Source organism: Pseudonaja textilis, chromosome 3, assembly GCF_049901715.1.
Source record: "Pseudonaja textilis isolate UNSWEBS1 chromosome 3, rPseTex1.2, whole genome shotgun sequence".
In the NCBI taxonomy this organism is placed as follows: Eukaryota; Metazoa; Chordata; class Lepidosauria; order Squamata; family Elapidae; genus Pseudonaja; species Pseudonaja textilis.
The window spans coordinates 78425936-78498024 of NC_141992.1; the positions used below are offsets into that span (position 1 = coordinate 78425936).

At 39.1% G+C, this 72089-nt stretch overlaps 1 protein-coding gene across 1 annotated transcript; it reads right to left on the bottom strand.

The window, feature by feature from the left end:
- Positions 1-15946: 15946 nt before the first annotated feature.
- Positions 15947-52424, bottom strand: PLPPR4 (phospholipid phosphatase related 4). The gene is made up of 7 exons (XM_087930172.1): positions 51674-52424; positions 30951-31136; positions 26665-26794; positions 25542-25737; positions 21325-21382; positions 18734-18907; positions 15947-17665 (listed from the first exon to the last, which is right to left on the bottom strand). The coding sequence occupies exons 1-7, from the start codon at positions 52214-52216 to the stop codon at positions 16328-16330; spliced, it is 2625 nt and encodes an 874-aa protein (XP_087786298.1). The 5' UTR covers positions 52217-52424; the 3' UTR covers positions 15947-16327.
- Between the last annotated feature and the right edge of the window lie 19665 nt (positions 52425-72089).

Here is a 72089-nt window from a genome sequence, read left to right on the forward strand (position 1 = left end):
TGTTAGAGAAGGTTTTGCTAGAACATATTCGATTTCCTGCAAGGATACCATGTGGAATTGATATCAACACAAGCCAACAAAGCAGGAATTTATCTGGGTCAGGAATGTTTAGTTACAGTACCATTTTTTGAATGTGTTAGATTAAAGATATGGAATGAATTTAATGAGTGATTTTAGAATGTGAACAGTACACTATCTGAAAAAAACTACTGTCCTCTGGCATTGACTACCTTCCTTGTTTCCAGGGGCAGAAAAGAACCACTGATCAAACATTTGGGGAAGTTTTGTAGAAATGAGTGCATTTGAAAATTGGGAACACACTGTGGCTGCTCCTACAAAATGGCTCCCAAGTAATCTCACAGATATAGATCTAGATATACAATTTATCGGTGCTCATAAATGCTCAATTTATGGGTGTGTCAGCTGGTGCTCCATTCAAAATCCAAGAAAGAAACCCTTAGACTCCGTTCATTAGAGAAAAGATATCTTTTATTGGAAATCAAGTGATACCATCAAAAGAATTCTGAATCTGAGAAAATGAGCGTGTAAATCACATATACAAAGTGATGGCAACCTTCCTACCCACAATAGTTCAAACTGTCCATCCAATTAAAATTTGCATGTAATGTCATGTGGGCCTCTTCAGGTGGTGATGAGGCATCTGTCTGTTGACCTTGGCATATTTTGATAAAGAGATGCACTTGCGCATAGTATAGTAAAGAAGCATAAACAAGAAACTCCCCCCAACTTATACAGTTTATTCTCTCAAACCTCCAGCTCGCTTCCCATAATTATTTCACCCCACCACGACCCCTTACTTATGACAGCCGAAAGAGGCAAAGCAAAGGAAAGAAATCTTGAAGGCTGACAGGGTGTTTGTTATATAATAGTGGTAAGAGTCCTTGGGCAGTGATTCCTAAACTGGGAGAGTAGCTCCAACACATTCTAGGAATGACATCAGAGCTCTCTGCCAGAAGAGTGTAGTGCTAGTAAAATCCTGTCTAGAATCCTCAAACTTCCCAGCCTCTGGTAGAAGACCCGAGATTAAAGAAGACACATACCATACACAGGGGTGAGAAGAGTATCTCTGTCTCTGTTTCTCTCTCCCTGTCCCTGTCTAACTACATCTACATAATCTACTTCTACCTCTCCATCTCTGTCTACATCTATGCCTTTCTCTGTGTCTACATCTACTCTATGCCTATGTCTACATCTACATCTATATCTACAGTATATCTACATCTATCTATCAATCAAACATTTATTGTCAATGCACAGCATGTGTAGAATGAAATTGAAAATATCTACATCTACATGTACATCATCTGTCTGCTTGTAGGTGTTTTTGTTCTCATGTATACACATATCTTTGTAGTTTCAAATACGATATCTGCATTTAAGATATTTAGCAAATTGAAGAGTCTGAATCCTAATATACAGACATTCTGCACAACACTTTTCTTTGAAACCCACTTGCTGAACAAATGAGAAAACAGGAAATGATTGTCCTGAATTGATTCTTGAGTGTATCTTATACATATGCACATGTATCTATGTATTATTGTGTGTCTGTGAAGCCTTGGAAGATTATGGTAACCATCAAAACTCCACTGTTTCAAAATTCTGGAACTCACTTTGGTTTCTGGAGAAATTAATGACTTCCTTGACACATTTATGCTGAAAAACTTACTAAGAAAAAATATCTTGGAAACTTTAATTTCAATTCTTAAGAATATGGGGTTATGGAGGCGTTTAATAAATAATGTTAGAAACCAACTGTTAAAATGAAAACATCAACACTGCCACTTAGATACATAATTAAAAAAAGCAAAGATGCAGAAAGTCACCTGATAGTCCACAGTGCTCTTCAGTGCATCTAAACCAGTGTTGTTCAAACTTGACCACTTTAAGATGTGTGGACTTCAACTCCCAGAATTCTCCAGCTAGCTTGCTGCTGGGGATTATTGGCAATGGAAGTCCAACATCTTAAAGTGGCCAAGTTTGAACAACATTCCTCTAGAGAATGGACTATATTTCTGATATTATTTTCTTAGATGGTAAAAATCAAATGGCTGAAATCCTGTATGATAAAATCAAATTTACTGACATCGTCATTTGGTTTGGAGCATGATTGACTGGCGATTCGTGGAAACAGAGACCTCAGTTTGTCGAAATGCTGTTCTACTCTTGGCAGCAGACTGTGCAAGCCCCAGTGAATAGCCGAACTTCTGAATTAATCACTTCTTAATGTAATTGAATCCTCATATTCTGGAGAGACAGAAAGCCTTTTCATTTATGCAAGGGAAACAAGCTGCAGTTTGTGAGTGTGTGATAAGGTCAGCCCGAGCTGTGAAATGAGAGGAAGTCTCTGTGTTATCTGCTTGACCCAAGCCATTAAAACATCCTCCAGTAATAGCTACACAAAGCAGCCTCTTACATTTCCCATAAACTAGATGTGCTTTACGAAAACACACAAGCTACCTTCTGTTTTGAGGGAAACCTGCTTGAGTATTCAGGAAAGCTGTCTGGGGAGAAAGTAGAAATTGCATCTAAGCAGGATTTTAAGTAAGGCTGATAGAACATCGAATTCCAAACGAGTCAATATATCATTATTATTGCGAGAATCCTGAACTATTAGATTCGGAAGAATTGTATCTAATATCCTGCTTGATGTGGACTTGCACCATTGCTTTCAGATGACTATCCAAACCTGACTTAAGTACTCGCAATGCACAAAATCTAATGACTATACTGAATGACAAACCTGGTCCCATCAATAGGGAAGCTAAGTAGACCTTACAACGGAGGCAATTTCCTTCAAGTTGAGCTTAATTCTTGATAATTTCGTGGATATATCAGTGTGGTTTTCTTGACAACAAAAGTACAAAGGTCTCGCCTCTTTCAGAATTTTAATTTCCCAGTATGGCCTGCAGCCCTAAGGTTTCTGGGAAGCCTCCTTTACCAGCACTGACTTCAGAAAAAGTTAAGCAAATGCCCTCTGCAAATTAAAGGCCCTGAAATGCTTGTTGAAGCCATCTCTCTCTTCTCCTTTTCCCTGACCTAAGATGCCTTGCTCACTCATGCCTTAGTCACTCCTGTCATCTTCTGCAAAGAACTTGACTTGAGGCTCTCCTTGAAGATAATCTGGAAGCTCCAATTGGTGCAGAGGGCAGTGCACATGCAGTTTTTAGCGTTCCATGGTTTGCCCGTTGTTGCTATTGTGTGAACTGCACTGGATCTCATTTGCTTTCTGAGTTGAATTCATGGTATTGGTCATCACCTTCAAAGCCACACATGGCACAGGGCCAGGTTACTTGCAGACTGCCTCTCTCTGAGATTGTCTGCTTCTACCACTAGATGTGGGTATGCTTCAGGTTCCATCCCTCTGGTTGGACATCCTCTGGTTGGACATCAGAGATGCATCTTCTCGAAGGAACCTCAGAAGTGTGCCTTTTCTATAGTTGCTTATGCCCTATGGAGTAGCCTGTCACATCTTTTAGCCTTCTGGAAGGCCGTGAAGACCTGACTCTTCCCCTAAGCACTGGACTAGAGATTAGTCCATGAGATTAAATCAGGGATCAAGACTATGGATGGTGGGAAGGGTATGATCTGTTTTCACGGTGTTGTTTTTATTGGTTGTTGTGATCTGCCTAGGAACCATGTGTGAGATAGGTGAGATAATTCTATGAATGAATGAATGAATGAATGAATGAATGAATGAATGTCAACATCTTTGGAGCTAAAAATAGCTGAAGAATAGTATTAGTTATTAGGGTTAATTATCTACCTAATGCTCGTACAATTTAAATTAGAGCTACTATATCTGGGCTTCAAAAATATGGGTTGCCACGAAATGTCATCAGAGTTGGATTCTCCTGATCATCCTTCTGGCCATTTAATGCCATGCAGATTTTAGCAGCCCAGAGATAGCTGAAATGGCTCTCAGTTCTTCAGGTTCCTAGAATGTTAGGTGGAAGGGAATAGGTATTTTATGTGAGATCATTTGTCCCACCACCTATTATTGTATATTGTATATTAAAAAATGGGATGGAAGTGTATTTATCTGGGAGCCTGCACTCCAGCAGCAGATAAACCTAGAGACAGGGAAAAGAGATACAAATAGGACTGGAACTCTAACTTTTCTTGGGTTGAACACAGGAAAACCTTTTTATCCAAACATTACATCTTCCCAGTTTATGGAAAATTAAATCAGTTTTGCAACTGGGCTACAGAGTGGAAAATAATTAATGTCTACAGCTGTGTTGTGGAAGAGTGTGGAGATTCAAGAGATTTCGGCTGGGTGGCTTACATGTCTCCATTTGTCCTACGGGCTGAGGTTCCTCAACCCTCTTGACAGTGTAAGGAATGGGTGTGCATATATTTCTCTCCACTTTTCAGATTTCCCATAGGGCATCGCAGGGCAGTTGTGGTGGTTGCTGTGGTTCATGGCTAGTTAGCAGGAGAGTGCTTTCCATCTGATGCTACTAAGTTCAGGAGAGATCTCCGGCTTGTATTTTAAATGCCCACTTGCATGTTTAACTTGCATTCTATTATGTGGAAAGTTTATAGAAATGTTCATAATCAGACACAGATTAACCCATTGCTTTTATGGGAATGCTAAATGCTTGGGGTGTGTGTGTGTTTTAAAAGAAGATCTAGCCCAATTGTTAAATGAAATGAAGCAGCTCCTTTAGGGGGAGCCCAGATGAATGGAAAATTGGGCTTAAATTACACTCATTACTTTTCGAGGCCACCGTATGAAGAGCTCCATGAGTGCACCAAAGACATCTTGCTGTCTGGAATAGATTGCCCTGCTGGCTGCCAGGTTACCTCAGATGCTATTTAGAAGGCCAAACATCACTTGATTATTTGGAGAGTAATTGGTGCCACTACTGCTGCTGCTATTGAGCAAAGCATGTGCAGGAGAAGTGGCAGGTAGGGCTGCTATATCTGTATTGCAAAAATCTTCTAGAAGACCACTGAAAGCCAGCAGAGAGATACCGAAAACTCTTTGTGTCAGCCTTGTGAGGTAATATAAACAAGACACACACCCAGAAGTACTAGTTCTGACTTTATTGCAAGGTCAGATTAACAGAATCTTGCAAGTCTGGAAGTATATTTCTCCACACACACCCCACCTTCACAGTCCAATTATCTATGGAGATTCTCAGTCATTCTGGTCATGGTTGTCCCAAAGGTGCTTTTTCAAGAAACAGCTGAACTTCTGGTTTTTCTTTGAAGATGTTTCGCTTCTCATCCAAGAAGCTTCTTCCTTCTGTGGGCTTAGCTGCCTTCTTGTCTTATCCAAGGTCACTCCCACATACCATTACAATTTTCTGCCACCTAGTATTTACTTGGATTTGTGTAGCTCAGATATGGGCAAATGAAGACTCTTCCAGTCAGGTAGCAAATGATCAGAAGTACCCCTGGATCTGACCACTTCACAGTTCTGTTGGCTATTGTGTAATCAGTTCTGTTGTATAATCTTTTCTCTCTTCAATGCTAAGCCAAATTCTTCCTTTGTAATTAATAGCCACCTGATACCTTGACTTATTAAACTGGGGTCCCTGTTGATCCCATTTACTGTCTTCATTTATTAACCTGGACTCCTATTGAACTTACTGATTACTATGTAGGACTACCTTCATAACTTTCTATCCAAACTGCTAATACCCTGAGATTCCAACTAACATTGTGCTGTGATTGCCAAAAAGCTGCACAGATTTATGAGTGAATTCACCCATAAGACTTAGCATTGCTTTATTATTTTCCTGAGCAGCTTTTGACGTTTACTCGTTTAGGTCTCATATAATACAAAAATCTCCCAGAATATGGGCAATACAGTATACCTCTTCTGCAAAATCAAGGAACTGTTTAACATAGGTTAAATAAAGAGCTATTGTGGGTGATTTTTGAATGATTTAAAAGCAAACTTTTGATATCAGCTTAATTAAAACCTTTTCTGGGTATATGATAGGATGACTGAAGTCTTTGTTGCATGCCCATGTCAAAAAACCCCATCAAATTGTTTGTTTTTAATGGGTGTTTTGCTTGTTTGTACAATGCTCAGAATCACATTTAGTGAGATGGGCAGCTATCTAAAAGTTCATACATATTTAGCAAAGGCAACACATAAGGAGTTATTTTTTTACATGTAATTTTGCTGTGGTTTCTATTTATTACCTCTAGAACAGAAGTGGTATCCAGAAGTTTCTGACTAGTTCTGAAGAAGCGGTAGTGGAAATTTTGAGTAGTTCGGAGAACCGGCAAATACCACCTGACTGGCCTCATCCCCATCTATTCTCTGCATTTTGAGTCCCAGCTGATCGGCTGGGTCTTCTTTTGTTGCCCTGCCCAGGAAATCAGAGCTGGAGAACAGGTTAGTGAGGTGGGGAGGGAATGGAGATTTTACAATATCCTTCCGCTGCCATGCTCACTAAGCCATTCCCACCAAGCACACCACACCCACCATGCCCACAGAACTGGTAGTAAAAATTTTTGAATCCTACCACTGCTGTAGAATATCATATTTTCACTGCATATAGTTACTAATTCATTTTTTTCTGACTGTGATTTAATGATATCATTCAAAGACACTCTCTAAATTAGAAGTGGGATAATTTTGAGAAGATACTCAGTTTGGTGTAGTGATTAAGGCATTGGCTAGAAATGGGAAGACCATGAGCCTTAATGTTATCTTGGGTATGAAATAGCTGGGTGACCTTGGGGCTGTCACTTTCTCTCAGCCCAGGAAGGAGGCAATGGCAAACCACTTCTGAAAAATCTTGCCAATAAAACTGGTTATTGCATAATGGGAGGAAATACCAGTCTTAAGGCCTAGATTTCATAGTTGAAAAAAATAACCTGGAAAAAAATGATGATGTTCATATTATTGCTAAGAAAACAACACAGATTCATCCTTGTAGTCACCAAGAATTTCTCTGTTTACTTTTCAAACGGAAAGATTAAGTTACACAATAATCACTGCTCATTCATGTTAGTGGATCTACATGTGTGACAGTGGTGGAATTCATTTTTTTTTACTACCGGTTCTGTGGGTGTGGCTTATTTGGTGGGCGTGGCTTAGTGGTCATGTGACTGGGTGGATATGGCTTAGTGGTCATGTGACTGGGTGGACGTGCTTGGTGGTCATGTAACTGGGTGGGTGTGGCCAACTCAATGTCACTCACATCGAGGGGTGCCTCACCTGGCCCCTCCCTTCCCAGCCATTCCTTGACACCCAGCCGCAACTTATCTATAGTTCTGTAAAAATGTTGTTCGCCTTTTTTGACTTTATTATCTACGTACTATACATGTACTTTCATGGACCACTGACAGGAGAAAATGGCTCACATGCTTTGCCCAAGAGTGTGATATAGGCAACAGGCTTTTAAGGGGCTGCCTCAAAGAAAGGGGGGAATGTATTTTCCAAAGCACCAGGAGGCAAACAAGAAGAAATGGATGGAAACTGAACAAAGAGAGAAGCAACCTAAAACTAAGGAGAAACTTTCTGACAGTGAGAACAATTAATCAGTGGACTGCTTGTCCCCAGAAGTTCTGGATGATCAATCACTGGACATTTTCAAAAGACTGGACAGCCATTTCTCTAAAATGGTAGAGGGTTCCCCCAAAGTCCCTTCTAAGTGTTATTCTGACACCTTTCCCAGGACCTCTACTCAGAGTTTGGCATCCTCAGTTTTCCTGCCTGAGCAGGGGCTTGGACTAGAAGACCTCCAAAGTCCCTTTAAACACACATGTATTTAGGCTCTGGACTATAGACACTGAATGCATGTAAACCCTGAAAAATATGTGGTAGCTCTGGGCAAAAGAAAGGCAGTAGAATCACTCTAGGTGTAGGGACAATGTAAAATATTAACACATGATAAATAATGGAACAATTAAAAATAATAGCACAGAGTTTTCTCTGTCTCTCTCTCTCTCCCTTCCTCCCTCTTTCTTTCTTTCTTTCTTTCTTTCTTTCTTTCTTTCTTTCTTTCTTTCTTTCTTTCTGTCTCTTTTTGTCTTTCTCTCCCTTCTTTTTCTCTCTCTCTCTCACACACACCACACTCTTTCTCTCTCCCTATTTCTTTCTTTCTTTCTTTCTTTCTTTCTTTCTTTCTTTCTTTCTTTCTTTCTTTCTTTCTTTCTTTCTTTCTTTCTTTCTCTTTCTTTCTTTTCTCTCTCTCTCTCTCTCTCTCTCTCTCTCACACACACACACACACACACACACACACACACACACACGTCAGCCTTCATTTCCTCTCACTCCATGCACCTTACTCATAAGGGGAAGTGAATCCAGCATTGGAGAAGTTCTGCAGGTAAACGGACTTGCATTTGAAGCTCCTGCAAACTTCCCCATGGCTGGATTCCCCCCCCTCCCCCAGCATTCTTTCCCTCTCGCTCCAGGCACTTTACTCACAAGGGGAAGCAATACTTCTAGTGTCCATGAAGAATCCAGCCTTGGAACAGTTTTGCAGGTTAACGGACTGCTGCTCCGCCCACAGTCACGTGTTTGCAAGCGGCTGCTTGAAAATGCATGGCTAGGGCGGGGGAGCAGTCCTCCTTTAAACTGGGGCATTGAACATCGGGTGGGCAGGGCAAGCGAGTGAGCAGAAACTGGGGGACCAGGTTGGGGGCGTGGCCAGCTACATGTTTCTACCAGTTCGGCAACCCACGCCAAATTCTTGCTAACGGTTCGCCCGAGTAGGTGCGAACCGGCTGAATAGCACCTCTGATGTGTGAGAAAGTAAGTCTTGTCTTAACTACATTCTCATTCAGTTTGTGTACAGAAAATTAAATATAGAGCCAATGCCTTAATCACTACACCAACTGAGTTTCTTCTCAAAATTATTTGGCTCCTAATTTAGAGTGTTGGTGAATGATATCATTAAACCTCAGTCAGAAAAATATGAATTGGTATCTATATGCAATGTAGATGTAAATATGAGATTCTAGAGGAAATAAATGGGAAACCACAGCAAAGTTACATATAAAATAACCCCTTCTTATGTGTTGCCTTTGCTAAATAAACAGAAAAAATGAATCGGTATCTATATGCAGTGTAAATATGAGATTCAAAAGCTCTATATTTAGAAAAATATATTGCTATTTAAATAGAAGTCTATATTATAGTGCCTTCCTTATCTTCCTTCCCTTCTCTTCCCTCCCATTTCCATTTTTCTTCTCTTTAAATTTATATCGCATGTTTGCTTTTATTATTGTACAAAATCTCTTAATAATCCACTAAAAGAGTTTCTGGGAAGTGGATACACTACTTACTGCCTTTTACTGGAAATCCGATGCTGGTTAGAATAAATCAGTTTCCATCTACTTGATTCTCTTCCAAAACTTGTTGAATTGCACTTCTTACCATCATCCCCTATGGCCACCCCCCACCCCCCAGAAAATGCAGTGATATAGTTTTGTTATAGTATGTAAATGAATCATATAGTTGAACTTGCTGTGCATTGAACTAATTGTACATGAAAAAAACTTGTCTCGTAGCTGCCATACAAAGAAGACATTTTGGGTTGCTTTTGTATGCTGTGAGAAAGGGCTTGACTGAGAAGGTTCAACAAGGTTTTATTAATTCAGAAGGCAGAAAATGTAGGGTTGGTAAATTATTGATAGCAGAACCATGCATATTTTAGTAGCGATCAACCCCCTAAGTGTTCACTTGGGTATCACGTACTTTTGATGTGTAATTCCTTTTTACTCTTGTGTTCAGCAAGGTCTTCTGCACACCAGCAGCCCAACTGCTAGATGTCCATCGAGAACATTTCTCTTGACTTCAGCATTCCTTTTCCCTGTTAATGCTCAGGGGATGATTAAAAACTCCATTTCCATAAAGCTGCAATATAAACAGCTATCTATAAGCAGAGAACTAGATTAGTTGCCATGGGAACAGAAAATACAATGTCAGAATGGAATTGAATGAAATCTTTGATCGTCTAGAAACGAGCCCCTCCCTGTCAAAATACAGATTTCTTCTCCATTAGCTATTGTTTTTTATTGCCTATCTTCAGTTTTCATTCATATTTAGAAAATTCAAGAGCAGATAAAACAAACTTAACTCCCCCTCTCCCCCTAGTACTATGGCACTAAGCTGAAAACCACAAATTTGCAATGTTGTGGTCATCTTTCTAGATTGAGAAATAAAATTGGAGCAATGAACAATAGATTTTGAAGCCATTCTCCGAGATACCGAACCTGGGCTCGCAGTCAATAAAGCTATCAAAAATCAGCTGATAGGATGCTGATTGGTTTCCTTGGCAACAGATCTTTTGCCTCTTTCACTCTAGCAACAGATCGTCTGATCACCTTGGAAGTAAATTTGGGCCTTTTTACGGTTGATTACATAAAGCTGTCCCTCCAGGCTAAACCTGGTCCATTTTATCCTTTCTGTATCTTTTGAATTTTACTTCAGACAATGTTGTATATAGGCTTTGTTTTTTCAACAGTATTACGAAGTTGTGCGCTTCAGCATATGGTGATTTGAATTTAGGTCAGTATTTCAATACTGCAGTAAGATAATTGCATTATGGGGATAGATTTTTAAGGAGATTACATCGCAAATGGATTTTCCTTTTCACGTCTAAAATAGATGACCATTTAATAAACCACTTCCCTTCTTCTGGTTTTGTTTCTCTGACTTATTTTGAATATATTGGGTGCTTTCTCTCTCTTTGCACTCATGCTGGGCTAGATTTTCCTGGCCCTGCTTGTGAACCTTACTTTGTGGTTGAAACTACTCAGTTTACAAATTATGCATAGAAAATTCTATAGAGATTAGCCGATTTAACAAAGATAATGTAGTCAGGCTTCTCTCTCATGGGAGTTCACTTGAAGTTTATTTATTTATAATTTCCCCCACCTTTATTACTTTATAAGTGACTCAATGCAGCGTACATACATACTATTCCTTCCTCTTCATATGGAACGAGTTTACAACATACATTGGCATCCTAATTAAGGAAATAAACTACACAATCACAATTTGACGTAGCATACATTTTAGCTGAACTTTTAATTTTTTCCACAGCTAAGTTTTAAGGAGTATTTATGTAGAAAGCTCAAGTTGGTTTTCTGTCTGCAATAATTTCTTATGACAATGTACCTTCTTTGTATAAGTGGGCAGATCCATCCATTTGTCTATTAAGGGAAGACAATCCAGAGCATTTAACTTTTAAAAGGCTGGATGTAAAGCCATTGTTTAGGATGGCCAGGATTGGCCACAAGTGAGGGGTCAAAAAAGTCAGCGTGATAGCTATGATTGAAACTCCACCTCCTTTTACATTTGACACAAAGTAAAAAATGGTGGGGTTTTAATCACAGTCATTGCTACCATCTTGATTTCTCCCTGCTACACATACGTATAATTGGCCATAGTGGCCACTCCAGAAATTTGCTGTCTCTTGCTTTTTAATTGCTATGTTGCTGGGAGCAGTAACTATGTACTGATTTTGATCTATTAACAGCACAAATTTGGTACCTGTTTTTTTTTTAAAGGAAAGCTTTGATTTTTTTTGTCTCTTGTAAGAAAGGAAAGGAAAGGAAAAAAGGAAAGGAAAAAGGAAAGGAAAGAGATGATAGGAGAGGAGGAGAGGAGAAGAAGGGGGAGTGGAGGGGAGAAGAGAGTAGTCCCTGCAGATTTTACTCTATTAGTTGCTACTCACTGGTCTTGGAATGGAGATGTAGGTCACCCTCTCTAGTAAGAAAAGGCCATATTTATTTAGTTATATGGGGAAAGAAAGGAACAAACTCTAAACACTTCCGGGACACACAAATAAGACCTCTTTACTTCAATGCGGAATTAATATTCATTTTTAATGATATTAGCACAATAAACTCACACAGTAGCATTGAATTTTGTACTTATTTAACAAAATACATTTATAGCAATTTACAAAGTTTGTTTTTTTTTTTTTTAAAACAGTGCATAACATTTTATTAGAACACAATACTTTATATAGAATTCTCATTTAAAAACATATTCTGTATTTTACCCAATTTTTTTTCTTAGTAAAGCACAGCCTAACAAAGAAATTGGTGCCCCTTTCAGCAAGTAAGAAAAAAACTCGAAGATGCCACCTGTCAATTTGATTTGTTTTGAAATTAAGGTATCAGTGGAATGTAAACAAAGATTTGTTTTACAAAAGGCTTCACAGATGATATACATACAGAAGTTAGAATCTCAATGTATATTGTTATAATACTTTTTGTTCTTTAATGTAATTACTGAGAAGCCGTTATTAAAAAGTGTAGCCTTTGGCACTTCTGTGTAAAAAAGTATTTTCAGTATTTTAAGTAAAGAATGTAATTTCAATGATTTTGCAAGTGCTTTTAAAATTGTTGGCTGGTAAGTAGGAAAAGTTTAGATAGGAAAAGTATCGCTGCCGTTGAAAGAGTGCAGCGAAGTTTAGAATCCAAGTAACAACTCACAATTATTTATATGTGGTTGGCTAACTAAAGCAAAGCAAGGATAATTAAAGAGAAGCAACCACTCCCTCCAAAAACATAAACATGCAACAGAAAAAAAAAGAGAGATGTTATCTAGAATGGCTATTTGGAGTGCTTGTATTATTGCAGTTGTTCAGTTCGTAATCCTATATTTATTCATTGAAGCACAAGTCTTGATGAGCGCAGTACAACTGAGAGTGGTACGCATGAGGAGGACTTTATTAACACTTGTATATCATGTTTCTAGCCTAGCAATGACTGTGTACTATGTGCTGTTAAGTCTTTTGAAGACTTCCCAGTTTAATAAAGCAAAATGTAATCCCCTCTGCCTCCGAGTCAACAGTTCGTCAGAATTGATTGGAGTGAAAACATTTAATCCTAGCAATGAATCTGAATAGCTTTTCCTCTAGAGAAAAAGTTCAATACTATATTTACCCTTAAATTCTGTAAATAGACAGTCAATCCTCCAATCCAGCTAGGGTAAAAAAATGTAGCTTCAGAGCCTCAGCAAAAGCAGCTGTGGAGCTTCTTCAAACAAGCCACAACATTACACTTTTTTAATGCGAGAGAAGAAGAAATTCTACGATGCGTGGGAAATAATTGTATATGGTATGTTAAGTTTGAATTGTACCAACACTGAAATCAAACTTAGCACATTTGGTCCTTCTTACTTTTTGAGTGCAGCTCGTGGTATGATATTCTAGTTAAAGACTAGGTGTGAGCCTCCTCTGAAAAAAAAGCAGGGATGTTTTATTAGCGGGACCCTTATCAAATGTTCAACATAAAGCAAGGAGCTGTTGGTAGAAGAGTGTTGGACATAAAAAATATATCGGCTGGATGCCTGCACCCAGCAATCAGGATTGCATGGTTTATTCCTGAGCTGGATTGGGACTAGGGATGTGTGATGACCAGTTTGGGACCGGAAGGAATGGAATGTAGGCCAGTTTCGAGATGTGCATCTCAAGTCATGATTCTCATCTCTTCTAAATGGTGTCCCCTGATCATGCCTTCCTTTCTATCTGGTCCAATGAGAGAGGTTAACAACCCCTCAGTGCTACTGTGGGGTACGCAAGAAATGACTGCTTGCTATGTAACTTGAGATAGATTTCAGAATGATTGTCTAAAAAGAACACTCTTTGTGTAGAAGATCCTGTCTTTTGAAGGACTGCAGGCTAAGCAGTCATGCTAGAGGAAAGAATCTCAGGTAACTGAGCTGGTAACTTGCCTTGAGACTGAGAGAGACACTGCTAAGTGGTGGGAACAACTGGCTCTCTGAGCTTACAGTGATGTGGGAGGGGGAATGTGAGAGGATTTGTTCCTGGTAGAAAAGGGGGGATATGAATTCAATGAACAGAGTATAACAAATAATCTGCCCCCTCTGCCATTTTTTCAAAAGTAGTGGAAAATACAACATTTACATTTTGCTTTCAAAGTGCTTTTAAACGCTGTTTTACTAGATCAAGATAGCTTTACTGCACGATGATGACCAAAATGTTCTTGCATTATGTACTGTTTTTGTTATTAACAAGAAAAATCAACAGGTTTCTGAGAGAGAGAGACTGGATTCCAATTCTTTCCAGTAGGATAGAAATGAGGATAGATTGTCACTCAAAGCTCTTTGGAGGGAGAATGGGAAACATATTCAAGAAATTACAGTTGATGCTGGCCCATCAACATTCTAGAATACAAGGATTTGGCCTGCATCTCCCACATGCTAGATGCCAGATACCTCTCAATTTTCTTTCCTGGCTGAGTGTTCTGATGTGAACTGCTGGATTAATATACAGATCAGCCATTGCATTATTAGTTGGGTTTCAGCAGCATCTTGCGGCTTCCAGATCAGAGGTGATATTCAGCAGGTTCTGACCAGTTCTGGAGAACCGGTAGCGGAAATTTTGAGTAGTTCGGAAAACCGGCAAATACCACCTCCGACTGGAGATTTTACAGTATCCTTCTTCCTCTGCCTCGCCCACCAATCCACACCCACAGAACTGGTAGTAAAAAAATTTGAATCCCATCACTGTCCAAGATGTGTTCGTGGAAAGGGGAAAAGAATTATATTCCTAATTGAAAATTATATTAACTGAATATGAGTAGTGGTAGTACAATGCAGCATTTTCATATGTTTGATGATTACTGGGCATAGCACTTTTTTTTTTATAAAAAAAAAGTTAACACTGATTGATGAACACGCTGCAAACAATTGAAGGGTCATTTTATATTCCAAATGACTAAGACAGGGATGTCAAACTGGCGGCCCACAGGCCGGCTGCATCAGATCCAGGCCACACCTACTCCGCTCCACAAAGGCGCGATACGTCACGTGACGCAATCGAATTTGATGCCCATGGACTAAGAGAACCACTTCTCTGTGTGAGCATGAGCATCAATTTTAGCTGTGGCCGTCCCTAAATGACAAGACCAGCCCATCTATTGGATAGGAGTGTTATCCAATATTCCACATTGTCACAGGGCACCAGGTAGCCAGCTACAAGTCAGCCATTGCTTTCATTGACATCAGAAATATTAAATCCTTTTTAGTATATTAGGAACTCACAGGGAGGCAGAGGTTCAACACTGATGCAGAAGAAAAGGGGATAAGTGATCTATGTAACCTGGCTTTAAGAACTTAAGATAGCAAACTGCCACACGGGAGAGGATTCAGCAACTTAATTTCAGTTCTCATTTCCACTGACTATTTTACCAGCCATGGGAGATTAAGATAAGCCTATTACGATTGCTTGGCTCTTCCAATCATGTTCCTTCATTAAATTCAGGTCATTAAATTCAGAAGCATCACGCAGTTTTTGGGAAAAGAATAACAGGGCTCCTTTGTCTATGATGTTCCTATGTTTAAGGCCTGCCTGCTAATTGATTAGGCAATCTGACTTGTAAGATTTATTTGCACTGTTACAACACAGTGGCAGTGATCGGGGTGAAGTGATAGCTAATCAACAATGAACACACACACAAAAAAGAAAAATGCAAGCCATGAAGCAAACTGAGAACCCTGTTCAAAATGAAGAATTTGAATTAGTGCTGTAAGAGATCCCTATCTTCAAAAAAAAAAAAGCACAATATTTAAATTAAACCCAAACTATCTTGTTAAAAAGCAACGTCTATCTCTATAGCACCTGTAACTGAATTAAGTTTGGAGAAAAACAAAAAACTAAGCTAACTCAGGAGAAATTATTCAACTTTTATGGAATATCACCTTTTGTTTCTGTTTTGTTTTTTTGGCTCTAGAAAATCTTTCAAAGCTGTATTGATTCTTGATACTTTTCTATTCTAAATGAATGCAGTTAGCATGGTGTTTTCAGCTAGAATACTCACACATCAAAATGTATTGTGTTTAAAGAGCTGCACAGGAGTAGAAGTTTTCTAAAAATGTAAAGTTAGAATCAGCACCGTTTGGTATTAAATTTTGGTGCAAAACCTGCAAAGATGGAAGTACAACTCTGGTACAGCTTTTGCTTACTTTAAAAAAAAAGTGCTTCCCTTTGACCATGAAATAGAGATAAGTTGAGAAGTTGGCACATTCAGGAACCAAGCAGTCTAGATTTAAGACCACTCTTTTTGCTGACACAGATCCCACTGGAAAAACATTTTGACTCTGAAAACAAAAGCTTGCTCCCCTTCACTAGGTTCTTGCATTGTGCTTTTTCCCCCCGCGACATGAAATTCACAAATTCATGCACAATCACTACACATCAGCAACATCCATAAACAGTCAGGCTGATGGTCAATAGTTGGCACATCAAGAATATTTCAGCATCAGCTCTAAAAATAAAGAGAGAGTGCAACGCTTGCACCCAAACAGTATTGATTGTACTGGTATTTGTTGTTTTGGCTGAAGCACCAGCCCTCATTCTTTGTAAGCTCTTGTTGGAGATGTTCCTTTGTAGAAGATATTCCTGGTATTTTCGGGGCTGCTGCCTCTTTCGGGGATTAAAATGATATTACCTTTTCTCCGAAGTGTTGAGTCACGGCTAGAGGAAATGGACAAGGTCTCTGAGCCGATCTCACTGCCTTCTACAGGGGTCACTCTTATTGTGGTGATCCCATGATGATGATGGTCACTGCCCTCGATGTTGCTTCTTTTCCGATCCCCGGAACTGTAACTGTCTTTCAAAGATTCGCAGCTCTCAGAGTCTCTGTTGAGATCGTTGAGCTCGTATGTTTGGCGAAGGCTCCCTTTCTCTGGGGCTTTCCATTTCCAGGAGCCGCTGCCTTCTCCTTCGGACGGCATTTGGATGATGGGGCGGCTATTCTCAGGATGGGCCTCTACCCTTACGATGCTGCTCGGTTCGTGATCTGTCAAGGTTTTGTAGCGGATCGCTCCTGTACAGGTGACGGTACTGCTATCAGAGCCCTTTGGGCTGCCCTGAAGGACTCCTTGTTGCTTTGACATGGCTATGACCTGCATGATCCTTGGCTGGCTGTTACTTCTGCATCCAACACTCTTCTCGGCAGCTTTTAACCACTTTGCTCGAGCAGAATTCGTTTTGGGAGACATGTTCACATTTTCCTGGGTCTCTTCAGGGATGTGCACAAGCTGGGAAGATCCTGGACGTGACTGAATGGAAACTCTGGGTCCCCCGGATAGGCCAACACTGTTGCAGCCTGGCATGCTACCAGGCTGAATTTTCAGATACTGATTGCTTGGACCATGGTGATCTCCATTAACACCCACTCTAGATGGCTCAGAGCTTGACCTCATTTCAATGGCCCTGGGTGGTGACTGTCCAGAATCGGTTTCAATAACCTGCAGGGACAGCTTCCGACTTTCATTCTTATTCTTCCATTGAGAGAGGAGTTGTTTAGAGCGGGCAGAATCCATGGAGGCATGGATGGACGCGTTCCGTCGAACTGATTCCTCTACTGCAGGTGTGTTGACTCTTGGCAAGGTGTTGCTGAATGTGACCATGTTTTCCTTTCCCATTGGACTTCGTGGCATTATAATCTCTACGTCAGCATTCGCTCTCTTCAGGTTTGTCAAGGAGCCGGTGTCTCTGTGGTTCCTGTTCAACATGTTCTCCACATGATGAGTCGTGATGGCATCGTTTCCGCTACCGTTTTTCCCTGGTAAAATTCGATTGGGATCTTGGCTTAGGTCAGGCAAAGGTCTCAATGGCTCTCTGTGTACGCTATGATTGAACATGCTGTCTTCACTTGGCAGAAAGTTCCCCACAGCATACAGACCCTGGTATTTGAAGGGGGGAAAAAATAGAACCCTTTTATGGAAAAGTAAATATGTATATACACTTCAGCAGAAGGTAGTTACATTTATCAAGTGTTGTGGGTATGGAATGAACTCTTAAAACTGCTAATATATCAGCCAAAGATATATGTATTTTTCATAATGGGATCACACATATTCCTAGCAATTATTTGGATCTATCCCTGTCTTAAAAACCCTGTCTCTGTCTTAAAATCCCTAAGAAATAGTTTCACCAGTAGATGGAACAGGCAAAAGAACATGAAGACATCCGTGCATATCTCCACTCCTTTATCACATTCTTCACTTAAGAAAAAGCTGTTAATATCTCAGACCAATTACAGAAGTGTTTAAACGGATAGGCCTTTTTGAGTCCGCCAGCTTTAAAGAAAGGTTCATATAGAGGAAGGAAACCAGAATCAACAAAGTCCAGCAGTTTAGTAAGAGCATAGAGAATAAGTTGCCATCAATAAAGAGTACTCATTGAGCATTTTAACTGATCCAAGGATATCTGCATGGGCCCACATGGGAATCCTTTGAAATCAAAAAAGGTTGACACTTTGTAGTGGGTCAGCTTTCCACGCACCAATTGTATAATCAAAATAATTTCTGGGGGGAAAAAAAACAGGAGAAACATAGTGCTTGGCAGTTACTCTTCCTTTAAAATTCTTACTGATACAAAAAAAAAAAGAGAGACTAATGGGTACCAAGTTATAGTAAGCACCATATTCCGTCCATGATTCCCAGAGCTCTACATAAGGCAAGCTGTCATGCAGCAGCATGTGTAGTTTTGTTCCCGACTTCACCAATTTCACATTAAAGAGAGAGACTGATTTGCTCAAGATTGTCCAAGTGAGTTTCAGGAAGAGCTTATAGAGCCCTAAATACATTATGTTATCTTATGAATAGATTATCGGTGCCCTTTCCATTTTTCAAGGCCATCTGTTATTTTTAGAAATACATTGTAGAGAGCCAATTTGAATAATGTACAGGAGACATCTAAAACCACATAAAACCTTTTAATTTATAAGACATGTGGGCAACTGTACTCACCAAGTAAAGGGCAATTCCACCCCCAATTAAAAAGCCACAATAAACATCGACTGGGTGGTTTTTGTATTGGGTGATGCGTGTCAGGCCACATATAATTCCGCAGATGATAAAAGCGAAGACTAGAAGTGGTTTCAGAAGTTTAGAGGAGTCGGTTAGCGTAGAATTGAAGTACATCTTTAAAAGAAATACATTTTAAAAAAAGTTTAGTGACATTTCCCAATGGAATGGTACTCTTTCTCTTCCTGGTTTTTGAAGGAAGGTAATAAAGGAAAACAAACAAAAATCCCTTGGGTTGTTTTGAAAAAAAAAATCCAGTTGATATGTTGTGAAATAAGAGTCAAGGGTTTTCTCCCTTGCTATTTGGAATTTGGGAGAAAAATGCAACGTGCCAACCATGACTTGGAGTGATAATAACAGTGATGGGAACTATAAGAATTGTCTTATTGCTGGTTTACAAATGTAATTAAAATGAATAGCTCAGTTTCTTGAGTGAATGGGTTGGGAGAGGGACAGTGGCTCTTTGAGATAGTAACGTCCATCTAACTCTGAGAGTGTGGGACCAGGTGAGTCTTCTGACTCAACAGAGTAGAGAGGTGAAAGAATCTCTTTGCCACAGAACTCCGAACTCCATCTGAATGATTTCTCAAGGTGTGAACTGAGCACCTGTCAGTATGAACCAGACTGGGAATTTATTTGGAGGCGTTAGGGAAATTGCAGAGGAAGGCTCAAGTGCTAATGGAAACAAATCAGAACTGCTTATCTCCACAAAGCCTTTGGAGAAAAGAAGGACCATCCCCCATATTATAATAGGATAACTGTCAGCTTTGGAAGCCATATTGAGACCAGATGCTTCCATATTGCCACATTCTGAACCTGGGAAATTGGGAGGGGGGAATTTCTTGGAGTGTATGTAGTTAGATATAATAACATTCTTTTTTCTAAGTCAAGGCCATGTTATTCTGCACGTAAGTGAGGGGAAGTCTCAAGCTGGGATGGAGGGTGATTGGGGCATGTGATGTGATGGGGTTGGATTTGTAGTTTTTACTTATTGCAAGGAAGCATGGAACTTTTCAAATTCAGGATTCCCCAGATGTGCCAGTTTACTATCCAATCAAAACAGAACTCTTGAGAAGATATCTGTCTCGGAGTCATTTGTTGGAGTGGAGGTTTTCTGGAATGCTGACAATAACTTCAATGATAATCTTGTCCTCCCCACGCCCCAACCTCAACCCTTCTGCGAATGCCATTAGAAATAATCAGATCTGGCATTTCATTCACATCATTGCTTCCTACTAATGATGTTGGAGATGTCTGAATATAGTTTGGATGAGGTGACACCTTAGCTTAAGAGCGGGGAAGAACCATAGTTGGGAGTCCTCCAAACATTTCAGAAATTAAATCATCCATACATTGTGAGAAAGGCTCTTGGCAGTTAGAGGAAAAACATGTGCAGTCCTATGCCATGGCCACTTATCAGTAAATAAGAAGAGTATGTGTCAAAAGGATTACGAGCCACCTGCTTTCATGCTGAATTTGCAGTGAGTTGGCTTGAAAAATTAAAAGCCTGATATAAATACCAAAATACTGACTTAATTTCTGATATTAATTTGTTCTTTGATGTCTATGGAGATTCTTAGTCATCCATGCCACGGCTGTCCCAAAGGTGCTTTTCCAAAAGGCAACTGGACTTTCTTTGTTTTTCCTTGAAGACGTTTCGCTTCTTATCCAAGAAGCTCCTTTGGTTCTGTCAGAATGGTGGGGGAATGGAAGGATTTCTATTCCTTGCAGTCATCTGGTTGACAGCATTTTCTTTCGAAGCCCTTGAGGCCACTTGGAGGTTTATCTGTACTCCATTGGGATCACCTGAATAGTGCAAATGGATATGGAACCTTTTGGGAACTGTTCAAAAGACAGTGTGGTCTCCTTTCCCAGCAGAGGGGAAGGGACATGACATGCCTACCTCCTGTTTACAACACAGTCCTTTCAGCAGTTCAAGAATATTCCACACCCATTTGCACTATTCAGGTGATCCCAAGGGTACAGATAAACCTCCAAGTGGCCTCTACAACACTCAAAGGGAGTGCTGATGACTGCTAGATTTAAAATCCTTCCGTTTTCCACCATTCTGTCAGAACTGAGGAAGCTTCTTGTTCTTTCAGGGCATACAATATATTTTCAATCATGAAAATGTCCCTTTCATTTAATGCAGATAAATCCACACCATTTAATGGCGAAAGAGAAAGCTGTAGGTTTTTGTGACCTGTCACAAAATGTTTCTCTTACCTGGACGTTAGTCCATTGAGCATGTTGGATGTTACTTAGGAGTATACATATATGACATTTATATCATTATGACTTGGCCACAGTTCACTATGCTGCTTTTAAAAGTATTTCCTCATTCTATTTAATAAAAATGGTGTTTCTAACCAATTCTCCTTAATCTCTAATTTGTATATTTCACTTCTTTGAAAAAAATGAAGCTGGTGTGATTCTTCTTTGTCATCAGGCTGTTTATGCAAGGGAGCAATGACATTCTGATTCCACCCCCCTCTCTCTTGTATACATTAATACGAAAAGGCTTAATTACTCACCGAAACATACACAGCTGCAAATGCTGCCAGGGTGGCATGTTGTGAAGGAAATGACTTTCTGCAAAGGAAGGACATTCAAATTAAATTTCTCACAGAAAAGACATTCCGCCAAGCCTGATTTGAAAATAACTTAAAGCACCGGGTGGTCCAATTTGGATGCCGTGTTTAACCTACAAGCCTGTATATTCTGAGAAATTATTATTACATTATCAGTTTGAGGAAAAAAAAGACCTTTTGGTATTTTGTATAGAATGACTTGCTACAGCTCACATTAACAAACATAATAGACATTTTGACTGCACTGATTAAAATCCTGAATGAAGAAAATTTCCAATTATGACAGAATGAGCATTGCATAAAGATTTGGGAATAGCTCATTTCTTGCCATTAATTTTCTCGGTGACTGGATAAGCATTGCATCCGTCAATTAAAACTCTTTAATCCACTGCCCCAAAATTGGCAGCAGAATTTCCCTCCAGGATTTCTATCGGTGCTGACTTGATGATTTCCTAATAATCACCGCCCAGTTTTTTAAAGATGTAAAGAAATAGACATCTCAGAAAAGTACTCCGAGTCTTGATCCATGGTGACGCTGGCAGTTCAGATGTTCATCCACATAAAGAAAATCTAGAAAACCTTAAATCAGTATTTCTTAAAATGTGGTCGAAGGACCTCGGAGTCCCTTACCAGAAACTCTCAGAGGGCCACAAAATCAAAATTATTTGTCAGACATTGAAAATATTTGCAAAGATTAAAACAATGTCACTGTTGTTACTGTTTTTAGTTCTTTAAAAATACAGGTTTATTTAATATGTTAATGTTTATGTTAACATCTAACATACATTTAATATGCTCAATATTGTTTATTTCATAGGTTTTAATGTTGTTACTTTGACATGATTCTATAAATAAATATTCTGCTAATACATCAATTTTAATTTTAAATAGGGTAAACATTGATAAATGTAACCTACACAACCTAAAGCTCTTTCAGGGTCCTCTATTATTTTTAAAAGTGGAGAAGAGTTCTGAAAGCAGAAGCTCAAGAAACACTGTTTCCAAGGATTGATTCAAAATGTAAGCACTTGGGCGGTTGTTAGTAGATAGGGGAAAGGTGTTTAACTAATTATTTTATTTTAAAAAAATATGGTGGAGTAATATTTTAAGATTTGTCTCTCTAAAAACCATTGAAAAACTTAATGGTTGTAGTGAATATATCTCCAAAAAGCAACATTTAGGATTTGCTTCTTTTTAAGTTCAACATCTAGCCAACCTTGGCTGATCTGCAGTGTTGAACCTGGTTAGGACTTGGATAAGGATAAGGACCACTTTGGCTAACCTGAAGATCCCTGGTGGTGCAGTGTTTAGAATGCAGTATTGCAGGCTAATTCTGCCAACTGCCAGCAGTTTGATTCTCACTGGCTCAAGGTTCACCTAGGCCTTCCATCCTTACGAAGTCGGTAAAATGAAGACCCAAATTGTTGAGGGCAATATCTATAAATTGCTTAGAGAGGGCTGTAAAGCACGAAAGTGCTATTGCTAAACTGTAAGGTTGCCAAAAAATTTTTGGAAGAAGGCTGTGGCAAACCATTTCTTTACTTTTGTCAAGACGACGATAGTGATATGTCCATGAAGTCACTTAAAATCAAAGTCTACTTGAAGAGACTTAGATGCACCCAAGCAAAGTCTAAGATAGATTAACGCTTATGCATGAAGATATTTGTACATGAAAATTCTCACTAGAGAATACACAATAACCTATTCTGAGATAGGCATTATTAAAAAAAAATATTGAAGCAATCTCAAAAATAATTACTGTAAATCTGGGAATTTGAAAAAAGATTTTTAGGGTTTTTTTTCATTTTGAAAGAACTGAGGTTAGACTGTCTTCTTTTAAAATTAGACTTTATGTATTGATTTTCTCTGAAAAAAGAAAGCCTTGAGCCTCATATCAGCCTGCTATCTGCAAATGCTATTACAGTATCTAAATATCTGTTTATAAATCACTTAATTTTACGCATGATGATTACTCTTGGAATCAGTTCAGATAGAATAATGGATGCAGAGAGAGGTATTCGCATCTCCTTTGCAAATTCTAAATGTGTGTTTTTTCTTAGAACATTATATTACGCACTTGGGGGAGAGAGCACAGGAGCAGGAAAATATTGTTCAATTACTGCCAAGGCCTATTTTTAGGGAAATCTTTCTCATGATTGCAACCCATTTTGTTGACAAAATTACCTCTTTTTCAGTAAGACACAAACCCCTGCAATTGTAGCCCATTTTACTCACTTCCATTTTCAAGCAACTAAAATGTCCATCCATTTTGTCACTATCCTCACTTATAAAGGTAGTCCTTGACTTACAAACATTCATTTAGTGACTGTTCTAAGTTACAACGGCACTGAAAAAAGTGACTTATGACCATTTCTCAGACTTACGACTGTTGCAGCATCCCCATGGTCACGTGTTTACCTTTGGGTGGTTGACAATTAATTCACATTTATGATGATTGCAGCATCCTTGGCTTATGTGATCATAATGTGATCACATTATGTGACCTTCTGACAAGCAAAATCAATGGGGAAGCCAGATTCACTTAACAACCGTGTTACTAATTTAACATATGCAGTGATTCGCTTAACAACTGTGGCAAGAAAAGTCGTAAAATGGGGCAAAACTCAGAATAACAAGCCACATAAATTCTGGGGTCAATTGTGGTGTTAAGTTGAGCAAATTTTTGCTATGAGAACCAAAAGCCTTAAGGAGAGCCATTGAGAATTACATCAGTTTCTCCCTGTAGAATTCTACCCTCTTTATTTTTTATTTTTTTAAAAACAAAAACACAAATCTCTATTCACATTAACAGTGTTCGTGTCGTTAATACATACATCTCCTTTTTATACGTAAACATCAAGTCTTATTTCTATCCTCCACCCATCTGTACCAATCCCAAACCGCATAATAGTCCGAAACATCTTTGCCTCTTAATTCCATTGTGAATTTATCCAGTTCTGCACAATCCATTATTTTTTGTATCAAGTCTTTTTCAGATGGTATCTTTTCCTTCTTCCATCCCTGTGCGAAGGCTATTCTCGCTGCCGCAGTTAGGATATGTATAATGATGTATCGGATGACCTTGCTCAATTTTCCCTTAATTATTCCTAATAAGAATATTTCTGGTTCGAGTTCTAATTTGTGATCTGTAATTTCTAATAACCATCTTTGTACCCTCATCCAATATTTTTTAACCTCTGGACACTGCCACCACATATGGAAGAATGTTCCTTCTTTGTGTTTACGCTTCCAACATTCTGCTTTTGTGTTTGGATACATTTTGGCCAGTCTTGCTGGGGGGCTAGATGCCACCTACAAAACATTTTATATTGATTTTCTTTAAATGCTGTTGAGAATTCTACCCTCTTTAATCTGTTTTTAAATACACCATTTCTAATATATGGCAAAACACAGCCAAAGGGTTGATCCACATTAACACAATCGAAATAGAGGAGAAAAGACCAGCTGCCTTTGGTTCATTCCAGCATGGCCTACCTGTCTATCAGTCCAACAAAGGCAATTTACCTGAAGGTAGCTACCTTCATCCCAGCTAATTTTGATACTAATTGTAGCTATCAGGCATCACATCGTGCTACCTAAAACTGGAAGGGAATGATGGAATGGACACTTGGGCATTTCACTTCCTGCTTTTGGCTAATAATTAAATTGGCAGCTATGGTAATGCATTAGGGTTGTAGCAAAGAGCAAGGTAAGAGAAACTCAGCTATTTCATCACCTCTGCTGTGATGCCAATGCCCTTGGATTCTTCCCAACTGTCATCCTGAAAAAGCCATTTCAACATTGACCAAACTACATTTTTTTCCATATGATTTCAATCAAAACCTGTAACCTGTAAAAACTGAGACTGCAGCTTGATTCTTTTCTCTTTGCCTCTTGCAGCCTCCTTTACCCTGTGAGTAACCTTTATATATATATATATTAGGCCTTGCCTTGCTGGTGATGGTTGCAAGCAACTTTAGAAGTCATTTTTATCTGAAGAACACACTAAAATATTCTATGTAAATTACAGAGCAAAGGGTTGCCTTGTGGAAAAGCAAAATATGCAGACAAATACTACAATCAGAATGACAAGGATGCATATAGATGATGAACAAGAGATAACAAATACTGAGTAACATACAGCTAAATATATTTCTAACCTGCCATCATTGATGATAATGGGATCAGATCCTGAGCAAATATCCTCCACGATGTAAGAATTTTCTGAGCACGATACGTTGAGGGAAGTATAATTAGGTTTGCATACAGTCAGGAAATACGGTGTCTGATATCCAGTTGACAACTGTATGATATCAGTGACGAGTGCGGTAGCACAAAGGCCAAAGATATGGACACCTAGAAATGAAAACAAAATAATTATTATTATTGCACTTTGGTCAATGGAAAGCCAAATGGGTCGCTAAACACCCAGTTATAGGAAGACATGTAAATGACCCCACAAAAAAAGTGCTAGGCTGTGAACTACCACATCAACAATAGACAACGCTGAATAGAATTCACACGTCACATGGCCTCTGGTGGCACTCACTGTATAAATAGGGCTTAGTATCCTCCCTTCCACATGACACAGGGTCCCACATCAAACTGCAGATCACATTGTGACTGTCTGTAAACTGAGGGCATATATTGTTCCTGTATCTGATTTTTTCAATATAATAAACAATATTGCGCTTCAATGGTTAGATGGTCTAGATCAGGGGTGTCAAACTTGCCACATCACATTGCCGTCACGTGATGTTTCGTGACATTTTTTCCCATTGTGGAGCTGGGGTGGGCGTGGCCTGCGGGCAGCCAGTGTTGACACACCTATATTGATATTAGAATGTAGATCTTCTTGACATTTATATATTATTGGGTTCTACTAATCTAGTTGAAATGTTGATTTATATTGCTAGTCCATGTATATTCCATATGATATGATAACACTATGACCCATAACTTTAGTCAAACAGACATATTGTTTATTCTAATTTGGGATGCCAGCTGGTAATCTACAGACTATGGTCTAAATCTACACACAGTAAAATGCCAGCTGATAATGTAATGTGGTAGTACTGTAGTTATTTCTCCATATACCTATATTATAATTCTGAATCAGACAGCTTCTTTTCTGCCAATCCACATGGTGAGTACTTCAACCCATACAGACAAGCAAGCATATAGATTGAGGCGAGACAGCCATCTTGGACGGCATATATTCAGTGAAGGTAAAGCTTCATCCAGGTCCCCATAGAACTCTGAAACCCCATCAGAAAAACTCACCAACAAATCGGACAGCTCTCCTAAGGAAAGAGTTGAAATTGCAGCCGCCTGCGTTGATATTGGCCTCGGCTCCAATTCCATTCCGGCGTTTGGAAAGGCAGCAATAGAGAATGCTCTCACCTACCATAATCTGCAATGACAAAAGCTGGGTGCAAGGTAACTGTGGCAACAGTTTGAGCAGGGTCTGGTCCAAATCAAAGCACTTACATGTAATTATTGTAGAGCAAATTTCATTCATCAAAGTGTGGATGCTTGAAGGTATATATATTTATGCCTGTATATAGCACGTGCATGTGTGTATTATGTAGGTGTTTGAGCAGATATATATTTTCTCTTGAGAGCAGGCAACAGAATTTCATTTTTAATGTAGGCCAATGCGCTCAGAGTAAAAAAAAAAGGCAATAAAGTTATCTTACTACATCACAGGTAACTCTTAATTCACTTTTCTGAGGGCAGGGAATATACTGCATGTTTACATGATCTTGTTTGCAAAAGGTACAATCAGACCTGTTGACTGAAACAATGGTTGATCTAAGATCTCTTCCAGCTCTCTGATATCGGTTGATCTAAGATCTCTTCCAGCTCTCTGACATTGCTAGTGGATAATTGGATTGAAAGCAGAGAATGAATATCTTCATATGTACAAACAAAACGAAGTGTGTTTTGAAACTTTGAGAAAATGGTACTTTGAGAAAATTCCTGTCTTGGAGTTTTGGTGTCAGAGTTTGTTTTTCTGGAAAGCTGACACAAAGGAGTATATACTGCTATTACCATGAAACAATATGTTAGTTTCAAAATTGACCTCTGAGGTAATTAACTTTGGGAGAAATGCTCAGGGTTACTAAATAAACTTTGAAGATTTGAACTTAGTTTTAGACTGAAATATTCCTTCTCTTGCTTGGTTTTTTGTAGATGTGTTGGATTATACCTGCTATTGTTTTGAGAGGTCAGTGCTCATCACAGAGGTCAAGTCTGGACTGAAATTACCTGTTTCACTTTGTATTAGCTTTACAGAATCATGAAAACACTATTCTGGGTTGGCAATTTTCAACATTAGCTCTGACTATCTTTAATACATTTTTAGTAGCACTTCTACTGCTTCTCCAGTATTTTCGGCTTCATTTCCATTCACTTCTATCACATTTGAGTAGCTAAAGAGATTTGACTGGTGTTTGGCAATTTTGTCCCATTGAGCATGATATTGGCAGAGGCCCATAACCACCATTTTGTGAGTAGCTAAGAAGCAACTACTTCTTCTTCTTGAAGAGAGCGACTTTGAAATCTCAAAGTTAAGATTATGCACAGCTCAGATAAGAAGTTGATTAGATGGCTGGAGGAGGCTTTTTTTTTAAAACTAATGAAGATGTTTCCAGAATGGCTTAAGCAATAATTTTGGTAAGGAGGATTTAAGGGTGGGAATTGTTGTGCAACACTCCTAGGGAATCAAACTGGCTTGAAAACTGCATTACTATCCTCCAAATTATGGTATCAACATTCAGCGGCAAATTGAGGAGAAAATGGGCAGTTTGCTTCTATGAAAACTTCTCTTCTCATTCTTATTTTAAGCAATTTAAAATGTACTTCCAAAATTGGCTAACTTTGCATCGTTTGACAGCACAATCACAGGGAGCGATACCCAGTTCTTAGGCTACAAGCATCCTATCTTGCAGTAGTAGAACAACAAAAGTAGTTAATGGTAGGCAAGTGAAACTAACTGAACAGGGTCCGTGGTTCATGAACTGTTCTATGTAACCGAATTCCTTAAGAATATCAACAGCTTGGCCTAGCCTGACAGATGTTGTGGCCATCTCCCTCCCTATTTTGCTGAAATTGGAATGTGATTTCATTTGGTTCTTCTGAAGTTTTGTTGCTATTTGTTTATTTAATTTAAATGCCACCCATCTCATTATCCAAAGCTCCAGGTGGCCTATCTTTTGCTCACTGTTATCCAACAGATCTTACTATATAGTTGACAGAGGCGGCTGTTCCTCTTTTATTTCTCTCCAACAGGTACGTTAGTTAGAACTGCAGCCTTTAAGTGCCCTGTACCGAGTGAGAAGCATGAACGAACCAACTCTCAATTATTTAGTATCAGCTTCCGCTTTTGTTGGAAAGAAAGCAAGAAGAAATGGATTCTAGTTAGTTAAGAATCACAGTATTCCCAGGGGTGGGATTCTACCAGTTCGGACCAGTTCCATAAAACCAGTTGTTACGATTCTGCACAGTTCGGAGAACCAGCAAATTGCACCACTGGCTGGCCCCGCCCCACCCAGTCACTCCTTATCTTGCATACGCACCATCCGACTTGCCTGTGTTGTGCCTTCACCTCATTTTTGGTAAGTTGCTATTTTCCCTTCCACCGCCAACTATCAGCTCTTCTGGCTATCAGCTGTGCCGCATGATTTAGATTAGCTAGAAAGCAGGAAATCATGGGATTTCTTGCTTTCTAGCTAATCTAAATCACTGTGGTACTGCTTTGCCTTCACCCAGGAGGCTTCCCTGAGGCCCAGTCAGGGGTGGTTTTCTGGAGGAGTGGGGAGAAGTGGCCTGAGGGCAGAGCTGAACCTTCCTTAGGACTGAAGCTTCTATTTTTCTGTGCAGACTCAAGTAGCAGATTGCAGAAAGGTAGATCTGTGATACTGCAAGCAACTCAATCTGCCTGTCTGCTTTGCCTGATTTTGGGTAAAAATTGCTCTTTTTTTAAATTAAAAAAAAATCAATATTTACATAAATAATTACAATATTTACATATAAGCCAGGCCCAGCCAGTCATGTGACCACCAAGCCACACCAAATCAGCAAGCCACGTCCACCCAGTCACATCACCAACAAACCACACCCACAAATTAGGCCACACCCATGGAACCGGTTGTTAAGAAATTTGAATCCCACCCCTGAGTATTCCCCAAGTATTTTAGGTAAGAAGTCATGCAAAGAATCTTTTTGACATTTCATTTTTAAAGCATTAATTAAAAATTATGGAGGACCAGTTTTAGAAAACTGCTGATCTCCTGGTATCTTTGTAACTGAGAGTGCAGTAATTCGACATTACTGCTCGACCTTCTCTCAACTGCTCTACCTAACTTAATGGATTTCCCTTATTTTCCCCCATAGCAAAATAAGGATGGTGAAGATGGTATAATTCCACCATAATGTAGATAGTAAAGGGGAACTTAAGGGATTTAGTAAGCTAAGTGCTATTGTCCAAATCACCTTCCAATAACATAACGGGCCTTGATACAGTCATTGTGGTGGTGGGACTTTGATCAAGAACAACTAGTGTGACTGAAAATTAACATTTTTATTTTTACAGAATTCTCAATTGCTTTCAGTTGTTATTTATGAAGATCTCTCTTGGAAGGAGCATAAGTCAAGCCATGCAGCTATTGATTGGGGTTTAGAGACTGAATGCTTTTCCACAACACGATTAAGCAATTTTCCAGCTTTGCATATAACAGTGAACTGTAAGCTAAGCTGAATGGGCTGGGTTTATGTTTGATCTAATGTTATAAGGAGCTGGCCTAGAAACCAGGAGGCTGTGAGTTCTAGTTCTGCCTTAGGCATGAAAGCCAGCTAGGTGACTTTAGGCCAGTCATTCTCTTTCAGCCCAGCTCACCTCGCAAGGTTGTTGTAGGGAAAATAGGAGGAAGAAAGAGTGCGAAATAGATACGTTTGTCACCTTCAGATACTAATGATTGAACAAGGGTGGGATAAAAAAAAAATCTAATAATTAAATAAATATGCCAAGTCACAGAAACACTAACCAAGTTTGAAACTAAACATGGCTGAATAAGCAGGGAAGTATTTAAACTGATTCCAGTGAAGCATATTGTATAACCTAGCCTAAATTTTTCTGGCAACTGATTCTTCTGTTTTATCTATATGTTTCAATCCATTATTCTTTCAAGTTCAAGGGGATATACTAAAAATCTGTTATATAACCTTGTTATGAAAGCCAAGATTTAGCCTTGATCATATAAACCAGGATTAAAAAGAACTAATAATGGTTGACTACTACTCCAGCTGTTTCTTTCCTATCCCGGGGAGAGCACTCCTTAACAAGCAGCTTTTCAGACTCGGCTGCGCAAATCTGTCACCACTGGATCTTTTTGACTATAGGTGAGCAAAATTTACCACGGGGCTCTCTGCAAATAAATCATTGGATCAATTATTGAAGATAGGAATTGTAGATCTGATGATCTGGTCTTCTGCTAATGGGCTGACACTATTCTGAGCACCTGCAAAACACAAAACAAGTAGGACAAATGGGAAATTCTCTAACTCACCATAATGGCAGGAGCAGCAAAAGCCAAACTGAGCAACATCAAGATAGGAACAGCCTCCTGGGAAGGTTCAATGTATGGCATACTCAAACTTCTATCGTAACAGCTGAATCCGGCATGTACTGGCTTGAAGACATCCGTGAGTTCAAGGAAATAGAGACTGACAACAGAAGAGGCCAGTATGGGCAGCTAAGAAAGAAAACATGAAGGTTATTATTATTATTATTTTTAAAAAAACCATGAATATATTTCAGCTCTATCTTGAAGGTTTGTATATTAATAGTGAACTCAGACCTTAAGAAAGCTTTAGCACAGATGCAACCACACACAAAAAAATATTTGGTTGCACGGTAGGACTTCCCTTAGCTGCCCTTCCTCATGTCACTTTTTGAGTAGACTCTAATGTGCTATACAGGATAGCAAGAGCACTTAGACTTATATACCGCTTCACGGTGTTTTACAGCCCCCTCTAAGCGGTTTACAGAGTCGGCATATTGCCCCCAACAATCTGGGTTCTTTACCAACCTTGGAAGGATGGGAGGCCTAAGTCAACCTTGAGCCAGTGAGATTCGAACTGCTGATAGTTGGCAGAATTAGCCTGCAATACTGCATTCTAACCACTACCAACGGGATCTTTCGCCAGCAATTTAGACCCAGTGGCAGATGAAAATATCCATTTCATGTTCATAGACCAATGTTTTTCAACCTTGCTCGCTTTAACCTCTCCACACAGCTTTAAGGTACTAAGGATGAGAAACACTGGCATAGATAGTGTGGATGTTAAAAAAGGAAAAATCAGCAAGGTCCTAAGAACAACAAATTTTACTAAGGAAAAGGGAGACAGTGCAAATTCATCAAGAAATTCTTGAGTAAGGAACACATATGCTCAACGGCTACAAACAAAAGAGTTTTGGGACCAAAATAAAAATGTTAGAGACCAAGTATAGAATAGAATATCTAGGAAGCTTTTGTTTCAAGTCTTCTTTGTATCAAATTATTTGCCCTGATAACCCTGGATATGATTCAGGAAATGATGCATTGATAATGCTAGATTTGATTTTGTTAAAAGTATGCATGTTAAAATTTAAATCCTCTATTGTGGATTAAAATGAGTAATGTGCAGCTTAATTGTCTGTCATAACTTCATTAAATCAATGTAAATTCAGAATTCTTAAGTGGGGTTAGTCACATTATTTTATTAATTTGGCATTTTATTAAGTTTGCTCATACCTTCTAAAGAAATTGAGAAATGCAATAGGAACTACAATAAAACTGAAAATCACAATATATAATACAATATGAATAGTAAAACAATGATTAAGCTGTACACTGAATACCAATATTAGCTATTGCATATTTATACGCAGTTCTCCTGCACTTATCATTCAGTGTGGGTGGGTAGTTACCATAGCTCTTGGGCTCTATAGCAATCCAGTTGAAAGCAAATATACCTGTTCCAGGATAATGTTGCAGGATCCAATCTGAATCAGTCACCAGGACCAAAGGTTTAGTCTTCCAAGCTTCAGAATCACGCTGTAGCCCATCCTCATGGAACGTCTCTCCCACCAGAATGTAATTCACGCAGATTGGATCCTGCAATCTAGTGAATCTTGTAACGTGCCCTTTCTCACAAAGTCTCTTATTTGATAGCACTCTACTTAAAAATATTTCTGTCCAAGTCTGATTAAAATATTTAATAAACACACAGGGTGGAAGAATGGGGTCCTTGAAGTCACCTATTCACACCTGGCCAATAGGAAGACCAGGTACACTCATAATCTAGTTAGAGTCTTTCCCACTCAGGTGAGGGATATATATTTCGAGTTAAAATTTAGTCACTCTAAATTTGCATCTACACAAATTTAATCAGAAGAACTCCAGTAGCAATTCTTCCAATTAACAAAGTTTATTAAAAGGTACAGTTTTTTGTGAGCCACACAGTTGAGCTCCTTCTTTCCATCCATCCATGCATCCATTCATCACTGGTCAAGGCTAGCATCTGGGTTTGAAGCCAAAAATAAACTAATCCAGCAAAATTGGTGTAAGGTAAGAGGAGTATTTTCAAATTTCATCCTGTATGCAAAAGCATGTAGCCATAGTTTAGACCACGGGTGTCAAACTGGTGGCAGAGAGGCGTCTCGTGCAGGCCACGCCCACCCCAGCTCCACAAAGGGGGGAAAATGTCACAATACATCACGTGATGGCAATGTGATGTGACACATTTGACACCCATGGTTTAGACCAACTGAGAGTTCTAATCTATATTATTCATATATTCTAAGCTACTGGTTATGATAAATTAATAACATGCATTTTAGTTATCCAAATGTTTATCCCTCTCCTCCCAAAAGTCTATTCATCTTGCTGAAAGCAAATGCCTGCATGCATACATGAAATTCTTTATTAGCATAAGTGTTCATGTATCTAAAGTGCCACATCTGTGCTATTTTTTTTGGGGGGGGGGGCATCTGCATATAGAGTTTTCTCTAATACATGCATTTTGAATTAATTTTTGACACATTTTATGAGCACATTGTCCTTGTAAAATTCTCAGTTTAGATTTCTTGAAAGCTCACTCATCCAGATATTCAAAACATCTGACAGCCCTTCATCAAAATGGATGTTTTGTAACATTTATTCCAGTCCTCTTTTATTCATGATTACTCACAATTATAACTCAAAGAAGTTTGATGGAGGCATATTTTCAAATAAATTACATAATACCTTAATGTCCTTAAAAACAATTCCAAGTAGATGTAGAAGTGAAAATATAGTGAGCCTTTAGCCATTATTGGGGTGGATGGATGGATGTACATACATATATGTGTGTGTGTGTGTTTTTGTTTGTGTATAACAACATTTAACCCACCTTGGCTTATCTCAAAAAAGATCTAACCACAGTCAAAGTTGGCTTATATTGGGTAATATTTGGATAAAAGTTAACTAAGTCTAAGGCTGGTGGCAAGTTGATAAGGAAATTGAAAACATTAAGTCCAGACTCCTTTTTTTTTAAAAAAAAAAGGAAATGTCAAATCACTTCAGTACTGTTGCCAGGAAAACTGCAGGAATATGACTATGAAGACTCCAGGAATCAAGCTCTGCTTGAAGGACATTTTATCTGCATTGCCACATTCAATGCCCTGTTGGTTTTGATGGTGGTTGGTGATGGAGGAGAGGGGATTGTTTACCTACTGGATTTTATTTGAAGCATTGATTTATGAATTGAGATGAACTCTGGAATGTAATTGTCTCATGGCAAATCTGTTATTTATGGTGATTATATACTCTATTAATACACTTTTGGAACAAGTATTATGGGTATCAATTCACAAAGTCTTACTATTTCATTGAAAGACAGTGATTTTAGGGGATGTTCCTAATAGTTGGTGAAGGCCAATCCTTATGGGTAATAACAAAATTTATCGTACCAAATACTGGAAAATATAGCAGATGCACATTGTTTTGCTATGGAAACAAGCAATAGTAGATGTCATAGCTAAGAGAAAAATAGGAACAAACATAATTTTTCTAATGAATTTGACCTTTATTTGATTATATCCTTCCTTTTGTATAACTCAAGGTGGCATATGTAATGCTCCCTCCTCCTCCTCCACCCCACAATAATTCTGTGAGTTGGGTTGGGCTGGGAGAAAGAGACTGGCCTAAAGTCACCCAACCAGCCTTCATGGCTAATGGTGGCCTAGAACTCACTGTCTCCTAGTTTCTAGGCCAGGGGTGTCAAACTCGATTTCATTAAGGGCTGCATTAGGGTTGTGTTTGACCTCAGGGGGCCAGGTGGGCATGTTCAGCTCAATGTGACTCATGTCAGGGGCACCTGTGGTGGGCCGGGCAGGGCTGGGGGGATCCAGTTTTGCTAGTAGTTTGTTTTGCTAGCACTATGCAGCCAAAACAGGCTCCATTTTCGGCTGTGACAGCCTCTTGCATCCCTCTGCCAGCAAAAAGGGCCACCCTACGCAGTGCCCCATGAGCTCCATTTTCGCTGGAAGAGGCACTGCAGTCTAGTCCTTCGCTGTTTCCAGGGCAACCCAACGGGCCAGATCTAAGTATCCTGCGGGCCGTATCTGGTCCACCGGCCTTGAATTTGACACCCCTGTTCTAGGTCAACATCTTAGCATTACACTAAGCTGGTCCTCCGTTAAAACTTTTTATGATTCAAATTTCATTACAACTGTCCCATAAAGCTCATCTAGATAACCTTATATATACTGTATATAACTTAGAAATATATAGAGTCAATTACTTAATGTTGAACACATTTTGCTCAAATCTTGTGCTCTTTATTTAACACCTCAGCCATGATTGATAATGATGCTGAAAGCCTAAAAATAGTTTTTATTGGTACACATTGGGCCAGTCTACAATGGTACATGCTTCTGCTGCCCCCACCCTGCTAATTGAATGCCTTCCTTCAATCAATCTATCTAGAATACCTGCTCTGTGATGTCACATATGGCAGTGCTTGGTGGTGTCATGACAGAATGTCCTCAGCTAGTTCATTTTATTGACATAAATAATGGGATAAATACATAGGTCTGACATCACTTAAAAGGAATAGGATCATACATGAATGTGAAATGGCTTCATTCTGGTAACTGCTTCTTTCACCCACTGCTAACAATCTTCCTTGGGGGATTTTTATAGAGTTCTTCCTGTCCTGCCACATGAAAGTGTTTATCAGAAGATTGGGAAGATGCAATTGGGATGTACTGCCAACCAAGCCCAAGTCCCTCCCCCCAATCCCATTAAGGTTCTAAATCAGGGATGGGGAACGATGGCCCTTTTATGACTTGAATTTTGGGAGTAGGAAGTCCATAAATCCTAAAGAGGCCAACTCTGCTCTAGAGTATTGTTTCTTAACTTTTGGCAGTTTTCAGGTGGGTGGACGTCAACTTCCAGAACTGAAATAGCATAAAATGTATTTTTTGGTGACTGTATATTAATGTATATACCATTAACAGCTTCCTTAAACCACAACTATTATTCACCTGTCCATCCATCCACGCATCTATCCATGCATCCATTCATCAATGCACCTACTCCGTTCCTTTTTCCTGACTATAGTACCATAAATGGTGAAGCATCTTTATGGTAAACTATGAGAAGGCAAGTTGCAGCTCAGCTTAGATAATGTCACATGCCCAGCCTAGGGACAAATTTAAGAATTCCTATATAAGAGACCAGTCCAGGCCTAGTTAGAATATTTCTCTCTTCCCTGTAACCTGCTGCAGGGAAAGAGGAAAGGGGAATGCCAAAAAGAGAAATCTCAAAGACTGTAATTTAGCTGTACAACACATGGAACAAAAAAGCAGTTTCACATTCATGGAACAGTGTATCTGTTTCCCTTTTTGGAAATGTCACTGTCTTGGCAATTGTTGGAGAAGATTGCTCAGCATCTTCCTATCCAATGCTACTGTGTGTGACATATAGCAAACAGGAAGAAATTCTTATGCAGAAAGGAAGAAACATTTTCACTGAACTGCCTTTAATTTTAAAATAGCTTTTTAAAAAAGAACTTTGCAAATTCATATATTTAATAAGATACCATGGTTAGAAGCACATAGGTTACCTCTAAGTGAATGAAAATATCAGGCAACAGCGACCATAATTTCCTAATATCACAGGACTGATAATGTTACAAATTCTTCATGATGTTTTTAATACAACTAGGTAAGACAAGTAAGATAATTATGTTTCAAGTACACAAAGAGAAGATGATTATTTGGTAGACTAAACCCAGTAATTTGATTTAGTTGTGAATATACCTCATGCCAAACATTTTAGTCTTCCCCAACCTAATGCCTTCTGGATGTGTTGGGATTGCAATACCCAGAGTGTACAAGTAATTCTCAACCACAACAGTTCATTTAGTGACCGTTCAAAGTTACAACACTACTGAAAAACAAAATCATTTATGACTGTTGTTCACTTATGATTGTTGCAGCATCCCTGTGATCATGTGATAAAAATTCACATTTTGAATTGGCAACTGGTTCATATTATTGTAATGACCCAGAATGTAACACAAATGTAACAAAATCCAAAACGTAAATAAATGTCCTTTAATGCCTCCAACTTGGTCCCACTGTTCAATAATTCTCAGTTGGAGATAAAAAAGATACTCAAAAGTAGTCTTCAAAAGAAAGCAATACAGTCCAAACTTATAGAGCAGATAGAGGTGAAATAAAAAACCAAACAAACTACAATGATGAAATTTCCACAATGGAACAGGATAAGTAATTACCAAATTCAAGGAGATAACAAAGCACAGTCTGTTGGAAGGACGCCAACCAAGATAACTTCAGACCAAGATAAAACATGCTTTGCTTCTGGCAACGCTGTGTTGTAATTGTCTCTCTTATATACTATTCTCCTCAGCTGCAACCAATGAGGAGGATCATGGCTGCTTCCTCTCTCTTAAGCCAAGTTGTTTCCTTCTCCGTTTCTCCCTGCATGTCCTCAGATGCAGAGGGGATGGGCCTGGTTCTTCCTCTGACTGCCCAGATGGCCTCTGCCCCTCCCCAGCATCCTCCACAACCTCCACTCCCTGTCGGCTGTTCCTCCTCTCCCTCAGAGTCTCTACCAAGGGCATGACAATTATTTATGACAGTTGCAGTATCCTGGGGTCGTGTGATCACCTTTTGTGACCTTGTGATGAGCAAAGTCGATGGAGAAGCCAGATTCACTTAAAAACTCTACTACTAATTTAAGAACAGCAGCAATTCACTGGCAAGAAAAGTCATAAAATGGGGCAAAACTCACTTGACAAATGTGTCGCTTAGCAATAGAAATTTTGGCTGGTGCCATAAGTTGAGGACTACTTGCATTTTGGTCCTGAAGACTGTTTTGAGAACATCAATTTAAGGAAGACCAGTTTTCTGGTATCCTGCGGTCCGGTGTCAGTCCATGGACTGGGGATTGGACATCCCTGGTATAGAGCCCAGGAATAGCTCAAAAAGAATATGCTTATTATGAACCTAGCTATTCTAGTCATGTCCAGTATAGATGGGAAGAAAACTCCAGCCAACTGGCAAAGATAAGTCAACTTACTTACTGGATCAAGGTGCCAGTAAAAAATCTATGCCTCTTTGGCACGGCTCAGTTTGAGCCACAAACCCATAGGAAAATAATGGAATTATAGCTTAATTAGTGACAGGCCATCCAATTCTTGACCGGGTCTTTTGTGGAGTCTCTGTAGTCATCTATTTGATGCCTCCCTTAGCTTTTTCTTCTGACTCTATTTGCTTTAAGAAGCGCTGAGCTTTGACGGCAACAAGAACAACAAAAACAGAATAGGAAAAAAAGTGTTTTTGCTTTCCAAGAACAGCTGGTACCCAGTAGCATATCTAACACAAACTCCAGGCTTTATCATGCCTTATGAAAAATATATGCCTATTAATGAGAATCTGATGAACACATCTGTAGTAGAGTCATAAGGGATGCTTCGCTGAAGTACCGTAAGCAAAGAGATGGAACCTCAACCGCACAGATGTAGTATCAGCTTTTTAACGTACATACACAAACAACCTAATTTGCTTTAATTACAAAATATGGAAAAAAATAGACTTTGAATTATAATTCCACATGAATTATGTTTGGCAATTATAAGAGGGTGAAACTGGGTACGCAAGCAAGCACATGTATATTTAATCCTCTGTTCCTACTGTCATATTAAAAATTATAACTTCTCGGGGCATTTGGGGAAATGCTCTGGAGGCCATACGACGCCTTAAGGTTTCCAAAGCTCCTCTCCAGGCTGCTGAACCATATGAATAAACCAATCCCGAATTTCTCCACAAAAAGAAGTTCTTGGCTTTAGAAAAAATGTATTTGCTGGATAACTGTAGTGAGAGTGAGACATCAATCACAAATCAAAAGAAAATTTCTAAACTTCAAAGCTTCTTACTTTCAGACATGCCTATTGGGGGAATATTAATTTAAAAAACCACCAAGTTGTGTCCCTATGTGTAAAGCTCCACCCTTTTATTCAATTTATTGGACAATGCATATGAAAAACAGGGAGAGCTCATACGACCACAGCTTAATTTTTTTGACTCCCCCATCCCCAAGGATACTTTTCATCAACATGGCCCCAATCAGGACATATTTTTTTGAAGTAGTGAGAAACTTACTCCTCTCTCAAGGGTTAAAAAAAGGACTGACTGCTATGTCATTTATGAACCATCAGAAAGAATGGCAAAGCTGTATCAGACTCACATTGAATGTCTTAAAATAGAACATCTTTGTTAGCTGGACTCCATTGAATGGGATTTGGTGACAAAAAATGCAGGATTATTTTCTCCCTCCCAAACTCGCTATCCCAGTCCCTTTGAAAACCTTTGGAACTAAGTATATATCAAGAATTTTCAAGAACCGCAGTTTGGCCTTCAGTAAGTACACGTAATCATTTTTTTTTACAACAATTCATTTAGGGACTGTTCAAAGTTACAATGGTCCTGAAAAAAATGACTTATGAATATTTTTCACACTTACGACCGTTGCAACATCCCCAAAGTCACGTGATCAAAATGTGGATGCTTGACCACTGGTTCATAGTTGTGACGGTCATGTGGATGCTTGACCACTGGTTCATAGTTGTGACGGTCATCGTAGTGTCCCAGGCTCATGGGATTCTCTTTTGCGACCTTCTGAGAAGCAAACTCAATGGGGAAGCCAGATTCACTCAACAAGCATGTTAATAACTTATCACCTCCATGGATTCGCTTAACAACGGTGACAAAAAAAGTCATAAAATGGTCACTTCATGAATGTTTCACTTAACAACAGAAATTTGGGGCTGAATTATGGTCATAAGTCAAGGACTACCTGTATGTGACATCAGTATTTTGTGCAGTAGAAAAGAAGAGGACCATTGCGGAGTTTCTGTGATTCCATTCTGTTCCCTATTGTAATTCTAATAGCATTATCTATGGACATAAATTGTCTGCTTTCCTCTCTTCTTTAGAAGGCAACCACAAAACGATATGTGTCTCTGAGCATATTTATTTGCCATAGGGGCGTATTAAACTTTTCAACATAAACCAAAAGATATCCACTCAGGCTATTCAATCAGTGCATTAAATTAGATTTTGAAGTATCCCTAAGGAGTAGTAAAATATTATGAGTCACACAGCATGTAGAAATGAAGTTCACATAGGTCCTCTCTCCTCCTATTGAAAGAACCGAGAAGAATAGCCTTTGGTCTATCATTCAAGCATTGCAGTGTGTGTTCATACAACCTGTTTAACTAGGTCAATGAAAGATCTAGCAGCTTTTGAAACTTAGTTCATTTTAACTTTGGTTTGTCTTTGCAGGCCAGCCTAGGTCATTTTCTTATTTATGTGTAATAATATTGGCATGGACTGCAATTTTTAGTGTTATTTTTAGATGTAGAAATGAGAAACATTGTTGTTATTTTCAGAGACGCTTAAAATGTCTAGCAGAAACTTCCTATTAAATAGAAATACTAGCAGCAAAAATATATGTGTTTTCCAAAATAGCTTGAAGAGTTTATGCACAGCCAAGGTGCTGGAGTTGGACAAGGAGGAGGGAAACAAATTTAATAAATTATAATAATAACAACCTAGGGTACCACAACCATTGATGCTCACTGGGTTACTTTCCCAAGGTCCATCTGGTCATTGTGGGGAGGAAGTGCTGTTATATAGCCATAAGTACCTGTTACAACAGGTAGGATATAAATTTAATAAATAAAAAAAACAACAGTTAAATGACTGCAATAATTCAGTTGAAGTTCTGATTTGGTGCTAAAAATTCTTTGTATCGTATAATGCAAAGTTCGGCAGTTAAAATGCAGTGCTGATCCTGGCAATATAGGGTTTAATCCCTATCCTTCTCTTTTTTTTCTCTGTATCCTTGAATCTTCCTCTACAACCTGTAAGAATCAAAACCCACCTGGAGAATGAAAATTAGATTTCAATATTATACATCCATCGATGCTCCTTATTTATTCTAATAGTGTGAGAGATGGTGCTTACCTAAAGGGAACAGTGTATAGTGTACACTGAAGGTGGCATTTAATTTCATTGCACAAGGTGCAATGACAATAAAGTTAACTAACAACTAACTGGTGTGATGGACCACAATGAAGTGGTAGGCAAGGAGGAAGCGCACTCGAGAAAGAGGGGCAAGACAAGAGACAGCTGAAGATGGATAGAGGCAGAGGTAGAGAATAAGAATAGCCATCCAGGACCAATCTCTCTATCTATTAGGGTAAATGTAGTAAAGGCAAGATTCTGTCTGTTGGATGCGAGCAAATAAAAAACTGTACACTAGCTGGAGTAGTCTGAGTTCTTTTGGGGCTAAGCCTGCAACGTAATAACAAAAGGATACCTTTACTGTTCACAAGATAATAAAACTTTCCACACCAGTGTTTCTTGATAGCAATAGCACTTAAACTTATATAGCACCTCACACTGGTTTGCAGCCCTCACTAAACACAGAGTCAGCATATTGCCCTCAACAAGTTTTGGGTCTTCATTTTACCCACCTCGGAAGGATGGAAGGCTGAGTCAACCTTGAGCCTTGTGGGATGCTGTAAGATCTTGTCACAGCTTTTAAAATAAGAAACCTCTCTCTCTCTCTCTATATGTGTGTGTGTGTGTTGTTGTGGTGGTGGTGGTGTGTAGGCATATCAGGACAGCTTTCTGGCTAGGGAATTCTGGAAGTTGAAGTCTATACATCTTAAAGTTGCTAAGGTTGAGAAACACTGCTCTACATACACGCATAGCCTATATCCACAAATTAGATGTCCACATATTATTCATGAACTAGACAGCTCAGTGGCAGATACTGCAAGAGGAGAATGGTGAAGCATAAAAAGATATTTTCAAAGTAGTATCCAAGGAACCATTGCTCTCTCTACCAGTACTCAACAGACAAGTTACAAACAGTTACAAACCTATCCATTTCACAACATGCCATGCAAAGCAAGCCATCTGCTTTATTTATATGACTGATCCATTTTCAAGAGTTGCAATTTTTCTCTCCCTCTGTCAGTTCAGCTACACAGTTAAAGTGATACCCAGAGACTAATGTTGCAGTTGCCAGCTCAGGTGGTTTTCAAATAACATTAGATAAGTTCACAGAGGATAAACCTAACAGTAGCTATGAGTTACAGTGCCCAGGATCGGCAGCTGGGGAACAGCAGCAATAGAGGGCTAATAGCCCTAACATACTGTAGGCCTCCTTGCAGGCGTGCAGTTGGCTTTTGTGGAGCTGCTAGTTTGCATGCAGAAGGCCATTTGCAAGGTCCTTACAGTTGAATAACAGTTGCCTAGTCCTCTAAACTATAATTATGGAATGGATTTCAGCATACTTGAGCATGTAGAGAGATATCTAAAAGAATTCTTAAGAATTCAACCAGGCTATAATTACTAGAATGTTTGGAGAATTTACTTATTTATGTATGTAATTTCTACCCTCCGCCCCAACTCTGAATAGCTTACAAATGGTTAGAAGCACAAAGCTCCCAGAACACAACCAGCATCCAAAACAAAATAAGTGAAGCCAAATACAGTGATAACCAATACTTTTGATTTACATTCTGGAAGCTTATAATGGGCAGCCAGTGCAACATTATTATCATCACTGCCATGATAAATTAGATCAGGAAAGTTATTCAGGCTGCATCGTTTTAAAGACATCTGGTTTACTGAGCTATGATATTATGTTATGCTTAAGTGTGTTCATATTTATTGGCATTTATGAAGGGCAGTCTAAAAACAATATTAATAAACAACAGTATATCTGGTACATAGGAAAGCCTTTACAGGGGGCTAAAAATACCCCATGCTTTCCTATGTACCAGCTACCTCAAATAAGTGGATCCGTCAGTGAAATTTTTTGAATCAAAGGTATGCAATCTGGGGCCACAATCCATCCCAAGGCTTGCTTTACTTAATTTCTTCACTGTTTAGGCTGTATCTTCCTGATCAATTTATTAAACCTGTTTGGGATGTTAAATCTGCAATGTAAAAGATGTCACCAAAGCTTAATTTTAATTTCACAGAATTCCTGCTTTCGCTGGAGCCTACTTCAAAATTTGTGAACTAAGTTATTAATATATCTAGATGAGGGAGAGAGTTGCTCCTACTGGAAATTCTCTGGATCAGTGGAGCTTTGAGGGATCTAATAGGACTTTGTAAGCAATACTGTGATGGTGATTAGTTTGCTTTCCTAGGCAGTGTGTTTCCCCCGACACCACAATTTAAGGTGTTTAAATTGTGTTCTGACCCTTCCCTTCTCTCTCTGGATCTGGATTCTATCTAGTATACAGTATTAGGGTTGCTGGAAGAAAGTTTCTCTAGATTTTTTTGCTTTGCTCTGAAATAATTTCCTGAAATAATTCGTGTGGTTACCCCCCACCACACACACGTAAGTACACACACACACTTTATCTTCTGTGATACTGCTACCACAGCCGCATGTTCAAATTGAAGAATCAAGATACCAATTTGTTTCCAAGCATATAGTTCAGATGCTTGCTTTGACTCATTAACATCTCACTTCCAAGAACTCTGAACATAATTTCCTTGACTCATAGCAACAGAAACAATGACGCTAATTCTTCAGTTGTAGATGAGAAAGTTATTTCTACACCCAGATTGCCAGGCTGCAACCTGGATACTTTCTTTTGAATGATGCACTTTGCTGAATTAGAGATGACACAGCTCCCTTGGTTCCTCCCCAGATTCCATACCTCTGCCGTAACTCTTTTTTTTCATTCCCTCTTGTGCCACACACAAAAGCTGACAAAAGCAGAAGAAATGGTAGGAGCAGGTGAGAAAATCTCTTGATACCTCAACTGCCAGTGCAAAAGTAATTATAAATAAAGGTCAAATCCCTAATTTGCAAACTGGCAAGCTTCACTTATAGTCCGGATTGAACTCTACTTTAAAAGTGGGTCCAGTTGATTTCAGGACACCAGATCACATAACCATGCCATCTTTTTTGGTATTTTCCTCCTGGCAAGGTAGATATGGCCAAGTTCCTTCTCAGTGTCCATTTTCATCCATCCCACTAGATCTTAGCCTTGGAATACGACATGTTTCACATAACAACTGGCATGGATTACAAGTAGACAGAGCGCAAGGTTGACTGGTTGGTGATATTCATATTGAATCAAGAAATCAAGCCAGCCTATAAGTATTTCTAATCTGATGCTTATAGGATGATAGACAACTAAAGCTCTAATCGCCACCACTTTCCTAATTGCAGAAGTCTTCAGTCTTAACTTGGGGGAATCCTTTCCACATAAATGCATACATTGAAGAGAGAATTCTAGGCACAGGCTAGATGGGGATTTTCAAAGTTTTCTCAGGCAGCAGAATCTCTGATCAAGAGATAAAACTCTAGTAAAGGAAAGTGATTAGAGTGAGTAAAGTACGTAAATTATTATTACAGGTAGTACTCAACTTACGACTACAATTGAGCCCAAAATTTCCTTTGTTAAGTGAGACATTTCTTTAAGTGAGTTTTACCCCATTGTACCAACATTTCTTGTCTCACTTGTTAAGAAGTTGTTAACCTGCTTGTTAAATAAATCTGCCTTCCCCATTGACTTTGCTTGCCAGAAGGTCACAAAAGGTGATCACAACTTTGGGACACAGCAACGGTCATAAATATGAACCAGTTGCCAAGCATTTGAATTTTTATCGCATGACCACAAGGAGGTTGCAAAGATCGTGAATGTGAAAAATGGTCATAAGTCACTTTTTTCTGGGCTGTTGTAACTTGGAACAGTCACTAAATGAACCATTTTAAGTCAAGGACTACCTGTACTACTATTATTACCTGTATTCTTTCACAGAAACCCACCAATCTCTCACGGAACTATACTTTGCACAAAACATACATAGCACATTTTGCTATGGCTCACATCTGTTTGTATGGCCTAAATTAGATAACTGGAACTGTCCAATTTCACTCAAACTGAGCGTACACTTTATAATTCCAGAATTGATACCCTTCTGTGTGCATTGCAGATCAACTCCAAAGATCATCATCTGGCCACCACCGTGCCTCTCCTTCTGTAGCACATGAAATGGGGGATGGGTTCTGTCCCACTGAGCTTTCGAAGTGGCATCATTTGAATGAGAGATTTAGTTGGCTTAAGGAGAAAATTACTGATCAGGAGGAAAGGAGAGAAGATATAGATAAAGCTGGAACATGAATTGGAGTGATGAAAAAACTATCATTTTTCCTATAGCCAAATATACTAAGATTGCCAGTACAGGATTTTGAGCGTGTCAACTAGGGACCCATGACTTGACTTGAATTTGAAAAAAAGAAATATTCATTATTATCCAATATGCTCCCATAAAACCAATAATTTGAGGGTGGGTAGACTTTGCATTCTTATGGAATGCCAAAATTCATGAGAATACTATTTGAACTCCACTAATGTCCTGAACACATCAGCCATAGTCAAACAGTTAGGAAACTTGGGGTTTTTTTTTGGCGGGGGGAGTGTTCTAGAAAACTCATTCAAAATCTTCCCACATCCATCCAGATTACAGACTTACCCCAAAGAAAGCAATCCCTAGACTGATTGCATTTTGGATGGATCAATGAAACCTCCTAACAGGTTTTAGAATATTGGAGAAAAGTGTTTAGGAGGTTGGTGGTCATCGACACATAAATACATTGAATATTTCTGCTTCTCCAGCAACCATCATAATTGTTAAAATATTGCTCAAAATTAAAAGGTTGTGTTTTCTGACCAGCTGTCCCAATGCTGTGATTCTCTCTTGCTTTTCCCTTGCATTTTTTTTTTTTTACTTTTGCTACCAGGCCCATGTGAGTGATGATACTGGATAATTAAAGCAAGTCCCAAATAATGAATTTCTTTTTCTCAATGATTTCTTCAGTATGTATGATTAAATAGAGGCAGGACTGAGAACAGAGGCTGTTGCTATCTTCCCATAAAAGACATGTATTCAAAGATGAACAACAGAGAAGGATTTCAAAACCTTTTCCACATATTTGGATACTCCCATGATAGACAGCTGTAATATCCAGAGATGCTACCCAGCATCTACATCTTAACCCTACGTTTTCTTAAGTTTTTCTATGCTATACCATGGTATCATTCCCACCTTTGAGAAGAGTTCTTTCATTGTCCAAGTAAAGTCTGACCGGATATGCAAAACATATGTTTGTTACAGTTCTTCAACATAAAATTTTAAAGAAAATTAATTTAAAGAAAATGGGTGTTTCTCTAATGTTAATTAAGGGTTATAAGAATAGGGCTATAACACTCGGGATGATCCTTGGGTGGCAGACAACATAGAGAATTTCTCCTGGCTTGTCTCCAAGTGATTGTCTGGATTTGTATAAAAGCCTTTAGAGAATCCTGCCAAGCAAACTATGAAGAAACAAGCATGTGGAGGGGAATGAGATATGTGTCAGCAAATTAAATAGGCTCCAGAGCAAGAATAGGGGATTTGGGAATTGGTGGACATACGTAGAATATGGACATATGTAGAATACCTGTAAAAGGCACTTAAAAGTGGCCATCATTGAGGGAGATGGCTGGGAGGAGAAATTTGTGCATTCATTAAATGGTTGTCACAGTAGCTGTGACCCATCACAAAATGCCCATTCATCAGATGTCAAACTGCTGATATTTCTGCTTGTTATTTTTCTAGCTGCTAGGACAGACATGGGCATTTTATGTTCCCCTGGACAAGATCTGACCCTTTGGCTCTGCCTGTCCTGCCCATGTGAGAGATCAACTGGAAATTAGAAATCAAAGGTAAAAGAGCATATGTCACGCACATAATTGCATTGCTTTTATTCTGAAGGTGACTGCTATTATATTTTTCACTTTGAGTATGTGAACCTGTGCACACTTAACACACCTTTACAGTACGGATTGTACAGTACAGTCCCATTTTCTCTTCTGGTCCCTTGGAAAATTTAATTGCCTGCACTAGGATAATATTTTTCACTCATAACGCCTTTGTCTCTTTTCTTCTAAGCTGGTGGATATACCTCCAAGCAAAAACTTGTAAGTTATAACCATGCACCATTTAGAGTTCTAAGACTGTTGCAAGCTCCTGAGATTAAAAAATGGTACTAGACACTAATGTTTTGTTTTCCAATATGGAAAATGTCCGTTTCATGTTAATTAAGGAAATCTAAAAAACAAATAAAGGAATCCTTAAGAAAAACAAAAAAAACCCAGTTGGACATGAAATTTATGGTTGCTTAAGAAAGAATTCTTAAGTACATTGAATCCTACAGATATCATATTCACAGCACTGCTCTAGAATGAAGTCTGCTTTGCTTAAGGATGTTCAGCATTTCTCCATGCGTTTAGGACAATGTAGGATTGAGTAGCTTATTTTATTTCTCTATCAATCAAATTTCTACACCACCCATCTTACCTGTGACTCTAGGTGGTTTACAAACAAGATAATCGAAAAGTATGATGAAAAAGTTGGCTTTACTCCATCTCTGGCAATGACTTGTTAGGATTTTGAATTTATGGTGGCTGTGAATAGACTCATGGACACTTTTTTTTCCCCAGACAGTAGAGAACTTTAGTCATTGAGTTATTGTTGAGTTGGGCAGCTAACCTAAATAGATTAAATTCATGAACTCTAGTTGACTATTTTTCCTCACAACTAGTGGATTTTTTTAAAAAAAAAATCAGGAGTGATAAATGTGTGGAATCAAAATTTAGTTTACCAAAATCCAAATAACAAAGTCCTTGTGAAAAATGCCCTCTCACCTGATGTTTGGGCACCTTAAAGTTTATAAACCATATATGTGATGTGTTAAACTTGAAGGACTTGCGGGTTGGGTGGTTTGTTTCTACATGAAATCTAATGATGTATCACTGGTATTTGTCACCAGAGAAATTGTGTAGAATGTGTGAATCCTTGCTGGAAATGTGAACATGAAGGGACATTTTATCATGCAAAATTAGTAAAAATTGGATGCAATGGAAAAAAATGGATACCAGTTCTATTTTGATTGAAATACATACATCAATTCAGAAAGTTTTCAAGGTTAAAGAACAAATGAAACCAGGGTGTTTTCTTTTGGGACTAATTGACAGGTAACTAGAAAAAAGTCACAGAACTTGTTTTCTATATATGATAAATGGCAATGAGACTATTATATGTTCAAAACTTGCCTGCAGTGGAATGGTTGGTGAAGATGGTGGAACTTACACAGATGGCTAAATTAACTTATTTGATCAGAGAAAAAACAATATCTACATTTACGGCTGACTGGAAACCTCTTACAGACTTTTTTCATGATAGAAAAACAAAAACTTATAATTGGATAATAGAAAAAGTGAACTTTTTATAATCTTAGAGTAAGAGACAGTTTTGTATTTGTATTTATTATATTTAATAATATGTTTGCTATAAAGGAAATTGGAAGCTTTTTTTCTTTTCATTCTTTCTTTCCACTCTTTTGCCTTTTCCCCCTTTTACTTACTATTCATTAGTTTATGTTAGCTTTTATGTCCTTTGTAAAACTTATTATAAAAAATTATAACCAGAAAAAAATGCTGCCGTCTCTGCATACGTTATTTTGTGGGCTCTTGCATTTTTTTTTACTCTTAATTGTGCACTACTCTTAATTGTGCACTAAAAGCACACTTTTTAAAAAGTATTTCCTTTGCTACTTTCCAGTCTCCAAAATTTCTTAGTTGGCTACCTTGTTGAGCTACTTGCCTTTTGTGAAATAACAGCTAGCAATTGTGTTTCTTTTTCTCTTTATATTATGCAATAGAGTGAAATTTTAGTATTTGCTTTCCATGTACACAATGTAGTGCATTACAGTGTGTGTTAAATGAAGTCAAAAGGCATTTTAGACAAATTTCAGTTCAGCTGGAGTGCCACATCCCTCAAAGCACGGTATTTTGAAATATTAAACAAGCCAAATCACATCTTCCTGTTTTCTTCCCTAAAGAAGCAAAATACAGAAAATGATTTTCCAGTGCTGTGAACTTCTCTGCTGCTGTTTAGGAGAGCACAGAACGATTATAGGCACTTTTACACATTGTTGAATTCCCATATGTCCATCGTATCACCTAGTTCCATATCAAGTGTCAGGACCAATGGCTTTTGATTGTTACACTCATGTTACATCAGGTCTTGAAAAATATCCTGAAACCAAGTATGAACTTTGAGCATTTTCTTCTCTGAAAGCATCTGACAGGTTGAAATCCCTCAACACTGCCATTTTAAGTTATAATGTGAGATTCTCATTGAACTGGAGCTTCAGACCTAGAAATTCACAAAGCAGCAATCTTTCCAGAGACCCTTCCTTAAAGTTCCTTTCAAACGGCTGTTTCCAGATGTTCCCCTCAGCTTTGGTAGTGCATGATAGTCATAATGTAGAAATATGTTCTTCTCAAGAAAATAAAAACAGACTGAGGATGAGTGCAGAATACAGGAAGATTCTTAATTGTTCAGTTTCTACCATGTTTCTCATATAATAAGGCCGGGTCTTATTATTTTTTTTGAGCCCCGAAAAAATGGCTAGGCCGTCTTTTCGGGGGTGACTTAATTCCCCCCCCTTGCATCTTTGGGCGGGCAGGTGGCGACGGCTTGGATGTTGACCTCGGCATTGGTGGGGCACTTCGTATCGGGGTCAACGCAGGCAGCACCATATCCGGGTGTGCAACAAAAGTACTTCCTAACGGCAAGCCCCCCCCATGTTTTAATATAGGCCTTAATTGGGGGGGGAGGGGCTTAATTTCATTTCATGCCTATAAAACATGCTGGGACTTCCTATTGGGGGAGGCCGTATTGTTGGAGAAACAGGGTATTTCTCGTTTGTAAGGAATCAATGAGAGATTGAGAAGAAGGAATGAAAATACATTCCTCTCAATTTCCCCTTTGAAAACCTCAGGAATCTTGGAAATTTGTGATGCCTGGGTGAACAGGTAGACATACTCAGACAAACATACACCTGTACTTACAAGTAGGATGCTGTTTGTGACTTCAGAACAATTCTAAAAAGTAACACAGCTATTTAGATTCATTTTCAAAGCACCCTTTTCATCTGCATCACTTTCCAACACCTCTCCATCCTTCTTCAGCACTATTACTACGGTCCTTGTTTTGAAACTCACAAACATACCGATCACTCTCTGGTTCAGGTATTGATGGCCAATGATGAGACTATTAGCCAAACTATAACAAAGTTGGAAGGGACCTTGTAGGTCATCCAGTCCAACCCCTCCCCCCCCACCGCCCACACAGGAGACCCTACACCATTTCTGACAAATGACAGTCCAACCTCTCCTTGAAAGCCTCAAGTGATGGCACTCCCACAACTTCCGAGGGCAAGCTGTTCCATTGGTTGATTGTTCTCACGGTCAGAAAATTTCTCCTTATTTCTAGGTTGAATGTCTCCTTGATCAGCTTCCATCCCTTATTACTTGTCCGTGTCAAACAGCTATTGACTATCACCGAAAAGGTCTTCTTCCAAGAATATCAGCCCCAAACCTGCACCATTGATGGGACTCACACAGGGACAGCACACAGTCAAGGCTTCCTTAGAACTTTTTTTTCTAAGTTGCCCTGTGAGTTAACTTTGGAAAGGAAGCCAAGGGTTGAGCGGCTTCCAGGTGTCAATCCTAACCACCTCTGCTCTCTTGCTGAGCTGTTTCAATAAACATGGGAATCTGAATTCCTAGTCTGCCTGTGCTGCAAAGGCCTGTACATTACATCACCAGAAGAGAATGCTTGTGCAGCAGAAATAAGGTATCACACACACACACATACACACACACACACAGGAGCTCCAGTAGATCTTTGGCAAAACAAATGAATAAAATAACACCTCACTTGGTTGGGTTACTAGGATGAAGCTACGCGGTGTAGCTTAGACCACCTATAGAAATTGCAACCACACTCTCAGCGCACCCCAAATATCTGAAGCATCCCCAAATATCCAACCCTGATTGTTTAACAATCTCTACATAAATTTACTTTCAATTTTGCCACCTCCAACTTATTTAAGACCCCATCTTTTTTTTTCTTTTTTTCTTTTGGCTAAGCATAGAATGCTTGGCATAAACACAACACAACCCTCCCCCCTTTTCGTCTGAAGCCACACTGGGTTGATACCGCGTGCACGTGATCTGATCTCATCGCCTTTGCAAAACCCACTCTCCCCTCCTCTTTCTTTTCTTTTTCTAAAGAAAGAGAAATAAACGCTCCCTCCTTCCCCTCCCGTAACCAAAGAGGGAGGTGGAGTTTCCAAGGCAGGTGGACTAGGACGGCCAAGCTTCCAAATTGGGAGATTTCGGAGGGGACCAAAACCTCCCTGAGGAGATTTCGGGGAAGATGGTCTCCCCTCCTTTCTTTCAGCATCAATACGAGGTCGGGAGACCATCGCTCAGCCGATGCCCGCTGAGCATGTTGGACAAGACCTGCCTCGCCGCTTCCAACCTGCGCCTGCCCATCCTGACACGACCCCCCCCACCCGCCACCCCTCGCTGCGGTGGCGCTAAGGCGCGCTTCGTGTGTCCCTCGGACGCGCAGCCCCGCTAGTGGGCTCCCCCGGACGGCTGCTCGTTTTTAGGCCGGGGTTTCCGCGAGGGCAGCGCGGCATCCCCAGCGCGACCAGAGGCCCCTGGCTGACTCCCCCCCCCACTTCTCCCTTCCCTCCCCTCCCGTCCCCTCCAGCCTAACCGCGCAAGACGGCCTCACCTCCACGAAATAAAAGCAAGGCAACAGGGTGACGCTTTCCTTGGTGGCGGGGGCGGCTTTGCTTTTGGGCCTCTCCTTCGCGGACATGCTGATCACGGGGCCGAGGTGGTGAGCCGGAGCGGGCGCGGGCGGCGGCGGCGGCAGCGCGTTAGCCAGGGAGGCCGGGGCGCTGCCGGGAAGCCTTCCCGCTCGGCTGCCCCAGACCCGCGCGGTGATGTCACATTCCCCCGGGGCCACCTCTCGCCGGGGAAGGAGCGCGCAGCCCAGCACTTCTTCCTCTCTCGGCGGCAGCAGCAGCAACAAGCCCCCCTGCTCGCCGCCGCCGCCGCCGCCGCCAAGACCGCCGGCGCTGCACGGCCGACCTCCTCTCCCGCTTTCGGCCACCAGCCGCCGGCTCTCTTCCTTCTCCAAAGCTGCGGCGATCAGAGCCTCTTCTTGCCCGCCGCCGCCTCCGCCGCCGCGGTCCAAGCCGGGATAGACCCCTGGCTTACATCGAGACGCTATAGTAGCTCTCGCAAGCCGGCTTTTTCGTGCAATATTCATAGATCTGACGTCAAGGAACCTGCTCCATGAGAAAAGGGGAAGGGGGTCCGGGTGTCTACATGATGATAAAGCTGGAAGAAGAAGAAGAAGAGGAGGAGGAGGGGGAGAGGGAGGAGGAGGAGGCAGGAGAGCGAGAGGAAGCGGGCGGGGGGAGAGCGATGCAGCCCCCTTAACCCCTTCCCTCTTTCGTCTGGACGCATTATTGGGTGAAGATTTACGGAACGTCAGGGAAGGGCGGGGGGCGAGAAAGGTGGGTGGGGGGGAATCAGTCAGCGAGGGAGGGAGGGGGAAGGGGGCGTGGCGAAAAGCTTTCTCACAGGTTGCGTTTTGGGGAGAAGTGAGCCGTGGATGTCGGCAATATCACTGGCAGATGCGATAGTTTGCCTTTCCGGAGGCAACCATCTGATTGGGCAACGGCGCGGCCCGTTCGTCCAATGAGGTACATCTCCTTCCTTCTGGAATAAATCTATTGGTTGGGGTGGTTGTTGAGGGGATGAGGTGCAGTGTTGGGCTATCGAAAGCCCCGCTCTTCGGGATAGTTTGGGGGCAGTTCGTGGTCAACCTTTCCTCCTGGTCGCTCTGAGGAGAATTTGGACCTAAACCTGGCATTCTGACAAATTAGCCATCAACAGATATAGAGACATTAACATCTACAGATGATTGATTGATTTGGTTTGATTTGTCAATCGCTTACAAGATAATAGGTATAAGTATAAACATAATTATGAATACATGACCTGGATACATATGAGAAAAATTAAAAAGAAACAATAGGACAGGGACGGGGTAGGCACGTTGGTGCGCTTATGCATTATTATTGCAAAAGAAACAATCCACCAGCCAAAAAGGGAACAATAAGACCCAAGCACCTCTCCACCAGCAATCAGCACTCAGAACAGCATAGATTATAACTCCAGGATTTAATATCAAAACCAACAGCCAAGTAAACAATTCCCCAATTAAGAAACTGCCGAAGAAACCAACCGTAAAGAGTCCAACCAACGGACCTCCAAGGCCACTCCCACCAACACTGACAGGGAAAACCACTAGAGTATAAACTGACAGCAAATCCCATTCCTTACTCTAGCACTGATGACGTTACCTAATGCGGGTAATGAAAAGTCTGCAAGAAAACAAGCAAACTCGGAGAGCACCAAGGACCTCTCAATTTGGGGCTTCTCAAGAGCTCTGGGCATCAGGTGTCACAAAAGGCAATCAATAGAGTTTTAAAGGGTTTTTTTTTTTTAAGAATAACTTTATTGTCATTGTACAAGTACATCGAAACTGTGGATGCACCCCAGCAACTGTTTGCAATACAATAAAACCAAAGCACTTAAAAATGAAGATAAGAAAGATAAGACTACCCACGCCCACCAAGCCGGTAGTAAGAAAAAATTGAATCCCACCACTGATTTCAAATCCTCCTAGTCTCTTCAAGTGGCTTTCTGTCAGGGATTCTAATCTATTCCTAACTACTAAAAGCAAAGCCTGGAAGACTTCAAACAAACATACAGACTCGCCTTGTGTATTATTTAACATCCAACAGAAGAATGAAAGTCCACAAGGGATGAGCTCTCCCTGCAACTAAAGCAGCCCCAAGGAAAGCAGATAAGAATAACAGAAATGACTTCGAAGTTCTATTATTTACATTGCTTGTTCTTTTCTGTTATTCTGGTTATATCACAAGGTCCATTTTGCATTTCACCTGCCGCTTCGTCTAGTTGGCAGCGTTGGTCAGGCATAGGCCTAGTTGTGCAAGAATATGGAAAGGGAGAAAAGTAATTATTGCACTGATCTTAGAATAACACATCTTTTAAAAAATAATGAATTATTTAAATCTTGCATTTTGACATTCCTGACCTAAGCCTGACATTCCTGACTAAGCTTTGACATTCCTGACTAAGCTTTGACATTCCTGACCTAAGTAGATTAAAAGGTTGGCATAATGATCTAAATACTGGTCTGCCAGTTTTTAAAAAGGAGACTCTCCAAATTAAAAGCATGATTCCAAAATTGTGATCATGACACACTTTGTATTGCAGATAGAAAAGAAGCTACTTGTGTACCCATAGGGGAAGAGCGCTGTTCGGAAATGCTGCAAACAGCAAAAATACTTGCATGTAAGGTGCTTACATCCCAGATTTTCCTAAAGGAATAAATAGGTGTTTAATTATAAGTAAGGAAATAAACTAGCGTCACACACTAGAGCATAATTAAAACAAAGTTACTTAGAACAATGTACAAACTATATATTATAAATCATTTAAACTATGATTTTGACTTGTAAGAGCATGGTAAACCAAACACTGACAAGGCAGTGTGTAGTGTGAAGGCACTCTTTGGGTGCTAGCTTGGATCATCTATCCATCTGCCTTATTTACAGAATTTTTTTTATCCGAGGTCCTGATGACAGTATCCTCCGTTTATAATTCTTTCATTTTCCCCATCACTTTTCTTTCTAGAGTGAAATATTATAGCTTCTTGGATGTTATTTCTGAAAAATTATTATAAAAACTTTATTCTGGAAACTTGTTTTAGGAAGAATTTAACAGCTCTTTGGAGAAATATACTTCTGGCATTTCTGAATACAGTACCTAGATGAATTTGATTTATGATAAGAAATGGTTGGAATTTGGATGGGATATAATCTGAAAAGCCAAGAAGTGTATTCTGAGTAGTAAAAAAAATTGGGATGCAATGGCAATTTTTTTCCATATTCTGGTGACTATCTGTCATATTTTTTTCTGGCAAGACAATTTTATAATGTGTGGAAGTAAAAATGAGTTTCAGTTCTTTCAATTCTGTTTACAATTTTCCCATACAAATTGTTTCGCAATGTATTACTGATCAGTACTTCCACTGTTTTCTTTAAGTTTATGCTGAATCAAATCTGGCGGCACCTTTAAAGGGGTCATTAAACTTCCATGAGGCCAATTTGTGTAGATAAGTTTTGTGTTCCATTTTGTGTTAGCTTTTTTAGAAAGAAATTTCAGTGAATGACTTCAACCTTTTTAGAAGAATATGTTAGTGCTTAAATTATTTTAAAATCAGAATAGATTGTTCTGTCTTTTCTCTTCCATTTTGATGGTTTTAATGTTAATCTGAATGTTCCCGCAAAACTGTTCTCGCATTTGCTTATTCATGAAACCTGTACACCATCCCAGTCCAATCTGCTCTTAATTGATTTAATAAAATGCAACAACTATAACAATAATCTTGTCTAACCCAGGCTTTGGTGAAACTCAACAGGTGGATAAAATTGCCAAATCCAGTCTAACGATCTGGCTGACTGTGCAACAAATCATCATCATAATAAAAGGAAGAGAAAACTAGAGACAAATAGAAGCTCTCTACTGGCAAAAGAAAGAAAAGTTAACATCAATAGTAATAGGCACCTTGGGTGAAATCTCAAAACTTCTGGAGCACTATTTGAAAATCATTGGCATTGACAAAATCACCATCAGGCAATTGAAAAAATGCAACTGTAAAAGCAATGATATCCTTAATATCATCAAGCAACATTTGTTTATGCCAGGCTCTTGGGAAGGACTCAGTAGGTAGTTAAAAATGCCAAATTCAGTCTAAAGATCTGGCTGACTGTGTGCCCAAATATAAAGGCAAAGTAATCCCTATGGATTTTACTCCACTAATTGTTGCTGACTTTAAAGAGTGGTGCTCATCTCCGTTTCAAGGCCGTTGGGCCAGCGCTGTCTAAAGACATTTCCACAGTCATGTGACCAGCATGACATCACAAAGCACTGTTACCTCCCCACTGATGTGCTACCTATTTATCTACTCGTGTTTGCATGTTTTCAAACTGTTAGTTTGGCAGGAACTGGGTTGAGGACAGAAGCTCACCGTGTCATGTGGCATTTGTGTCTCAAACCTGGGCTGCCGGCTTTCCAACATCTTAACCATTTGCGACCAACTATATCAATGCAGTAACATAAAAGATAAACAGAATGTAAGAATAATAAAACTAAATAATATATTGGTGCCTCTAGAATCAATCACAAATCATTCCCTGGAAAAGCTGGTTTTTTAGAGCTTTCTGGGATAGCTAAGACTTAGCCTTTCCTAATTTAAGGGGAACCAATTCTGAATAGATTTATACAGCACTGCACTATTATTTAAAGTTTTTGAAAGTGTAAACTGCCTTATGGACAAAGTTATGAAAATGTATGTGGATGGGTAATATTAATTATGTGAACCTCCATATTAGGGCTAAAGATTCTGTGGTCCTATATATATTGTTGAATTAGTCAACCCTGTCAGGGTCACTGAAAGTTGTTGTAGCTCAGAATTAAAATCTGGCATTTTGATTCTGCTTAGGTTAACTACATTGCATTAAATCTGCCAAACTTTGGATTTTTACCTGTTGCTTAGAAGTGGGTGCTGTTGGACTGACCCTCTCTTCTCAAAGGTGCTTTTGTTGCTGCTAAATTTCTGCCATTATTTCAAATAGGAGAGGGAGGCGATTTGAGTTTTGTTGAAATGACTCACTTGGTCTTGTCTATTAAGGCACTCTGCATTAGTCTTGCAGGGACCTGAGGGAAACTGACTCTATGGTGAGCAATTGTTTCCATGGTGAAATTAACATGGTGTGTTATTTTAGAAGAACAATATCATGAAGCAGAAAATGGAAGCTTTGTCTATGTGGCGTTTGGAGTTAATGGAAATCTTGCTGAAATGCACTGTACATCTGGACACTTACCTATGAACATGGAAGCACCTATCTCCTCACTTTCCCATAAGGCAGAAGCAAGAAATCCATGGCCCTGAATTAGAAATCAAGGCATCTGGAGTGGCTGGGAGCTGTAGCTTGGCTACATCTGGAGAGCTGCTTCTCATAAATCCAAGGTAGGCAATTTAGCATCTTACAGACATTTTAAACTTGCAGTTCCCGCAATTCCCAATCAATAGGCAAGTTGGCTGGGAGTTCTAGGACTTGCAGTCCCACCACGCGAGGGAGGAGCTGTCTACATGGGAAGATGAAATTCCCAGCACAAAGGTTGCTATTTGTTATTACTGTTTTCCTGTGTCAATTTCATGACTTACAGTGCTTCTCTTGGATAATGATTGTTTTCTAGGAGTACTGACAGATGCTATAGCCTTTTGAGGTTGTTGCGTTAACGTGATAATCTAGTCATGCATGAAGAAAAAACTGCACTGTAGATACCACAATCTGTGGAGAAGCAGGTTTGGAAGAGTATTTTTTACAGTTTTATCTTTGAAATGCCCACATTATTTATTTAGAACAAATTAAATTCCATCTGGATAATGGGAGAATTTCGTATATTAATAAGAATTATTAACGTGGCACACCAAAGTAGTCATTTACTCAGTAACTACTCAATAAAATATCGATAAAATGAAAAGAAATAAAATAAAAATATATATGTACATATGTATATGTATATATTCCATATTATCAAAATTGAATATATGTGAAATCATATATACTTTCAAAGGCATCGCCTCCAGATTCCTGAGAAAATAGCTGATACTGGTCCCCTGAACGATTATTCTTGTAAATAATTTGCTCAAGACTGTTAGCAGTATGCAGTCAGATGACAAAATCCACCAAAGATTAGCAAGAGAATTTGCAATTCTAAGGTGTCCATGGAAATGGAGTTTTAGGATAGAATGGAGAAAAGTAGGTGGTTGTTATTAATACTTATTCATTAATTTTTAACAACTGTCAGTTCCTCTCTAGGAATGTTTGTTCCTGTAGGAAATAATTTGATCTGCATGGAAAATCTCAAGAAAACATTATGTAATTCTACCGAGAGCAAAGTGTTTCACACTTCAGACAAATTCAAGAGACACGTCAAAACACTCTCAAGGTAAATGGTAGGGTAGAAATATGGCTTCAGGTAGCAGGAGACTGTCACTCAGTAATTATTTCACTTTTGCACAATAAACTGCCTTTCCTCATAGGTTTTTGCATATATGAATCAATGTTTCAAACAGTAATTGCACATAAGTACATTTATTCAAAGACTGTGGTGGAGTTTCTCCGAGTAATTCTCAAAGTTCTCGGTGTCAAGAATGGTTGGGACAGTAGAGCTCATTTGTCCATCACTGAAGCTGGCTTACATCTATGGGTCTTGGGCTACTTCAGTGACTAAATGTCCATATTATAAAATGATTTTTCCCCCCCTTATCCTTCAGGAGGAATCTTTTTTTGTTGATATGTGTATGTGTGTGTGTGTGTGTATATATATATATATATATATATATGTGTGTGTGTGTGTGTGTGTGTGTGTGTGTGTGTGTGTGTGTATATATATATGGGTTATTCAGGTTTTCTCCCACGTAAAATTGGAAGTATCTTGGCGACGTTTCGATGAAATCTCAATCGTCATCTTCAGGCTTGTGTCTTCGGCTTTGTGCTTCTTGGAATAATGTGAGCTTGCAGCTGCTTCTTCCTTTTAACTGCTAGTGGGGGTGTGACTTGATTGGGTGGGGGCTTGGCTGTGTTCTGATTGGCTGGGGGTGTGTTCTGTTCAGGTGGGAGCTTGGTTGTGCTCAGGTTAGTCTTAGTTGCCGGGGGATTTGAGCTGGTGAGCTGTGATCCTGTTGTTTGGCTTCACGTTCGTGGTCATGCCACATCTTCATGGTGGGCGTCCATTTACCTGGAGCCAAGCTGCACTAAAGGCCTCCAATAAAGGAACACAATGTTGCCAGCCAATCAAGATACAAAAAGAGCCACAAAATGACAGAAGATATTAGAAACACTAATCAAGCAGAACACAGCAAACTCCAAGACCAATAAACACAGACCAAGACTCCCAACCAATCAGGATGAAGAAAAAACCATTCTGGCACAGCAATAGGCTGCCCCAAATTTAAATCTGAAACCAGTATAACAGTCTGACTCACAGATGAACACTATACAGAAGCCTGATGATGGCAGATGAGATTCTGCCGAAACGTTGCTACAACTTTAAAAGCACAACTACAGTGACATGGGAAAATACCCGAACATAGCTGAATGCCATACATGTGAGTACCTGCGAAAACTTAAGAAAATATAAATATTAGTGTAACTCAGTTTTTGATTAAAATAGTTAAACCTTGAGGGGCTCAGTTGGATTAAATAATCCTGATAGCTTCCTCCATAAAGGGAAAACTATTCTATTCTATTCTATTCTATTCTATTCTATTCTATTCTATTCTATCCTTATTCCTATTCTATCCTTATTCCTATTCCTATTCCTATTCCTTCCTCTATTCTATTCCATCCCATCCCATATGTTATTACATTGCATTACATTGCATTATATTAAGATTTTTATGGCCACTCATCTTAAAACAGCTCAGAATGGCTCACAACAACAATAACACTATAAAAAGCATATACACCCAAAAATCTAGCACCTTGATCCGTCTCTCAGGGCACCTCAGCAAATCTCGGCAGGCCCCACCTCTCTATCCCACTCCATGGCTGAAATCCAGGCTTGAATGGCCTTCCAGAAGGCTAAGCGAGTGGGAGCCTGCTGGAGTATCACAGCATGGGGAGAGTGTCCTGTAAGGTATGGGAGGGCTGCTACAGGAAAGATACACTTCCTAGGCCCAACTAGCTGACAATAGTTCGGGGAAGGGACCTGGAAGGTGCCCAACCTATCTGATCTAGAGGCATGACAGAGACTCTAAGGGAGAGGCACTCCTGCAAGTAGTCAGATCCTATGCCATATAGAGCTTGAAAGATGGTGGCTAGCCCCTGGAATTGGACCTGGAAGGAAACTGGAAGCAAGTGCAGGTCACACAACTGGAGTGTAACATTGGTGAACCTAGGACATACCACTGCATTCCAGATCAGTTTTAACTTCTGGATTGCCTTCCAGAGCAGCACCATGTAGAGTGCATTGCAATAGTCCAAACAGGAAATGAGGAAGGCAGGACTGACCATGAGCCTTCTAATCAGGAAAGGGTGCACTTGGCACACAAATCTTTACAAAATCTTTCCCCCAGCCATGGCTGCATTTTGTTCTTTGAGCAGGAGCTGTGACACTCCCCGCCCCGCCAAAATTGTGCACCAGCTCATTCATAGAAATGCAACCCTGGTGTGCAAAGATGACATATCATCAGACCCGGGGAGGGGAGGGGCAAACCCCCCCAAATTTGCTACATCCTGCCAGTGTCAGTTCTTCCCCATCGACACCTGCATAGCCTGCAGTTAAAACTTTACCTCAGCCGATCAATGATTCTTTACAAGTCAGTGTCTTATCTCTACAGTTTTTCACTAAAAAATAAACTTGTTTCTGCTCTGTTTAAAATAAAAAGTGTTTGATGTGCTTGTGATAGTGGCCAACTACAAGTACAAATGTTATTTATTTATTTTTATTTGTTTATTTATTGGGCTTGTATGCTGCTCTGTTAATCAGTTCTGAATGGCTTGCACACCTGCCGTATGTAAATTGTACGAGGTTTTCATGGGAGACTTTTATCAGGTGTTTTGCTGAAGTTTAGCTCCACCGTACATATGAATACAAAATAATGAAGTGCCAATGAAATCATTAGCATGTTTTTTTTTAAAAAAAGAGTAATTTGGAGGTTCTTTGCCTCCTTACTGTCACACATTGTTTGATTAAAATCGTAAGTGAGATTTATTGACTGGTGATAGTGAAGACTCTCTTATTCCACTGACCTCATCTTCACAGGGAATAACATATACCCTGTCTTTTACTTTGCCACACATTTAATTTAGAAGTAGTATGGAGGAGTGAATGAATGAAAAGTGTTAACTCCTTGGTGGATTTTCTGCCTGTGTCATATCACCTCACTGTAGTATGTGCAGAGCTATTGAAAAGTGTCATCCAGATCATAGAGATGAAAGGTAAGATTAGTAATAAATCCTCACACACTTAGGTAAACAAACAACCCCAAACCCCCAAACTAGTAGAAGAATGTTCTCAGTGGATCAGTCTTTGCCTGATTTGCAGGAAAAATAAAATGCAGGAAAAAAATCGCACTATTCCATTTCCTGAAAAATTCCTTGTTATATGACAAATCGCCTAGTTAAATAGTCTCAAAAGTTTTAAATGTCACAAATTCAATGGTTTTAAGAAATCCATATGCTTTGTTATATAAAGAAGAAGGAGCTATCATGTTTGAGTATTCTTTATTACTTGTGAATTTATGAGTGTCGGTGAATCATTGGCTCCATAAAGTATATTCTATACTAGAGGTGGAAACTCCAGATGTTGCTGAATTATAAATTTCAGGGTTTTTAGGAAATATGGCAAAGATGGAGGATGGTGAGAGTTGTAATTCAGCAACATTACACATTGGTGATTTATACTGTAATTTGGGGACTACTCCTATGCAAAATTAAATTTTCATACGTTTGCATGTGGAATTCTGATTGAAGGCCTAAAGTTTTTCATGCTGAAGTGCTTTTGTAATTTTGTAGCCTCTTCTCACATCTTGAAAGTTGAAATCATAATGCCATATTTTGGGGTATCTGTTTGTGGGATTTTTTTATCCTGCAGGACTTGACAACAGCTCTTGTCAGCGATGAAAATTCACGCCAATTCCTCTTAACAAATTGATTTCTGTAATAGTTTACTTCTCCGATTGGTTTGCATAACTGCCTATCGTACCAATGGTCACAGAAGATTATTTGTAAAACCAGCCAATTCTGAACAAACATTGGCGTAATTCTCTATCTGTGGTGCTTTTCATATCCTTATACTGTTGGAAGAAAAATCCAGTCTGGTTCCATGCCAGGAGAAAGGAAATAAAATGGAGGTTGGCTACAAGGAAAGAAGGTCTCTGTTTATTTGGTTTTCCAGAAACTTCAGTGACAGAAGCCTATTTCTGGGGTGGCTGGCCAATTGACCGGGGGAGCGGGTGGATTTTTTTATAGGGTTCTGGGGTTTGGTGATTGAGATGCTTCAGGAGGTTATGCAATGTAGTGAGTCTTGTGTCTTTTAGTTTTCCAATGATGGTGGGTTAAAGCTATTATGTCCTAAAGATCATGTCCTATCCTTAGAATTTGGGTGGGGGGGAATGTAAATTCTTAATCCATCAGATCCAGCGTTCTGTGGAAGCTGTGGCTGAAGGCATTTTGTTGAACAGGATAGCCTGGCTTTCTCAATAGGTATAAAATATCATCTCTAAGGACTCGAGGCTTCTGCTTGAGGCTATGAGAGGAGGACTGGGGCTGTTTTCTGTCTTTGTTAAGATTTTTCTTCATTTCTCCCTTGGGGAAATATAATATACTGCCTCTTTTAATATTCCCCAAAATATTTCATTCTCGGCTTTCCCACAGTGCGGTGGCTTTCCACAATACATTTGAGATAATTCCACAATGCCTTGTCCATTCCTGAATTCTTCAAAAGAAATAGGGAGACAAAAGACAAAAATACCGACCAATTTAAAGATGCACTAGTTTTTGCAGTAGTAAAAAAAAAACCTCCCTGTCAATCCGTACAAATGGAATTGCTTGTAGTCCTCGAGCTATATCTTCACTTCATAAAAATGTACCTTTCTCTGGTTGCGTGAAAAAAACAAAAACAAATCCAGTATTTGCTAGGAGGGGATCTGAAAAGGCACAAAGTTACCTTTGTTCTTGAAAGAATACTCAAAGGTCAGGAAATGGGAGGTGGGAATGAAAAAAACTGTTTGGAAAGTACATTCGATCCATATTTAAATACTCAAATCCATATTTAGAATAAAAACCAATATCATAGCTGAGCTAGAATCAATTTCATTTTTCTTAATGTTTTAGCAGCTAATTAATTAGCATTTAAAGATCATGGTACTCTAGTATTCTGTCATTCAGAATTGTATTTATTTAATAGTTGTTTTGTAACTTAAACCTTTTAAAAGATTTTAAAAGATTCCTTTACCTAATATTTCCATTCTCTTAGCATTTCAGCTCATCTATTTTGTGCAACTTCTCTGCAAATGTTTTATCTTGTTTCCTGAGCATTGTAACCTTTGCCAAAGGTATAATTTGGTCACAAATTATAATAAAGAGTGTTGTTAGTGTTGCTGCTGTTGTTATTATTATAATTATGTTATTATTCATCAGGGAATAATTTAGCATAAGTAAAAACAAAGATATCACAAATTTGATTTGTGTTGTTTGGAAATTCAAGTTCCATCTGAGGACCCAGGAATTATCCAAGTAAAGTCTTCAGTTATAATATGTCCCAACAACATGGTTTTTACAAAAAAAGTTACATTTAGAAATGTTTACAACAAACTTGTAAAAAATTATAGCTTGTTTGTTATTCTGCCTATACCAATAACTATAGAGATGATTTTGGAATAATCTAGGCATTCCATTCCATTCCATAATCTACCTATTCCTTATTGTTATATCTCTGGATTTTGTGATTTTTCCCCAATTCTTTTTTTTTCTTCATTCTGTTGTCCCCAAGTATTCTACAAAAAATTACTCTTTTCTTTTCAGTTGTTGTTGTATCTATTGTAACGTGTGAGAGATTAGGAACAGTTTGCATGCAAAAAATCCATTTTATAATCATCATTATTTTCAACAGCATTTTTAGTCTTGTGATTATATCACTTTTGGGAAATTCTAAAATTATAATTTTTGCAAAGATGCCAATAAATCTTAATAACTTTGGTCATAGTCAGTCTGAGCAATTTTGGTGCATCCACTAATTGCAGAGCCATGTTTTTCTTTACAAAATCTGCCTTTGCTGCTGTTTGATACACATCGAATCCTTGATTTAATCACATTTGTTTGTAATGTTCGCTGCTGAACTGCAAAAATCAATCCTTCCATTTTCTTCTTGATGGTGCCAGGTTGTAACCATTGCCAATTCCTGGCCTCATCCACTTTATTTTCACTTTATTTTATGCATTGTCCATGTAATGGTTTATTTTTTCCAATTTTCTAAATGGTTTCCCAACAATTCACATTTTTCTTCTGCTGCTTTCAAAATGTTTATTTTGCAAACCGCACCAAGCATCTTCAATTAGATTACCTTGATGTGATCATTTAATCCATATTCTTCTTCTTCAACTGTCTTCTTTTTTTTTTTTTAACTTTTAGCTCTCCTATTCCAGACCCAACATAACCACAGATACAACAAAGTAAGTAGAAGCGGAGGCAGGAGGGATGTGTGTGCTTAAATGTACACATCTCAGCAGAGCATACCTGAGGTGGCCTGTAAACAAGTCCAAAACACAATGGAGACATTCTGTCACAAAGCAAAGTCTAGCTGCTGTGCGGAGATTGCAAATTTGTCTGGTTTCAAAGTGACAGAATTTTGGCAGGCAAGAGGCTGAAGGCTTCAAGTACCTGGAGTTCAGGCAAACACTTGTTCTCAACGGAATGGGTAACAACTTCTCTATTGTACAATCTCCACCTGGTGGGATCTAACTGAGGTTGGGAATGCTCTTTCTGGGTGAGAAGCCACATACAATGCTTTGGCTCTGCTTGGTGCAGCCTCCAATGTGCCAAGGAGTGGACAGGTACCTGGGAACAGGTTTCTGAACCTCTACGGGTGATTGAGAACTCAGCCTCAGGTGTTTTACTGTCTCCTTAGGTTGACACTCAGCCTGAACATCCAGAGTAGATTCCTCCACTCACAATCATCTGAGTTCATAGATGCAATGCATATTCTACTGTTATTAGGAGCCCTGATGGTGCCATTGTTAAAGTGCAGTACTGCAGGTGAACTCTGCCCTCAGCCTGGTGTTCAATCCTGATGGGGTTCAAGATTAACTCAGCCTTCCATCCTTCTGAGGTCGGTAAAATGAGGACCCAAATTGTTGGGGGACGTATGCAAATAACGCTGGCATTTACACTGCCCAGAGAGTCCTGTGAAGCATTATGGAGAGTATAAAAGTCTAAATGCTATTGATATTGATATTAGCTTCTGGATTACCCATTTACATTATCCAATTCGAGCACTGTCCAGCACTGTCCACTAAACCAGCAATATATCTGAATATTGGTATTGCCCATGGGATTATGTCTTTGATTGTATTTCTACTGTTGATTGTATTTTTATTATTTAACTTTAAATTTTCACACTCATTGTGAATATTTTAAATATTCTAAATATTCTAAATTGTATTAGAGAGATGGTAAAAAGCAATCAACAAACTCTTCCCTTGATGTTTGCATTTCCACCTTTTTCATCATTTACTATTGATCTTTTTAAAAAAAAAATCCTGAATCTTGGCAGTTATCTTTTTTGTTCAGGTGGTCAGAATTAATTTTTGATTATGCAATTTGAAATCACAGCTGGTAATATACCATACCAAGAGCCGTGATGGTGCAGTGGTTAGAATGCAGTATTGCAGGATAATTTTGACAACTGATCTTTATTGGCTCCAGGTTGACTCAGCCTTCCATCCTTCCTAGGTAGGTAGAATGAGGACTCAGATGGATGGGGGCAATATGTTAACTCTGTAAAACAGCTTCGAGTGGGCTATAAAGCACTATGAAGCGATACATAAGTGCTATTGCTATTGTGGGCAGGCAAATAATTTATCTCTAATTGCTTACATCTACATCCTTTTTTAAAATTAAAATGTTCTACCAGTTGTCATCCCTTCTCCAACCATTAGTTTGTAATATTTCATTAAAATTGAATAGCCAGTGCTTAATGGACAGGCATCAGATTTTTATACCAAAATATTCTTCCTATGGTAGGCACGGCAATTTTTAACCTTCTTGGCTTTTTAACAATTTCTAATTTTATGATTATATTAATCAATTTTGAATGTTCTTCTCAATCTCTTTGGCTCATGTTTTTTTTTCTTCTGATTTTATGAAAATTGATCTATTCTGTCTGTATATTGTTCAGCTTTCTGTGAAATAGCTGTGTCTCTAATTATGGTTGTCTAATTATCTTTATCCCCAAATTTTATATTTTCCGTAAACATTTCCTGTTATTATTTTTTCATTTTCCCTTCAAATTCTTGATATTGCTATCAGCTTATAATTTACTGATCTTTCTTTCCAATAGAATTTTTCATTTTGTGATTGATTTTGTTGCCTTTCTTTTTACAGCAATCTATCCCAATTCTGATTTTATTATTGCTGCTGTGTTACAGTTAATAAATTTCAGCCAATGCATATGTTTCAAGATTTTCTACCAAATCTGTGTCTTTCAGAACTTTATATAGCTCTTTTCCACTCATTGTTTTTCAACATTGGAAGCCTTTAATTATAGATTGGAGATTTTTATAATTTTCAATAATTTTTTTCCTTTCAGTTCCATCTGTCTGCCAGAGTGCTACTGTTCAGTATCCTTTTCTCAATATCTTTTACCATCACTGCTATGTTAATAAAATTTGACATGGTTGTAAAAAAAAAAACTTATTTGATGATCTTCCATTTCAAAAGATTATATTATATTACCAAATATTATAGCATTCTCAACCACATAGCGAAACCCAGTATCCATAAAAGCTTTGCTCTAAGGATAGATTTTTGTTGATTCACTAATTTCTGAATCAGAGTGTGCTATCCAGACAGTTTAGAGTTAATGGGATTTGGGATAGTTAGTTAGGATTTGAGAGCTGTTCCCTTAAAGGAATGCATCATGGTAAATGTAGTTAAGGTATCGTGGGAAATGTATAGTTCATGTCATGTGGCCACATCTGTAATCCTGATTGGTCACTAAATTGACCCTTGTTGGGTTGGGGGAGACTCCCTCACTCTTGTCTGAAGCCATTACCATGCGGCTGCTTCAATCATCATGGGGTTGAGACCTTATTATCTTCCTACACCACAATTCAGATATGCAAAGGATTGGACATTAAGAAGAACCTCATCATAAATGTGAGTTGACAGGATGCCTGATGAACCAATAAAAAAGACTTTGTATGGATGCTTTGTGGAGTTGATCTGTCTGCTTTATGCCATCCAAATATTAATAAGCAGAAAACAGGGTATGTTTCCAAATATCTATCCTAAAGTCCCCTGGTTTTAGGATTATATTTGAAATAGTATTTCATGATTTTTTTTCCTTGACCATTTCTTTTGCTTTGTGGGGTTTTACGGTCCCTTTACAGCTGGCTATTTTAGTTTACTAGCAGAGTAGCTGAACTCTGGAGCCCATTTATGAAATGAAGAGCACCAAGACGTAGTTCCAAGAGCACCAGACGTGGTCCATGTTGACTGGATGATAACCAGTGTGATATGGCTCCCCGAGCCCCCATTTATTCATCACTGACAATAGTTGGAACCACATTTCAATTGGTCTTTCCACAAGACTTCTGTGATATGGTTGACTCAGCCAGTAGCTAAGCAATCACCAGAATAATTCCTGAATATCATTGGAGAATGCCTGTCCCTTTGCTAGAAGAAGTAGTTGTGATGATTTGATATGAGCAGCAATTATCTGGAAAATATAACCAGCTAACTCCTATGAGAAGAACTGTATTCTGCACTGAAATGTACTTAAGTCCATCATTGCTTGGTTGATGCATCTAATAGCAATATGGGAAAAATAATGAAATGTTTTGAGACTGAATGGAAACAATGCGCAGAACTTTAGCAGGCTTAGCATGCCTGATGACTCGACACTTAAACACCTTAATTGAAGCAACATTCAGTACGGCTGAGCTTCACATATTACATCAAACCCAGAGGGTATCGCAGCCTCTAATTGAGGAAGCACAACCTATCAGTGCCAAAACTCATTGTGTTTACCAATTTGTTCGTAATTGCGGAGACAATTACATCGGCAGAACTGATAAGTGTTTGGCTTTCAGAATAAAGGAGCATCTTCCAAAATGGGTCCAAACTGCCTTGAGTAATGCAACAACAACAGCAAACCATGGCCATAAAATGCCTTATTTGGCCATTGCGAAACACTTACTATCTACGGGTCACCAGGTGGATCAAAACTCTGCATTTAAAGTTCTACTGTGCCACCGTAACTTTCGTTTCCTGCGATTTGCTGAGGCAGTTTCCATTAACCCTTTGTGCATGCAGAAACGGCGTTATGTCAATCTATGCCTCCCATGGACATAAGGCTTGCCATTGGTTGCTTTCCTGCATACGTTATAGGCTTAATTAATTAATGCTCTTGTCGGAGCTTATATTTGAAGCTGATTTTAACTCTGTTATTGTAATGTAGGTACTGATGAGTCAATACGAAATGCTTGTATCTACCTCTGTTCGTCTTTTGGCTGTATTGTTTAAACTATTAAAAGGGACAAACTGTTTAGAGACAGCTCTATTTCAAAAGTATGTTTCAATTCCTATATGTAATATTCAGTTTTCAGTAAAAATTATAGATGTACATGAATTTAAGAACTTAGTTGTAGGGTGATTGTTTGAAATCTGGTGGATGTATTTCCACTGAAGACTAATGTTCTCATCTGAAAGAACCCCCTTCCCTCTGGAGTCCACTTTAATATAAGACAGACTGAAGTGATTGCCATAGACATCAGATGCTGGCTGTGAAGGAGGCAATTAAGACAACCTCTCAACTTCAACTCCTGAATCCCGCAATGAACATAGAAAAGAAAAAAGCATATGAAATACACTCCAAATTTCATGTGGATTTCCTTTTTCATGAGCTGAAATTCAGGACACAAACTTGATGTTAGAAAACTGGGTGTTGCTTATCTTATCTATAGGGAAGTATAGAAAAGCTAATTTTCTAATTCTCTTTTTCAGTGCTCATTCTATGCCTGCATTAGCATTGTGGGACAAATCTGAATTTTGGGACTTTGTGATTGCTAAGTTCACTTAACATTCTTTATCTGACAACTGAATCAATCCATTATAATGAATTTGCTCAACATTTTGAACTACACACAGGTCAAAGAGGCTGGATTCACTATGTTAAGTCACAAAATAGCTTGCCACACCACGTCTAACATGGTTGAGTTCAGATGAGCTGCATGAACCTTACCAAAATGCAACCTCATTCAGGGTCTACTGCTTATACATTATTTTTGAAATATACTGTATATCATTATTAATTAATTAGGTTTAGTAAATTACTCACTTTACTCACTGCAGTCTAATGATTTTAAAAATATAAACCATATTAGAAAGCTGTAGCCTTAAAGATAGAACTATTATTCAAGGTATGCATTGATGGTGATAATTTTGCATTTTGATAATGTTATAAAAGTACATGTTTCTTTGCTTAATCAAGATAGTTCTCTGCAGCACATTGAATGGTATTATTTAAAATGACACAAGATTCATGGACAAAGTTTGTTGATCACTGTGTGTGGTCCAAATGTTTTGTCATTCTTTTAATAAATTGAATGTGTTGTGGCCTGCTGGTGGCTAGTGGAGCTGGCAGCAGAGTCGGACAGTGAGGAGGTTGGGGAGGAACATGGGCCAGGCCTGGAGGCTGAGGAAGGCTCGGATGAGGGCTCTGTGTCAGAGGCAGAGATAGGGCCAGGGCAGTCTGGCAGTTGTTGGCTGCCTTTGGAGTCAGACAGCAGTGACATGGGGAGCCAGTTCCCAGCCTGCACATGTGCAGAGCTGCCAAAAGAAAAGAACAATTACGACCTAAGAGTTGACGTGGGAGTAAAGCCACAGGTGAGACGGTGAATGGCCCCTCCCACAGGGATTAAAAGAAGAGCAAAAGGGGAGGGGGCTTTTGCAGGAAACAATTCGTTCGTTGCAGCAGTGTGAACATCTGTCTGTGCATCTCAGACACTGTGCCGAGCCCTTCCTTGTCAGCACTGCATTTGGAAATATTTACTTGGCAGCTCTCCAAGCTAGATAAGGTTTATGCTCCTAATTGCACCCTTGAAAGACTGTTTGCCAGGCCTTTGGCTGAATGTGAATGCAAGAAATTCACCTTTGTTTAATGAAAGGGGCTTTGCTGGGACACAGAGTCTGCTCAGCGCTTTTGGGGGAAGCCTAGGTCAAAACAGAATGTGAAATATGACTACTGATATCTAACTCTAGAAAATGTTGACTTATATGTTATGCCTGTGTTCACTTCAATAACAGTCCATGCACTACATTTCTGAAAGCAAAACAGGAACATCCTATCACTTTGCTTTGCTCTGATAATAGCTTTGTTACTTGGCAAAACTGGCTATTAGAGGTGTAGGTCAGCGATCTGACTAGTGAACCCAAGAAAAGTAGACACTCTTAGGAACTTTAAAATCCCAAAAGCAAAACTTTATTAGAGACACCATTAAGATACTAACGAAACAAAACCAACTCTAGTTTTTCCCATGCGATGCATGTATAGTTAAACAATAGCTTCTCTTTCGCCACACCTTTAGTTGGTCACATTGTCCAATTATGAATCGCCCCTTTGTTTTGAGAACTGTTCATTTTTCTGTTGGACGCCTGCATCAGTGGCCTTGGTGGTTTCTTGGCTCTCACAGTCTGTCTCTAGCACGCCTGCCTTCTTTCTCCCTTTCTCTTCCCTCAGTTTTTGGCAAGCTGAATAGTGATAAGACCTAAACTTTTCAAAAGCAGTTCAACCATGACAGTGTGAGCTGTACTTTGTTTTTTTGACTGTGGGAAAAAAAATAGAAAATCCTTCTTTCCTTTTTCTTGGCATAATCCTCCTTCTATGATTGTGCTTTTATCAGAGAATGGGAACTGATCATATGAAGAAAGGGATTTTTCCAGATAACAGAAAGGTAGAAAATGACTTTTATTAGTTATAATTAATTCCTCCAGCATTCAGTACTGGTTTATCTGCTGGGTAAACTAAGTTGCAATTTTTCTTTCTGATTCAAAAGGGCAAGAAGGTCATTCCCCCAGAATTCCTTCTTTTCTTAAAAGAATAGTATATACTTAAAGAATAGCAAATGATTATATATTTTTTAATATTATATATTAAATATTATATATTTTTTTCAACTACAAGCCTAGATGTCCCGACCTGTATATTCTGCTCTTTTAACTTTCAATCCACTTTATTTCTATGATTAACTTAATTTTTCTCTGTTCATTCGCTTTCTTTACCTCTTTTATTCTTCCTTCTGTCCCTCTTTCCACCATCCTGAATTCCATGCTCTTTAGTATGAGCAACCCTCACTCTGGTGTTTGTATCTTCTTTGTCTTTTTTCCCACCAGATCTTTTTTTCTCTCAGGATCTCATGTCCTGTTCTGCCTTGGCTCCATTCCATTGCCCTCCATGTTCCTTGCCAAGTGCTGAAAGACTGTGCTTTCAAAACAATTCATTAATTGAAATAGTAAGGAGAAACCAGGTGACTCAGTTGGAAAAAGAACGAAGAATATCATATAACATCAACCTCTCACCTCCCATAACATCTGAGCCCCTGATTGTGCTCACCTAATCCTTATCAATTAATGATGTCAGAAATATCATTGATGAAAATCATAGTTTTGTGTTTTAGAGAGGCAGGGAAAGGATTGCTGAAGGAGCTGTCCAAGGTAGGAGTTTATACTTAAGACAATTGGATCATTTAATTCTGTCTCTTACTCTTTACTGGCTTTCAAATTCTTTAATGCAAAACTAGGGAAACCAGAACAGGAAATTATTTCCCCTTGGTTATTTCTTTAGTCCAGTAGATGCTTAGTGGGTGCAGAATCAGTGACTCAAGGCAGAACCAACACTGCAATCCAAGATCAATAGACAGGTTAGCTGTGTTCTACAGTGGCAGTAGATGAAAATAGACATGTTGGCTGTGTTCTACTATAGTAATAGGTATAGGAACAGAGCTTAGAAAAGAAATCCTGCCTGTACAAAATTACTAGTTACTTTAGAAGTCTTGGAATCAATTTCTTTTGAGGAAGAAAAATTACACATGAAATTTTGAGCATATGGCTTGGAAGAATAGATTTTTTAATATTGAACAGAGGACTGAAAATCACCACCTTCAGAAAGCTGTTATATTGCTTTTTCCTTTCATTTCAAAATACTGACTACTGGTTTAGAAAAGTTTATTCAAATAAATTGCTATTAGGAGT

Coding starts and splice junctions, on each gene's coding strand:
- PLPPR4 (XM_087930172.1), bottom strand. CDS start 52,216: ATGAATATTGCACGAAAAAGCCGGCTTGCGAGAGCTACTATAGCGTCT. Junction 25,738..26,664: donor GAGAGCTGTCCGATTTGTTG/GTGAGTTTTTCT, acceptor TTTCATTTCTAG/GTGTCCATATCTTTGGCCTT. Junction 17,666..18,733: donor GTGGAATTGCCCTTTACTTG/GTGAGTACAGTT, acceptor TTCAAATACCAG/GGTCTGTATGCTGTGGGGAA.